Raw genomic sequence first — 71,002 nt, 5'->3', positions numbered from 1 at the left:
AGTGGACTTCTAGGCATTTGTCCGTCACCCATGCACACAGGAGGTGGGGAAGCAGCCCTGAATGGTGGAAGCAAGCCTCGCGGGGGTATTCCGGTGCTCCCTTCTCATTTTATTGTAAGCGTACTATTTTCACAGAGACTTGCTGAAGGATTAAAAGGTTTTTTTCTCTTTTGGAAAAGCTTGATTGATTTCACACGTAACCATATGTGCTTTTTGTGGTGTCCTGCTGAATTTAAATATTTATGTGTTTTCCCTCTTCTTTTTATTTAAAAGTCTATATGCAATGTTAAACATTTTTAAAATGTAATAATCATTTTGCATTGGTTAGAAATTAAAAATTCTGCTGACTTATATTACGGGCCTAAGTTTAGTGTATCTTTTCTCTCAAACTTATTTAGCTGCCATTATTTCAGAAAGTTATAAAGTGAGTTTTCAGTCAGTCAGGATGATACCACTCCCAATTTTATGCAAACATGCAGACTGTTGCATTCTTTATAGACTAGATACTCAGAACAAAGACCACTGCACTATACCTCAGAGGGGCCGAGTATTCATTCCTCTACCCTCTACAAGGGTTGCTGGTTTTGCCAGTAAGTAGGAGTTTTGCGTATTGAGAATTATTTTAAGAAATTGCTACAGAAGAGTGCTTTTCTTCTGAATTGTGAAAATTTATTGTTAAACTTTTAAGGGTGTAAAAAACAGATTTTTGAGATGGTTTTTATTTATGTTTATTATACGATAGAGTGAGTTGTGTTGTGGGAAGAAATGTTAAAATCCATTTTTGAATCCTTTTTCTATTTATAAGTGAAATTTTTGGATTTCTCTCAGCCTTTCATGTTTTACCATGGGTAAAATGGATGTACATGGAACTACTGCTGGTAAGGGAAAGCTGTATATTTGGGACATATATGCCAGAAAGCCTTTCCCTGCTTTCTCCTTTAACTTATTTTATATGTTGTATATATTAAGTAAAATAACTTTTCAAGTATAGTTTAACAACACTTTAAATTAGAAGTGTTGAAATTACCTGGGACCTAATTGCTATGCCATACATCCAGAGTGCCCTGCCCCACGCAGCCTTGAGACGATTAACAAGTGACTTGTTAGTCTTGCAGATAATTCATGCATTAACAATTTAAGACTTAGACCATGGTAATTGTAGATCTCTATTCTCTATGTTATATCATATGTAATTTTAAAATATTGCAGACAAGTTTCCTGTATACCTCAACTGTTTTGGTTTCATCATGATAGACCTGCGGTTCCTTTTCTTTTTAAATGGCATTTATTATGTGAATTAATGCAAAGTAGCCAAATCCAGCTGTATAGCAACGTTAGAGACAGACCTGACCAAAAAATTCTCAGTAACCAGGCATGATCAAATGGTAGTAGTTATGTGCTTCTCATAGTTACCAGTACTTTCTTCAGAAACTAGTTATAAAAATCCTGAAGTTGGTCTGAGACTGTTTTGTTAGTATTTGTTTTCCAATATACTTACATAAAAAATTGTTTTGCCTTCAGACAAAGCTGAGTAATAAAACTGTCTTTGTTTCATAAAGTTTGTTTCTCAAGAAAATGGCAACAAATTTTGGATTTGTTTAACTTTTACTAACGACACCTAAAAGCCACAGTTTTTATTGCTGAACCCTAATTGTTCTTTTTGGCTGTGATTGGAAGCAGAATAAATTTTCTGCATGTGGCTGAAACATTAACTCATTAGGCAGAAAATGGCTTACAGTGTTACAGTGTTCTAGACTTAGAGAGGGTAAAACGGATAAACAGGACCAGAGCTGGGTCCCTGTGTCCTTGGGGCTCTGTGTGTAGAGAGAGGACTTTCCTCCGTCCTGCTCTGTGTTCTGCTAGAGCGTCAGCGCACTGCACTCCTGCTGTGCTGTTTCCTTGGCCGTAGACTCTTTCTGACCGCTGCATATTCTTTCTGTGCACTAACTGCATTGGCAGCTTTGTGTTCTTAACCCTGTACACTAGTTGGGCATAGTGCTGTCTAGGATTTCTAGGCTGTTACTTGAGGTATGAATTTTCCATAGAATATGCACTGATACTGCATTGCCATTCTTCTATGGAAAGAAAACTTTTGATGCTGAAACAATAAAGATTTTAAGTATCAATTTTAGCTTGTGGGTGTTTTTGAAATAAAAGACACACTGCACACTTTGGTTCCTGAAGTGCATGAAACTGGTTTCATAGCAGGATACAGAGCCACATGACTTTCATTACAGTGCGAACTTGCAGAAATTTTACTTCCAGAATGAAGTCAAAACTATAATAGCAAGATTCACAGTGAAACGCGATGATTTTGAATGATAGTAATAGGATTGGTAATCTGGGAAGTATAATTTTTACCTAATCCTTTATAAAAGCAGTCATCAAAGGTTTTGTTACTATGAAAAGAGAAGTGATCATCTAAAATCTAGATTCTGTTTATTCTTTAAGTTTACGGCACATTTTGTGACTGCTTGTTTCATCATATGTTACCATTTGTTATTAAATAATTTTGTTTTTTGCAAACATTTCCAACAGTTAAAGGTGAAAAATTAATCTGTGGGGTATAATGTGAACAGAGAAAAGTACTGTTCTCCCTTATCAATATGAATCTTGTCCCAAATTGTCCTATTTGCAATCTCCTTTACGTCCTGAAATTCCCATCACGAACAGGAGCAGGCCTAAAGGTCCCATGCATGTGGCTTGCGTTGGGAGCCCTGGGTTCACCCCCCTGCACCGCACAGTCACTGGAACAACTCCTGATCATGGCACCAAAAAATAACAAGCAGCAGCAGAAACCTCCAAGTTTAGATAATAGGTTCTTAATTTCTACTCTTAATATGATATTTTTCGAGGCATTGTCAGAAAAACTCACATTTCTGAAATAAATTCCAGAATATGCATATTTATGACTAGATACCCAAGTTTTAGATAACTTTGAAATAGTGCACCAAAAAATGAATTAATTAACTAAATTAAATAGTGCACCAAGTTAACCGGCAACCCTGTAGCATTAACAGTGCTTTATATGTTTTAGATCTAAGATACTTTTCATAAAGTCTAAAATAAATAAAATAAAATAAATAATTATTCATAAAGTCTATGAGAAATTAATATTTCTTTCATTATTTTTGGTTTTGGGGCCATACCTGGAGGTGATCAGAGCTTATTCCTGGCTCTGTGTTCAGGGATCACTCCTGTAGGCTCAGGGGGACCATATGGGATCTCCAGAGAGAACCTGGGTTGGCTCCCTACCTGCTCTATTTACTGCTCCTGCCTCAAGATTTCTTTTAAGTGCTGGGATTATTCCTTCAGTGATTAGGGGGCTCTTAATTTATTCCATACCTCCTAATTTTCTGGCATTTTGTAGGAAAGGATTCCAAAAAGCTGTCATTTAACCCAAAAAGAACTAACATTTGTTTCATTTTAATCATTTTAATGGAAGTACTAAGTTCTTTTGTACTCCTTAGAATCTGTTAAAGCTTTTTAATCTCTTATTGGATTTTGGATTATAATTTAATTTTCCCCGTTTTATTGCCCAGACATATATTTTTCTGAAATTTTTATTTCTGCGTCCCTTTCTTAAAACAGAGTGTGTTGCTGGCACTTCTTAACTCTTGTTTCTTACCAGGATAGAGGTCAGTAGAATTACTGCCTTACATGTGTGAGACAATGGGTTTGACCCCAAGACCTGCAGAATCATCCACATAAACTTACTAGTTTATATTAGGAAAAAAAGGAAGGCGTCAGGAGAGTCAAGCTGACTAACATTTCTGTACATAGTACATTAACCAATACTGTGTTCTTCCACCTCTTACACTAACGAACTGCTCTGTGATGTGTATTTCTCTCTAAAAAGACTTAAATTTTTTTAAAAATGAGGTTTTTGTTTTGTTTTTTAATTAAGAAGGCATTTATTGGAGAGCAGGAATCACAAGACAAGTCCACAAATACCAGGTAGCCCCAGGGTGTGGTCCAGCAGGGATAGAACCCAGGGAATTTACACGGGACCCACAGTAGAACCATCTAAGCCTCTCTAGGCCAATTGTTGGAAACACAGGGCAGTTTGACTGGAACCTTCAGACTGAGTGTTGCCAAGTAGTGTCTTTGTAACAATAGGCAGGATCACTCCTGCCAGACTCCGGAGGACTGAACCGAGTGACAGGGCTCTAACCCTGGTGTACTGCATGTAGGGCAAGCGCCCTCACTGCCACAATACCACTCTGACTGGAGACCAGTGTGTTATGATAAAACTCTTGCTGTCCTCCAGAATCTACCGGGCAAACTCTGTTTCTTCAAGCTGATTGTGTTTTGCCCACACATCTCTCCACGTGGCAGGTCAGACAGATGTAGTCTGACTCCACACAGGCTCCACATTGAAGACCAAATCCACATCTTCCTTCAACAGGCAACATTCTCCCCCATCGTTTCATTGAGTTGGGTACATCTTGGTTCCTTGGAACCCTGCTCCGGGGCACTTCTCAGCCTGAGACTGTTAATCGTACAGTCAACCTCTCCTTTGCACTGCATCCTCAAGCAAGCAATGCACTCACACTTACCCAGGAGTACGCTGACTCAGGTGCTGGTCATAGCCATCCTCAGCAGCCTCTCATGGCTTCTTGACAACAACCAGGACCAGAGACCTGCCAACTCCTGCCCACACAGTGCTAAGAATATTGTTCCTAACTGTCTGGATGATGGGAGGTTCCAGAAGCAGCACCAGGAGGGAAAGAAAGGTGTTACCGAGGCAGCAGGTAAGTCGTGTATATCTTTTAGAGGAGGTGTCATCCCAAACCTAAATATTGAGATGTTTGATTTCTCAGATTTATATCTCATCACCATTAGTTTTAGTTAATAAAACGTCTACGGATGAGGGATGGGACCAGGTGGTAAAGTCGAGAGGAGAAAATGTGTTTATCTTTACAGGAAAATTATTACTACGTAATTTGTTTCCAGGCTTTTGAAGATGATTTGATTTCCTGGGTTTGCTCATCACAGCAGTTCAAATATTAATCATTAAACTTGGAAACGTCAGTCAGGTAAAATAGAAAAATCTCTCAAAATTTTCTGTAAATGAGGTAATAAGACCATAAACTATTCCTTTTTAATGATAAGTCTTATTTGTGAGTTTTATTAATTGGGTGTAATTAGGAATGTTAAATTTAAGGCAGTATGGCCAATATAAGGAAACATTGTTACCATTTAAAGCCAAATATTCTTCAAGATTATCTGTCTTTAGGAACAGTGCTATTTAGTACTTTGTCTTGGTTTACACTGACAATTTTAACAGAACCTTTTTTTTTTTTTTTTTTTTTTTTGCTTCTTGGGTCACACCTGGTGATACACAGGGGTTACTCCTGGCTCTTCACTCAGGAGTTACTCCTGGCAGTGCTCAGGGCGTCATATGGGATGCTGGGAATCGAACCCGGGTCGGCTGCGTACAAGGCAAACGCCCTACCTGCTGTGCTATCTCTCCAGCCCTTAACAGAGCCTTTTTTCTCTAATCAGAACTGTCACATTAAATATAGTGATGCCATGAAAGTGTGACACCCCCCAAAATAGGATAGCTATTTTCCTAAAAGCTTGATTTAATTGCATAGAATATTTGAGGATTGTTTGTAAAGGTGTTCCCGATTTTGTTGTTGTTGTTTTCTTGGGAAGGGGGATTTTGGCTCACAGCCAGGGCTCATTCCTGGCTCTGTACTTGGGAAACCATATGTAGTGCTGGGGAATCAAACCAGAGTCAGCTGCATGCAAAACAAATGCCTTAACTTCTGTATCTCCTAAGGATTAAGAAAATGAGGACCAGAAAGATACCTCAGTGGAATGAGCACCTGCTTTGCGTGCTCAGTCCCCAGCACCACCTGGTCCTTTCGGTAGTTTGAGCCAAACTCTGTACTAGAAGTGACACAGATTGTAAAGATGAAATGGTCGAATAATTTGTTCAGTGGCTTGTTTTGTACTTAAAACTATCTTCAAAGTAAAGTAAAGTAAAGGCCCCCCTGTTGATCGTCGATTTGCTCGAGTGGGCCCAGTAACGTCTCCATTAGAGACTTTGTTGTTACTGTGTCTGGCATATCGAATACATCACGGGTGGCTTGCCAGGCTCTCCGAGAGGGGCGGAGGAATCGAACTCGGGTCGGCCATGTTGGCCGCGTGCAAGGCAGACGCCCTACCCGCTGTGCTATCGCTCCAGCCCCATAAATAAATGTTCACATCTAGACAGATGAGAAGTTTCCAAAACTGTTACCAACCAATTAGGTAGAAATGATGAGATGTTCACACTTCACGTATTTCACCTTGGCTATGCCATTGAGATCAACGTACTTTAGATTCAAATTTAGAAAAGCTTGATTTAAACTTCCTCCAGGAAGGTTCTTTGTTCCCGGCAGCAGTTAGGTACTACATGAATATGTTCTAGATACCCCTGGGGAAAAAACACAGCTCCTGTCTGAACTAGCGATGGAGGAAAGTGAGACAGACAGAGGAACAGAGCAAAGGAAGCGAAAGAGGTGGGGGGTTGGGACGAGGGCAGAGGGAGTTCACATCCAGGCAAGAGGAGGCTTTTAAGGAGGATCATATGTTTTGCATCAGTTAGCCTGACTGACAGGAAGCGCCATGGGGCTGAAAGTTTCTCTAGCGTAACATCCTAGAGAGATGTTAGTGACTTAGAGTATATTCTGTTATTTTAGTTTGCTTGGGGGCCACACCCAGCGCTGGACAGGCTCTGTGCTCAGGGTTCACTCCTGGTGAGGCTCATAGTCGACCAAATGCAAGACAAAAGTCCTAACCCCTGTATTATCTCTCCAGCCCTTTTACATTTTAATGATTCATTGAAGTGAATTGGATCACAAGTCTATAAATGTATGTTTTAGGAGTGTATTATTGTCATGCTGCCAGCAAAATGCCAGTAACCCTTGTACACAGTCCATAAATCTTCCCTGCCATTAAGGGAATCTTACCTTCTCTGTCAGAGGCTATGGACAATCCAGTCTTCTTTGAGACTACTTGGCAGATGTGGATCACCTGTCAGCTTCATAGTCTCTCTCTTGGAAATGTTCCCAGTTTTTAACTTCAAGTTAATCAAGAAGTCTTGTTGGCTAATGAGCCTGGCCAGTCTGACATGCACTTCCAATGGTCTATGTGTACACCATCCTCCCAACTCTTGCACCAGACCTTGAAAATTATATACATATACATATGTATGATGGGCTGGAGCGATAGCACAGCCGTAGGGCGTTTGCCTTGCACTCAGCCAGCCAGCCAGCCGAGCCGGGTTCAATTCCTCCGCCCCTCTTGGAGAGCCCGGCAAGCTACTGAGAGTATCTCGCCTTCACAGCAGCGCCTGGCAAGCTACCCGTGACTTTTCAATATGCCAAACACAGTAACAAGTCTCACAATGGAGACAAGTCTCAAAATGGAGATGTTACAGGCCTGCTGGATCAAATCTATGAACAGCTGAGGACAGTGTTACAGTGTTTACATATATGTGATAAGAATGGGAACTATATTGCCAAACTAAAAGCCAGAAAAGGAGATCTTGAAACTTAAGATATCCTTGAGAAAATGAAACTAAATGTGAGCAAATTGGAAAAGAGAAAATGCAACCAGAAGTAGTTTTTTGCAAGCTCTTGGGGTAACAGTGTCATAAAAGATGGGGGCCATACCAAGGAGGCCGGTTGTCCCTGCCCCTGGTGGAATCTGAGGCAGGGCAGGGCAGGAGAAGCAACTTACAGAGTGACGTACAGGGGGCTGCCCAAGGGCTATCTCAGGCAGACACCAGGCCAGTGATCCTGCCCCTCCATCTCTCACTTCCCAGTTAGAGGTGGAAAGAGCATGTTTATTGTAGCGTGAATGGGAATAAGTTCTTGGTATCTGCCCTCTAACACAAAAACATTAATTCAAAAAGATTGCATTACCTGTTGTTCATCACAGTGCTTAGTACAAGAGCCAGAATATGAAAACTATCCAGATGTCTCATGACAGATAAGTGGACAAAGTTGGGGCATATATTCACGTTGCACGGGAAGTTAGGAGATTTGCTGTTTGTTCTAAGGTGGATGGAACTGCAGGATGTCAGGTTAAGTGAAATAAAAGGGAAAAGGTCAAATAAGACAAGATGTCACTCATCTGAGGGACATAGAAAAATAAGAGTATGCAGCAATGATAACTCTTTGGCCTCGGGTTATAAACCTTTACCAGACAGTGTGAGGAATGAGGAATGGACCAGAGTGACAGGGGGACAGTAGTGGATGGTCATGGCCATTTGGTGGGCTACAGTCAGTTTGTTTACCAACACCACAAACCTTAACACTGCCATAGGCCACCCACCACCTTCCTGCACAGAATCAGGCAGGGAGTGGATGACTGAGGTCCCTGCACTCGCCAGCAAGGGGCTAGCACAGTTCAGGAGGAGTGCGTTTCTGAGCCACCTCTCCTGAAGACGGGGGGTTCAGGGAGCTGCCGAGGGGTGGCCCTGAGAAAGCTCGGTTCAAATCAGGGTCTGTCCCTGAAGAGTGAGGAGCTGAAATATGGGAAGCGAAACCTCTCATTTCACGTATTCGAGATTTTCTGGTTCCCTGGCAGCTCATTTGAAGGCTGCCCCAACAGAACAGTCATTTTCAAACTCAGACATTCCTTTTCATTCAGAGTTCAGTCATATGATCCCAAAGATTAATGTTATCATTGTCAGTGAAAGAAATGGATGCTATAATTCTTTTGTTACAAATCATCTTTTTTTTTTTACTTGTTGAGTCACACCCAGCAGTGCTGAGGGATGACTCCTGACTCTGTCCCAGGGATCACTCCTGGCATGCTTAGGGAACCATATGGGATGCTGGGGATCAAGCCAGAGTTGGCCACATCAAGGCAAGTGCTCTACCCACTGTACTATTGCTCCAGCCCTAAGTCATCTAATTTTAAGTTGAAAATAAACCAAGGCCATCTGTACGCCTGTGTTCATTGCAGCACTATTCACAATAGCCAGAATCAGAAAAAACCCACGTGCGCAAGAACAGATGAGTGGATAAAGAAACTGGTACAGGTACACAATGGAACACTGCGTGGCTGCTGGGAAAAATGAAGTCATTAAATTTGCTTATACATGGATGGACATGCAGAGTGTCATGCTGACTGAAAACAGGGAGAGGGACAAACAGAGAATGATTGCACTCCTTTGTGGGGGGAAAAAAACCAACAACATCATAGTATATAAATAATACCCGAAGACAATGGGAACAAGGGCCAGGAGGTTTGGTCCCAGATAAGAAGCTTACCACATAGGGGAAGGGGAAGGAGAAGAGAAGGACAGAGAAGGGACCACTATGGCAATGATAGTTGGAAATGATCACTCTGGACACAAACTGGGTGCCTAAAAGGGAAGGAAGGAGGGAGGGAGGGAGGGATGGAGGGACGGAGGGAGGGATGAAGGGAGGGAGGGAGACAGGAAGAGGAGGCAAACTGGGGACATTAATTGGTGCTGGGTAATGTGCACTGGTGAAGGGACAAGTGTTGGAATATTGTATGACTGAGACAAGGTCATGAACAACTTTGTAACTGGATATCTCATGGTGATTCAATAAAAAATAATCAATAAACCCAGGGTCTGTATGTAATGAACATCTAACAAAAAAGACAGCGGGGCCAGAGAGATTGCGCGATCTCTGAGTGTATGCTCTGCATAGGGAAACCCAGAGTCCATATCTAACACCATAAGGTCTCCTGACACTTGCGTGCAACCTCTGAGCATCACCAAGTATGACCTAAAAGCTCCCCCCCCAACTTTTTTTATAAAAAGAAAAACACAAAGTTTTAGAGAATTATTAAAAGAACACTGACATAGAAGCAATCAAACAAAAAGAAACCTGATCTGCAAATCAGCATAAAATACACTCAACCTCCATGGCCAGAGAGATAGTACAGCAGGCAGGGCACTTGCTTTGCTTGTGGTTGACCCAAGTTCAATCCCCGGCAATGTCTATGATCTTCCCGAGCCCCGCCAGGAGTGATCCTTCAGCAGAGAGCCCAGAAGAAGCACTGAGCAGTCAGGTGTGGCTCAGGAGTTAAAACCAAAAACTCTTGGAGTTTTCTCCGTGACCCAAGGATGTTTTCTAACACTAGAATCTCCCAAGATGAAACTTTCAAACAACAGGTGTGATCTCTGGGGATAGGGGATGCGGCGGGGAGGTCTATAATGGTCCCATTTAGGTAATTTCTCTCTGATAAAAAGTGGAGGGCAAGTGTTTGTTCCCTGTGGACTATTTCCACAGGCCTCCTAGCCCTAGTATTCGGTCCACAGAATCTGATTCACTTGTCCAGGGCAAGTGGACTACCTACAGGACAAGGGCTATTGGCCTTTTCCTTGCATCTGTAAAAGATACACTTGAAAATGCTATTCTGGGGGCTGGAGCGATAGCACAGCGGGGAGGGCGTTTGCCTTGCACGCGGCCGACCCAGGTTTGATTCCCAGCAACCCATATGGTCCCCGAGCACCGCCAGGAGTAATTCTTGAGTGCATGAGCCAGGAGTACCCCCTGTGCATCACTGGGTGTGACCCAAAAAGCAAAAAAAGAAAAGAAAGAAAATGCTATTCTGCTTGGACCAGAGCAATGCTGAAAGCAGAGTGACTGGGGGGTGGGGTGGAGTGTATACTTCCAGATTAAATTTTTTTAAAAAATCAAACCCAGTTCTAGAAGCAAGGTCAGAGCCATGAGATTAATAAGGAGAGGTCACTGCGCAGGTACTGGCAGGTACTGGCAGTATGTGTCAAAGGGAATGGGGCAGTCAATGGCCAGGAGCTTGGAGTCACAGCGCTGGCAACTGCAGGAAGAAGACATAATTGCTGAGGGAGCAGCTGTAACAAGCCGAACTGAAAATGTTGAGTCTTAAAGAAAACAAGGATTACAAGACAATGTCTCTGTGCGATCTGCCCTTGTGAACTCCTTTGTGCAGATAACAGTCTCTGTCCCTCACATGCTTTCCTTAGAGCAATTCTCTTAAATCACGGTGTTCTTTATACTGTGGAGCTAATGGGAACTTCCTAGGGGAGCAGACAGAAAGGGAAGAAAGCAGATACCCTGGCTTAGCCAAAAGGAGCAGCAAATTACCCCCACAGTCAACAGAGAGAGACTGGGAGGCTAAATTACACTTGAATAGATTTTATTTAAAGTGTCCAGTGACAGAAGAGTGGATAAAGAAGGCAGAGCACACACACACACACACACACACACACACACACACACACACACACTGGAATAGGACTCAGCTGTAAGGAAAGATGAAATCTTGCCTTTTGCTCCAACAGGGATGGAACAGGAGCAAGTTGTACTAAAGTGAAATAAGTTGGGAGAAAGACGAAGACCAGATGTTTGCACTCATATGTAGGGTGTTTAAAGAAATAGCAAGGGAAGAGACCAGATCCAGTGAAAACAAACCCTTCAACTCTGAACACAGAATTGAGGGTAGCAAGAGTGGGGGTGGGCAAAAGGAGAGAGAGAACAAAAGGGAATGCCCTGCCACAGTGGCTGGGGGGATGGGGGGGGAGGGATATTATCCTGGTGGTGGAAAATGGGCACTGGTGGAGGGATGGGTATTTGATCATGGTATGACCGAAATCCAAGCACAAAAATTTGTAAATCTACAACTGTACCTCATGGTGTTTCACTAATAAAAAAAAAAATGGAAAAAAAAAGTGGGGGTGGGGTATGTGGTATGAATGTGTTGAAAAGGTGTAAAGAAAGGACGGATATTGGCACTTTGGCAATAGGTGTGGTGTAATAATATACTCCAAAAATTATAAATACACTCTTGTAAACCATATAAACTCAATAAAAGTTTTAAAATGCTCAACACTTTATTAACCAACCCCTTTTAAAAGTTAAATTTTCTCCTGTAAGCATTTTCCTAACCAATTGAAAGCATGCATGAAAGTTATTGAAATGTAACATCTAGTAAGAAAACTGACTAGCAAAAGTACGAGGTTGGAAGGATTTCCTTAAACTGAATGTCTACATTCATGTAGTCAAGTCCCTGAAGCACCTCTATAAAGAGCATCCGCTGGGGGCAGGGAGACCATGGGAAAGGGTGGAACTCACAGTTGGCATGAGGGATGCCTGGGTTCAATTCCCAGCACCCTGAACACACCAATTATACTTCGTGTGTGAAGTCTGAGGACACTTAGCACTAGGACACTCAGTATACAGTTAGTACACTTAGTACACTTAGTACACTAAGTAGTAGTATGCCAAGTACTAGCACACCAAAACAAATTTTCATCAATGACAAAGTTTAGAAAGAAGGCAAGCTTCAAAAAGTTTATTTAATGAATTGTTAATGGTATAATCATTCAGGCAGTCTGCATATGTGGAAGGACAATGACAGATGAAATGATAGCACTTCACTGCAGCTTGGTGCACCTGATAGCTTTCTCCTACTGGTTTTTGTGACTTGTTGGGTTTTTTTGGTTTGAGCGTCACACCTAGCCAAACTCAGGGACTACTACCAGCTAATACTTGGGGTTTCCTTGGGAGGATATACAGTGGCGAGGATCTAATTCAGGTCTTAGACATGCAAAGTATGCACTCCAACCTTTTTTTTTTTTTTTTTTTTGCTTTTTGGGTCACACCTGGTGATGCACAGGGGATACTCCTGGGTCTACACTCAGGAATTACCCTTGGCTCAGGGGAACATATTGGATGCTGGGAATTGAACCTGGGTCAGCCGTGTGCAAGACAAACGCCCTACACTCTGTGCTATTGCTCCAGCCCAGAACTCCAACCCTTTAGGCTATCTCCCCAGCTTACTGTATTTTAAATCCCAACAGAGGGAGATAATGGCAGGAGTTATTTAACAGTCTATAGACTAGTGGTTAAAGCAATTTTCAAACTTCCCTCCACCTGCAAATTACCAGTTGTCCTGCATATGGTCCACAGAGCAGCAGTTATAACCCAAGCCATAAACTAGTGATTTTCAACCTTTTTCCACCTGTCGACCAGCACTCGTCTATCGTCTGGTGGTTGAAGATAACTGTTTTAGGCTATGCAAAACAAAAAAAAAAAAGAGGCCTTGACACTTGTATTAAAACAGTACTTAACTCTTGCCCATTACTCTTTGTGTGACGCATTTCATGAGTATTTTGTATTTGATGTGGTTGTCAATACTTAGCTAGATAATCAGTGTATTGACATATCTCTGACAATAGTTTCTGCCTTTCTGACTTTAGACCAAAATTTTCAAAGTACTTGTGGAGAGGGATGAGTCTCTCATTCACAGAACAAACCGGGATGGCAATATGACTTAGGTTTGGATTTGGAATAGCCTGGTTGGACTCACATTCCGAGGTCAAGTGACCAGGTAAGGTCTGAAGAGAGCTCAATGGGCAGAGTCAATGCATACGATGCTCCCGGTGCATTTGACACCACACGGAACTCTGAGCACTGCTGGAAGCAACCCCCAAGCACAGAGCCAGACTATACCGAGTCTGGGTCAAAAACAAGAGCAGGACAAATTAGACACTCAATTTTAAGATGCATATATATGTATACACACACACACACATTTGCCATTTGATTAACAGATCTTTTTATTTTACTTCAAGTTTGTGTCTGCATCTAAACTGTATATACTAAGGAAGGAAATGGTATCTTTTTCTTGGAGGGGGAGACTCCAGTAACAGGATAATATTCTGTTAAAATAGAGTTTTTTTAAAAGCTCTATAGCAAGTCATCAGACATATATCCAATACCCAGGGGGAATGTCTTTTTTGGGGGGTCTCCCAATAGAGCTCCAGAGACATTGGGGTTTCTCCAGGAAATACTAGGTTCAGTACTACTCAGGCCCAATCATGCTGGGGGCCTCCAGGACCACCCTGGAATGCTCAGGGAACCATGTGGTGCTGGGAATCAAACCTGGGACCTCTGCATGCCAGGCAATGCCCAGCCTTTTGAGTTATCTTGTTTTGCTTTTTACCAATGCGTGGGAATCTCTCCTGGTAGCGCTCAAGGATGCTCGAGATGCCGACGGTTCATTTCCTGCATGCAAAGCAAGTGCTCCAGTCCTTTGAGTTACCTCCCTGCATCACGGGAACAACAACAGCAAAACACCTTCTTGCAGCTCAGTTCAAACTGGCATCATGCTACATTCCATGCACTGCTGCTCCCTGCGTGTGTAGGAGGAAGACCTGGAAAAGGTGTCAGTTCCCTTTGTGTTTTCTCTTGGATAACAGCAAGAGCAAAATGCAGTGCGTCAGGGGGAAGACGCTGCCGTAAGAATTCCACAGCAGCCAGAGGGAGGAGAAGCTCCTGCCCTCCACGGCCAGCAGGATATAGGCGACGGTGAGCTGCGTGTGCAGCCAGGCCAGAGCCCGGTAGAGCAGCCCCAAGGCCCGGGAACGCGGGCAGAGCCGCGCCCAGGCGTGGATCCGGCGGTCCGCCTGCACCGCCAGCGCCCAGCACAGGAACCCGAACACCTGGCCGGGGTGCAGACCGTGCCACCAGGCCGAGAAGGCGAACGTGCGCCACAGGGGCCAGGCCCGGCTGCGCTGGAAGACGAGGCGCCGCAGCCAGCGAGCGGTGCTGTGGTTCCAGGTCCTGGCGAACAGGGACAGCCTGTGGGTGCTTTCCAGGGTCCAGATGTCAGCGTCAGACCCCTCCTCCCCGGGGCTCTGGTCAAGGTCCGGCGCCAAGCCTGCGGCCCGGAGGAGGCCCTCGTCCAGGAGCCAGTGGGAGTAGTAGGTGAGCTTGAAGAGGCCGGCGCCGGACCACAGCGCCCAGATGCACTGGACCCGCCGGCAGTCGGCCAGCCCCGCGCGCGCGCGCACCGCCTCCGCCAGCACCACCCGCAGGCTCTGCAGGCCCAGAATCTGCACCGCGCTCCGGGCCAGGGGCCAGAAACAGCGTCGGCGCTCGCCCCCGCGGGACCCGTGAACCAGAGCCCTAAAGCCCTGGAAGGAGCGCAGCGGGCCCCCGAGGAGCGCGGGGAAGCAGAGCAAGTAGCTGAAATAGGGCAGCGCCGCGCCCAAGCGCGCAGACCAAGAGCGCCTGCCTCCCGGGCTGCCCCACGCCGTGTCCACACTCCCCTCAAGGATGTCCAGCGACAGAGACGTGGCTCTCTGGGTCAGGAGCATGAGGGCAGAGAGAGTCATGCAGAACCTGAAAGAGATGGTTACGTTTTGGCTGGGTGTAGGGGGGCGGGCGGGGCGGGGGGACACACCGTTGGTGCTGAGGGTTGACTCCTGGCTCTGTGCTCAGGCATCACTCTCAGTGGTGCTAAGGGGACCCTAAGCGGAGCGGGGAATCGAACCCAGATCGGTTGCATGCAAGGCAAACGCCTTACCCGCTGCACTGCATCTCTTGTCCAGATGCTTTTTTTCCCTCTAAATAAAAACACGATCTTAAGAAATCTCGGTTCAGTCCCACAGAAAATGGGTACTTCTGAATGATGAAGACCCGTCTCCTGACCAGCACAGCGCCATCCCCCCCCCCCCATCCCACCCCCGCAAAGCCTCTGATATTCAATCTGAACCCCAGGTTACTTACTGCAGAGCAAAAGGCAAATAAATGGGGGACATTAATCAGAGATGTAATTAGAAAAATAACAATGAATATTGTGGGGGAAACCATTGGTTCTACTGTTTCTAGCCTGGAAGAGCAGGAGCAAGAGAGAAATTTGCTCTAGAATGAGTGACTCTGTCATGAAAGACGCTCAAGGGAACTGAACATTGCTAGGCTGAGCCAGTGCTGGTCCATAAGATGCTACTGGCTGCGGTCTTGATACCAAGGACTGTGAGCCAAGCTAGAGGTTTAAAGGAAGCAGGGCCCGGCCCCCACATTGCACTAGGTGGGCGAGCCTAAGCTTGAGAATCTGATTGATATGGAAAAGGCAAAACTGACCTGTGGCCAGCAAAATCCTGCAGCACAAAGCAGCAGCTTCCTCTTCTCACATATGACAGGCCTAGCTAGACTTTGGATGAAACATTCTTTCCCATTTATCACAGACCCAAGTGTGAGGAGGTTTAATAACAGTTACAGTTACAGTTACAGTTTTTGTAACTATGTTTCCGTTTCTGTAACTGCTTATGTTTCCGTTTCTGTTAACCGACTATGTTAATTTATATATTCATAAGCTATTGAATTTCATTGGATGTGATTATAATAAGCCAGAATAAAAAGAAGCTGAGAAGGCTGCTCTTAGTCACGAAACCTGGGCGTGTCTTGTTGATCCTCCGTGAATCATTTAATTTCTTTTGAGGAAAGTTCAAGTTTGAACAACAAAAGGGTGTGCACTGACCCAAAAGCAATTTGCTACATGTTCTTTTTCTTTTCTTTCTTTTTTTTTTTTTGCCTTTTTGGGGTCACACCCAGCGATGCACAGGGGTTACTCCTGGCTCATGCACTCAGGAATCACTCCTGGCGGTGCTCAGGAGACCATACGGGATGCTGGGAATCAAATCCGGGTCAGCACGTGCAAGGCAAATGCCCTATTCGCTGTGCTATTGCTCCAGCACCTATGTGTTCTTTAAAAAAAAAAAAAATAGGGGCTGGAGAGATAGCACAGCGGGTAGGGCATTTGCCTTGCACGCAGGCGACCCAGGTTCGATTCCCAGCATCCCATATGGTCCCCCGAGCACCGCCAGGAGTGATTTCTGAGTGCAGAGCCAGGAGTAACCCCTGTGCATCGCCGGGTGTGACCCAAAAAAGCAAAAAAAAAAAATCACAATGATATACACAGTTACAAAATTGTTCTTGTTTTCTGATTGGGTTTCAGTCACACAATGTTCCAACACCCTTCCCTTCACCAGTGTACATTTTCCACCATGATGGGAAATGTTTTAGCAGACATTTAAGGGCCAGAGAAATGGTACGGAGGCTGAAGCACTTGCTTGGCATGAGGCAGACCCTGATTCAATCCCCAGCACAACATACGTTCCCCCAAGCACCCAAGGAATAAACGCTGAGCATAGCACAAAGCCAGGAGTAGGCCCTAATATGGCCCAAAAGTGAGAAGGAAAAAAGAGATAAAGAGAAATAACAGTTTACTTAACAGCAACAACAAAAGAGGCCTTTGAGACAGAAGGGCTCTAATGGACCATGGCTGGAACCCTCATAATAAAAGCCGGGGACACAGCAGAGAGACCACATAAAAACACTGGCAGAAAACAGAAAGTGGAGATGTCTGGCCAAGGAAAAAGAACACAGAACCCGAGCTTGCCAACACCTTGATCATGGACTTCCAGCCTCTGGAGGAAAAAAAAAAATTGTGTTGCTTAAAGCACCAGCAGGGTAGCTGGAGCGATAACACAGTGGGTAGGGCGTTTGCCTTGTACGCAGCCAACATGGGGCGACCCGGGTTCGATTTCCAGCATCCCGTATGGTCCCCCAAGCACCGCCAGGAGTGATTCCTGAGTGCATGAGCCAGGAGTAACCCCGAGCATTGCCGGGTGTGACCCAAAAAAAGCAAAAATAAATAAATAAATTAATTAATTAATTAAAAAGCACCAGCAGGGGCTAGAGCAATAGCACAGAGGGTAGGGCATTTGCTTTGCACAAGGCCAACCTGGATTAGATTCCCAGCATCTCATATGGTCCCCCGAGCACCGCCAGGAGTAATTCCTGTGTGCATGAGCCAGGAGCAACCCCTGTCTATCGCTGGAAATGACCCACAAAGGGAAAAAAAAAAAAGCACCAGCAGTGTGGTACTTAGCAATGACAAACAAACAAATCTATCAAGTCTGTCGGTCCACCCCGCTGGGGCTCTGCCTTCTGAGCCTGTGCCACTTACTTCTGCAGCACACTGAGTCTTCCCAGCTTCCGTGCCCTGACTCCCTGCATCCCTGCCTCTGCGGCCCTAGCCCCTCCCTGCCCTGTGCTGTCCTGCAATTTCTTCAGAGCAGCCGTTCTCAGAGCCTGTGGTGGGGCTGGATCATGAGGAGGGTTCTGGGTATGGCAGGGGCTGCAGCAATGAATGAATGAACCCGTCTCAGGTCACAAGCACACAGCTGGCCCTGCCTGCCCCGGTCACAGCTCCTGTTCTCCCCCTGAGCTTGAGCATGTGGCGCATAGAAAGCCAAGAGCAATAGACCCGGAGATCAGCGGCACCTGCTCCCCCAAAGCTTGATGAGCTCATCGGTTGCCTCCCCTGGAGCAGGGGGCTGCTTTTCCTCGGGAAGATGGGACAACTGAGGCCCAATCCATGGCAGACTCTAGTGCAGCCACAGCCCTGGGTGGACAGTCCTGGTTGCCTGGACAGTTCTGCCTTCCCTCTTCTGCTGAGGGGGTCAGGGCTGCTGGCTGTGTCACCAGCCACCCACACCGAGGCTCATCGTCTCTTTTAAGCAGGTCGCTCCAGTGTGTGCTAGGACTCCTCATCCCCCACCCCCCACCCCCCTCCTCAGGCTCCCAGTAATGCCAGCTAAGTGCCAAGCGCTGTGCTTGTTAGGCAGTCTTGCTGATTAGGCTCCATGACAGTCATTAGTAGTCCTATAATTGCAAGCGGCCAACATGGCCGACCCGAGTTCGATTCCTCCGCCCCTCTCTGAGAGCCCGGCAAGCTACCGAGAGTATTCGATATGCCAGACACAGTAACAACAAAGTCTCCAATGGAGACGTTACTGGGCCTGCTCGAGCAAATCGACGATCAACGGGAGGGCCTTTATCTCTCTATATTTCTTAACACCCATCTATCTTGCAAGACAGGTATCATTTTCACATGGACATGTGTGTTTGTTTTTCCAGAAAAAGAAATTGAAGTTGAAAGATCAAGCGACTTGTGTAGGATGTAGAATCCATCTGGATTCAGACTCAGTACCCAGGGTTCTTTTTGGGGGGTGAGGGGGTAGCAGCACATCCAATTGTGTTCAAGGCTGACTCCTGGCTTTGAGCTCAGGGATCACTCCTGACAAGGCTTGGGGGGAATCTTATATGGTGCCAGGAATTGAACCCAGGCCGGTCGTGTGCAAGGCAAGCACTTTACCCACTGTCCTGTCTCTCTGATCCAACACCTCCGTTTGTTCTCTTCACCCCCCGCAAAGACCTGGCAAACTTGGGGCAGTTCAGTCCAGCCCAGTGGATGGGCTGCTTTACCTGGGGCAGGGAGGTTCCTGCAGGTAATACTCAGTGTAGTGCAATCCCAGGTGGCACATGGTCTGCCAGCCCATCTGCAGGAAGAACATGGGCCCGTGGACCTCTCGTGGACCAAGCGAGGTGATCAGAATGACAGCGCCCAGGGCGGGAATGAAGACAAGCACGGCGAGGGAGCCCAGAGCAGCCACCGCCAGGATGACTCCGCCTGCGAGGAGGAAGAGATACCTGTGAGAAACAAGACAACCGTGAGACTTCCTCGGAACAGGGCAGCACTGGCATCCCGGGTCACCCACTCAGGAGGGTGCTCAGGGGACCATATGGGGTGCTGGGAATTGAACCCGTGTCGGTCATGTTGGCTGCGTGCAAGGCAAATGCCCTACCCGCTGTGCTATCACTCCAGCCCCGGAAACTCTTTTTTTTTTTTTAAACTACAACTGCCATGTCCGATAAAGGAAGATAAGGGTCGTTAACCAGTTATGAAAAATAACACATTATAGTATAATCAAATATAATCAAGTATAATCAAATGCAACAATAGTGATTATAAGATATAACTGATACTGGGGCTGGAGAGGTAGTGAAGCAGGTAAGGCGCTTTCCTTGCACACAGCTGACCTGGGATCAACCCCCGACAACCCATTCGGTCCCTTGAGCACCATCAGGAGTAATTCCTGAGCGCAGAGCCAGGAGTAACCCTTGTGTATCATCACGTATGACCTCCCCAAATATATATAACTAGATACTATTTTTTTAAATATTTATTTATTTATTTATTGCTTTTTGGGGTCACACTCAGCGATGCTCAGGGGCGTCACACCCACCACCTGGCCCCCTGGCGCCGTGTAATCCCATCAATGGCCAAGACTCAGAGACTATAAAATTTAGCTCCCGGAACCGCGGCCGCGCTATATCTTATCAGAACATCTTTTTATGACATCTTATTATCTCATTCCTACTCTGGATAAACTTGCAGGCTATCGAATATAGCCTGCCCACAGGGCAGAGTCTGGCAAACTCCCCGTGGAGCACCAAATATGCCAAATACCAGTAACAATGATGGGTCTCATTCTCCTAAAGAGCCTTGAATATAATCTCAGGGCTAGGATGAAGGAGACGTTACTGGGGCCTGCTCGAGGCAATCGACGAATAACAGGATGATGAATGAATGAATGAATTGCTTTTTTGGGTCACACTCAGCGATGCTCAGGGGTTACTCCTGGCTCATGCACTCAGGAATTACTCCTGGCGGTGCTCGGGGGACCATATGGGATGCTGGGAATCGAACCTGGGTTGGCTGCGTGCAAGGCAAATGCCCTACCCGCTGTGCTATCGCTCCAGCCCTAACTAGATACTGTTTTTAAAATACTAATATAAAATATTAATTTCCAACGTAAATGAATTATTAAATGATAATTAGTAGTGTTTTGGGAAGTGGGAAAATATTACTTTTTACTTTTCTTTTTTTCTGATTTTGGGAATTTTGCCCAGGCCTCACACTTGCAAGACAAGCGCCTTACCACTGATCTACAATCCCAGCCCTGACAAGGCATTTGCATTTTACAAACAAGATCCCACAACTTTGTTTGAAAAGTAGGGATTGTGCATGACCTAGGAGCTCTCTCAAAGGGCAGAGCTCATGCTTTGCCTGCAGGAGGCCGGGTTTGATCCCAGCACTGCACGGTCCTCTGAGCATCACTGGGTGAGTCCCACTAGGAACAGGCCCTGAGTACACGGAGTGTGAATCCTGCTCCCTCCGCCCCGCCATGGACTTTCTCAGATTTTTTAGTTTGTTATCTATAAAAAAAAATCAAATTATCAAACATCTAGTGACAATAATTTTTAATCCCTGGACTGAGACATGATAGACTTAACAAGACTGTTTTGACTTATTTCATTTTTCTGAGAAATTATACAGAAGCATATTTAAAATCACATTGAGAGTTGGAGCGAAAGTACAGCGGGGGGGCACTTGGCTTGCATAAGACCAACCTGGATTCAATCCCCAACACCACATATAGTCGTCCTTGGAGCTCAGCCAAGCGTGTTGCCTGAGTACAGAGTCAGCAGAAAGCCCTGAGCACTGCTGCTTATGCTCTCACCCCCAAAGCCAAACCAAATAAAACAAAAAATAAACCTAAAGAAAAAAATCTAAAATCACATCTAATTATTTTTAATAAAATTTTAAATTCCACGAAGTGAGACTGGTAAACAATATCTGGAATAATCATACCTGTATTTTCTCAACTTCCATCTCTCCCCACTTTATTTTCATCTTTTTCCATTTAATACGAACCCGTCAAACTTTGAGTCATGTAGACATGATGTCAATTTCTGGTTCTGTTTTACTCATTAGACATGTTAAGAGTCAATGGCAATAAAATGATAATAACTTAAAGACAACATGATTAGTATTGTATCTCCAGGGACCGGAATGATAGTACAGTGGGTCGGGTATTTGCCTTGCACATGGCCAACCCGGGTTCGATTCCCAGCATTCCATATGGTATCCTGTGCACTGGCAGGAGTCACTCCTGAGTGTAGAGCCAGAAATAACCCCTGAGCATTGCAGGTGTAACCCCAAAACAAAAAAACAAAATTTTATCTCCACATCTACAGTCTTGACTATGATTTGTGAATAGTATCCTTAAATATAAGAACAAATTAGCCCCCAGACGTACCTGGCACGAACAGAAAAGGATTCCAAACTGCAGAGACAATTAAACAGAAGTGCAAACGGAAAAGCCGCCCCTTGATAAAATGATACGGGGTGGGGGAAGAGCCTCTGAAGCCAACGCATTGTGGGATGAACCAAAAGATGCTGTTGCCTTCCAAGCTCTGAACTTGTGCCTTCCTGCAACAGAAACCACAGCAGAGCCCTCTCGTCTTCTTACGCATAAGACTGAGGAATACCTGGGCCGGCCACAGGCAAGGAAAAGCCTCAGAGATAAGCAGTATAAATGTTGGCTTTTGATAAAGCATCTGCGCCACAGAAACCCAAACACATTTTAGTGTTCCATGTGCTGAAAACATTGCTCTCCAAAGTCCTGGTTTTGTTTGGATTGTAGACCACATAATTTACCTTTCCAGGCGTTTGACTGCCATAGTTTCTTCACTAGTGAAACATCTCATTTTCCAGCTGTGGACAGAAAACACACTGGACAGAGGAGAAGGAACAAAATGTGAGCATGAGGAAGCTGGAGGGGGCAGAGTCTCAGAGTAAGAAGACCACCTGTCAACCTCCATAGCCTTCTGTGTTGCTCTTCCCTCCTTCCTTCCTCCCTTCCTTCCTCCCTTCCTTCCTCCCTCCCTTCCTTCCTTCCTTCTTTCCTTCCTTCCTTCCTTCCCTCCCTCCCTCGCTCCCTCCCTCCCTTCCTTCATCCCTTTCTTCTTTCCTTCTTTCCTGGTACTCATCACCATTCCTTACTTATTTCTCCTTTAGTCTTTGCCTGTCTCCACATTTGAGCTTGACAAGAAGGATGGGGGTGCACTCTGTTTTGTTTACTGCTATCGCCTCAGTTCAGTAAATGGTACCGGGCACATAGTATGCATTTCATAAACACTTGTTAAAGTTCAAATGGTTTCAAGAAAGAAACATGGTGAAAGAAAGGTTAAAACAAAGCCTTTTCATTGAGGAGACTCTACCTAGAGGAAAGAAAGAACCACAGACAGCCCCTCCCTCCCAAATGATGCAACATCAGGAAGACTGAGTTGTGGTAATTCGTCAAGAACACTTTCCTTGGAATTAAGTATGCATTCATTCCTAATTGTACTATTCTTTTTGCATTTTAGAATGTGTGTGTGAGTGTGTGTGTGTGTGTGTGTGTGTAGGGAGGTCAGTTGGTTGGGCCACACCTAGTGATGCTCAGGAATTACTCCTGGCTCTGCACTTAGGAGTAACCCTCCAGGGCAGTGCTCTCCAGGGTAGTCTCTTCAGGGAAGTGCTCAGGGAGGCATATGAGATGCCAGGGATCAAATCTGAGTTGATTTCATACGAGGCCTCACCCATTTTCTATCTCTCTAGTCCCTGGAAACAGTATTTTTATTTTTAGGTCTCAAATACTTTGTAGGTGTCAGAAAAGCTTATGGGTTCTGTCCATGACCTAGTGGTAATAAATTGATCCTTCCTATGAGCATGGCGTGTGGGTTAATTTTGTGTAGATTCCTTTGGGCTATGCTGTCCCAGTTGTTTGTCCCACACCAGAGTAGATGCTTCTCTGAAGGTGACATTAACATTTAAATCAGTAGAGTTTGAGAAAATGCTCTATATCAGTAATCATCAGAGAGATGCAGATCAAAACCACAATGAGATATCATTTCACACCACAGAGACTGGCCCACATCCACAAGAACAAAAGCAACTGGTGCTGGCGCGGATGTGGCGAGAAAGGGACCCTCCTTCTCTGCTGGTGGGAATGCAGGCTGGTCCAACCCTTTTGGAAAACAGTATGGACGATTCTCAAAAAATGAGAATTTGAGCTCCCATTTGACCCAGCAATAGCACTACTGGGAATATATCCCAGAGAGGCAAAAATGTATAGTCGAAGTGACATCTGCACTTTTTTGTTCATTGCAGCACTCTTGACAATAGCCAGAATCTGGAAAAAACCTGAGTGCCCAAGAACAGATGACTGGTTAAAGAAACTTTGGTACATTTACACAATGGAGTACTATGTAGCTGTTAGAAAAGATGAAGTTATGAAATTTACATACAAGTGGTACTACATGAAAGTATCATGTTAAGCGAAATGAGTCAGAAAGAGCGGGATAGATACAGAAAGACTGCATTCATCTGGGGAATATAAAGCAACAAAACGGAGACTAACACCCAGGAATGGCTGAGATTAGTACCAGGAATTTTGCTCCATGAATGGAAGGCCAGCCACACGTTCTAGGTGAAAAGAAGTTCAGATAGAGAAGAGAGCACAAATAAAGGGTATTGTGAGGACCCTCCCAGGGTAGGAGAAGCATGCTAAAAGTAGTCTATAGACCAAACATGATTGCCACTCAATGCCTCTCTTGCAAAACACAGTACCCAAAAGAAGAGAGAGAGAACAAGGGGGAATGCCCTGCCACAGAGGCAGGGTGGGATGGGGGGAATGGGGGGTGGGATGGATTCTGGGATCATTGGTGGTGGAGGATGGGCACTGGTGGAGGGATGGGTTCTTGATCATTGTATAACTGAAACCCAAGCACAAAAATTTGTAAATCTACAACTGTACCTCATGGTATTTCACTAATAAAAAAATAAAAATTTAAAAAATTAAAAAATATATATTTTATGCTTTATTTTGAGATAAAATACTGTAGTGTTATGTTTTAAAAAGAACAATGCATGTTTTACATAAATATTTTATTATTCTCAAAAATAAATAAATAAATCAGTAGAGTTTGAGTAAAACAGATTTCCACCCAAAATATGGTGCCCTCCATTAGCCAGTTGCAGGCTTAAAAGTAAAGACTGTGGATATCCAAATGAGAAGCAATTCTGCCTCAAGATTGTTAAGCCAGCCTGAGTTTCCAGTCAGCAGATTTTGAACTTGAGGCTTCATTGTCAGTTCATCTATGAATTTCAAATTTGCCGGTCCTCCCAATTACAAGAGCCAATTCCTTAGATTAAATCTTTTCTACTCCATTGGTTCTTTGTCCCTGGAGAATCCTAATAAACATGCCATGGAAATATTTCTTCTTAATTTAGACAAATATTACTTGAAAACAGATATTTGCATTTTGGGTCAGCAGAATTTGTTAATTCATCCATATATGTAGCTGACAAACTTATTATATAAACTGTGTGTCCATGTTGAGTACAGAATAGGGAAAAACTCATTTGACTTTACTTTCATGGAATTTAGTCTTTAGGGAATCTAGTGAAATAAACACAAAGTACGTGGGCACTCTACTTGTCCATGGAAAGACCAATAGAATAGCAAGGATAACAGACTAATCTATTCAGATTAATTAAACATGACTCCAGGTTCCAAGTTATTTAATTAAATTCCAATCAGTGAAAATATTTTGAATGGGTTTGGAGGGGGTTATTTTGGGTCTGCTCTTGACAGGCTCAGGGGTTACTCCATGTTTTGGGATCAGGGGTCATTCTGGCTGTACCAGGGTTGGGAAAAGCATAAGGCACTGGGGATCAAAACCAGGCCTCCCACATGCAAAAGAAGTGTATAATTTGTTATCTCTCTGCTCCTGTGTAGATATTTTTAGTGATTACAATCTGCAATCTGTGAAGGGAGAGAAATAATCCGCGTGGGCCTAATTCAATCTGTTAAGAGGTCTTAAGACAGAGCTGGATTTTCCCTGAAGAAATTCAACTTGTGGCAGTAGCTTTACCCCACGCCTGAGAGTTCCAGTCTCCCTACAGATTTTCAATTTGCTCAGCCAGCCCCCACAATCATCTAAGCCAGCTCTTGCAGTAAACCACCTACTGTATGTATCGCCTAGTGATTCTGCTTCTCTGGGTTGAGTCCCAAATAAGCACACTAATGAGACTCCTGAGCCCCCGCAGCTGAAGACCTCCAGAACCCAGCCACAGCCATGCTTAAGTCCATTCTCCACATGCTTGGACGAGCCTCACACATGAAGGAACCAGCAGAGGAACCCAGGGGTTGGAGCAGGGGCTGAGATCTCCAAACCTGTTTGGATCGGGACTGGACCTCCTCCACCCAGATCCCCCATCTTCCAGTAGCTAGACAGTTACACCCACCAACTTCCCCCCTGGCACAGTGTAATCCATCAATGACCAAGATCCAGAGACTATAAAGCCAAGCTCTGGGAAGTGCACGGCTGCAGTTGCACCTCTTATTGTTCTAGTTCTCGCTCTTGGAGAACCCAACAGGCTACCGAGAGTGTCCTGCCTGCACGGCAGAGCCTGGCAAGCTCCCCATGGAGTATTCGATATGCCAAAACCCAGTAACAATGGTGAGTCTCATTCCCCTGACCCTGAGAGAACCTCCAAAGTGGCACCTGCTAAAATCTCAAGGCTAGGATGAATGGAGTCATTACTGGTGCCTGCTCGAGGAAGTCAATGAAGAACGGGATGACAGTGATACAATGATGAGACTCCTGAGATGCTAAGGGTTAGGGTGTTTCTGTGTACATTGCACGTGCGCATGTGTGCTAACGGCAAACTGGTTTGGAGCCGGGTAATCACTTTCCTTGATAAGTGAAAGAATGACTAAGATACGAAAGTATGAAGCAGAAGTGGAGAATCATTGGCCATAGGTCAGAGATCTGGTATGGAAGAGACTTTATATTTTCAAATGAATAGGAGGGGCAGAGCAATAGCCCACTTTTTTTTTTTTGCTCACAGCCAATGTAGATTGGATTCCCAGCATGCCATATAGTCCTCCTAGCCCCGCCAGGAAGGATCCCTGAGCACAGAGCCCTGAGTATCCCTGGGAGTGGTCCAAAAAATTGAAAGGAATAGGAGGTAGAATAACTAGATTTTTTTTTAAGGACGATTTTATCGACAAGAGAATGGCTTGGATGGGGGACTGGGAAATGGGGTCGATTTTAGAGGTGAAGGGTAGAAGAAAAAGAGGAGAGAAGGTGGCTGAGATTAGGGAGACTGCAGACCCAGGAGCTGCAGAATTTGTTGGTGGATAAAGGTACAGTGTACAGGTAAAGCGTGCCTGATAGGCTCTCACTCGAGCTAGCGGATGGTGGCTTCTTTTGCTTAGATGGAAATCCAAGGACTTGTTAGAAGCAGAGCAAGGGAGTAAACCAAAAGCGCTTTCTGGTGTTTTAAGTTTGATAATACTTTGAGGATCCTAGGGGAGATATCAACTGGGGAGTCGAATAATTACGTATGCGGTGGAGCAGGAAAAAAAAAGACAGAACTAGCGGTATGAACTTGAGAACGTCGGTTGGGAGGCCCTGACCCTTGGGAAGAATGAGCTCACCCAGGTGGGCTTATACACAACGGGTGGCCGAGCAAGAGGACTCGGAAGGAAGCAACACCTTAAAGAAAACTGCCAGTGAGTGTCCTGTGGGGTCAAGGGCACCACCGGTGCGGCCGCTAACAGCGAACGGCAAGGTAGAGGGATGTGAAGAACCAAAGGAATAACGGCGTACGCTGGCTTTTCAAGCAGCCGGTGGTGCGGCGGAGCGATAGGACAGCGGGCAAGGCGTTGGCCTCGCTCGCGGCCAACCCAGGATGGATCCTCAGGAAATTCCTGGGTGCAGAGCATCCCCGGGTGATTCCAAAAAGCAAACAATAATCTAAAACTAAGATATAAAATAAAAGATGTAAAATAAAAAATATACTCAGGAGTAACCTCTGAGCATCTTTTTGGGTGGTGACCCAAAAAGCAAAAAAATAAATAAATAAATGAAACAAAAATGGGCACTGGTGGGCTGGAGCAGTAGCACAGCATTTGGGGCGTTTGCCTTGCACTTTGCAGACCCGGGTTCAATTCCTAGCATCCCATCTGGTCCCCCGAGCACCGCCAGGAGTAACTCCTGAGTGCAGAGCCAGGAGTGACCCCTGTGCATCGCCAGGTGTGACCCAAAAAGAAAAAAAAATGGGCACTGATGGAGGGATGGGTACTCGATCATTGTATAACTGAAGCCCAAGCACAAAAATCTGTAAGTCTACAACTGTACCTCACGGTGTCTCACTAATAAAAATTAAAAAACAAAAATGATCTCAAAAAAATAAATAAATTAGACAGTCTACACCGCCCTGCAACCCACAAGGCCCTCGGAGGCCCCGCCCCGCGCCCCCTCCCTCGCCCCGCCCCATCACCCGCCCCGCCCCACGAGCCCCGCCCCGCCCTGCGCGCACGGCCCCGCCCCACTTCGGTCCTCCCCCCCGCCCCCCCTCCCGGTCGCCAGCCCCGCCCCACTCGCCCCGCCCCGCCTCGTTCGCCCCGCCCCGCGCACCCCGCCTCGGTCCTCGCCCAGCCCCGTCACCCGCCCCGCCCCTGCGCCCCGCCCCGCCTCGCGCGCCCGGCCCCGCCCCACCTCGGTCTTCCCCCCCGCCCCGTTCGCCCCGCCCCGCCCCGCTCGCCCCGCCCCGCCCCGCCCCGCCCCGCCCCGCCCCGCTCGCCCCGCCCCGCCCCGGCGCCCCGCCCCTCCCTGCGCGCCCGCCGCGCCTCGCTCCTCCCCCCGCCCCGCTCGCCCCGCCCCGCCCCGGCGCCCCGCCCCTCCCTGCGCGCCCGCCGCGCCTCGCTCCTCGCCCCGCCCCGCCCCGCCCGCCCCGCCCCGCGCCGCCAGGCCTCCCTAGTCGATTGCCGACCCCTCGCTCCGCCCAGGCGACCGCGTCGACCCCGACCTCGCTAGACCTTCCAGCCATGGCGGAGAAGGCGCAGAAGAGGTGAGTGCGCCTGCGGGGACCCCCGCTGCCAGCTCCCCGCGGGCCTGGCCCCACATCCCCGACGGTCCCGCGCGGGGGGGCCTGCTCCCCCACCCCGCGGGCCGCGAGGGTCCCCCCGTCGCCGCCCACCCCCTCCCGCACCCCGCGGTGGGCAGCCCGGCCGGGTCGCGCGCGGCGCCTCCTCCTGCGCCCGCTCCCGCTGCTGCTTCGGTCGCGCGGAGGCGGGGCTGGTCCCTGGGGTGGACAGAAGTCGAGGCTTGGCTTTTCTTTCTTTAGCTTTTGGGGTCACGCCCGGCGATGCGCAGGGGTCACTCCTGGCTCTGCACTCAGGAACTACTCCTGGCGGTGCTCCTGGGACCCTATGGGATGCTGGGAATCGAACCCGGGTCGTACGCATGCAAGGCTCCAGGCCCCAGTATTTTTAATTTTCACATATTTATTTTATTTTTTTGCTTTTTGGGTCACACCCCGTGATGCACAGGGGTCACTCCTGGCTCTGCACTCAGGAACTACTCCTGGCGGTGCTCAGGGGACCCCATGGGATGCTGGGAATCGAACCCGGGTCGGCCGCGTGCAAGGCAAACGCCCTCCCCGCTGTGCTATCGCTCTAGGCCCCAGTATTTTTAATTCTCACATATTTATTTATTTGCATTTTGGGTCACACCCCGCGATGCACAGGGGTCACTCCTGGCTCTGCACTCAGGAACTACTCCTGGCAGTGCTCAGGGGACCAGATGGGATGCTGGGAATCGAACCCGGGTCGGCCGCGTGCAAGGCAGACGCCCTCCCCGCTGTGCTATCGCTCCAGGCCCCAGCGGCTTTTCTTTTTTTGACCCCCAAGGAACTGGCACCGTTTTGGTTTCGGGGCCACACGCCCGGCCGTGCTCGGAGGTTACTTCTGGCTCTGCGCTCAGGCACCCCCCGCAGGGCTTGGGGTGGGGGTCCCCTTTGGATGTCGGGGCTCGAACCCGGGGCAGCTGCGTGTAAGGCAAGTGCCCTCCCTCCGTGCCGGTGCGCTGGCTCCGGGGCTGTCGTTCCCCACGCTGGAGGAGCGGGGCGGGGTGTACGGGGGTTGGGGTACAGTCGGGCACGGTGGCGCTGGTGCCCGGTTGGCGCCAGCCTGTCCTAGGCGCGGGGCCTCACAGCTGCTCGCCTGCCTTCACTGCGTGCCCCGCGCGAGCCCGTCCTCCCCGAGGTGCAGGGGGCTCCGCATGGAGAGGGTTGGGCCCCCCCTAGGGTGGGTCCAGGGGTGCATTGCATGAGTCCCTGATGATGGTGGTTGTCACGTGAGAGATGATTTGGGCATGGACCTTCCCTGGGGCATCTCACTTAGGTAGTGGTGTGTGATCGCGAGGCTCAAACCCAGGCCACCTGCACGCAAAACAGGTGCCCCAGCATTTTGAACTCGCTCCCTGGTTCCTAAACCCCCATGAATAAAATTCATACACACACATACACATATAGCACTGTAGCACTGTCCTCCTGTTGTTCATAGATTTGCTCCAGGGGGCACCAGTAACGTCTCCTTTGTGGGACTTGTTACTGTTTTTGCATATCGAATACCCCATGGGGAGCTTGCCAGGCTCTGCCCTTGTGGGGGGGAATACTCTCGGTAGCTTGCTGCCGGGGCCCTCCAAGAGGGATTAAGGAATCAAACCCCAGTTCAGCCACATGCAAGGCAAATGCCCTACCTGCTGTGCTATCGTTCCTGATATATATATTATATATATGCATATATAATATATATATATATCAGCAAAGTTTTACTTGGTTTTTGGACCACACCAGGTTGCTTAAGACTTACTCCTGATTTTGTTCTCAAGGATCACTTCTAGCAGTGCTCAGAGGACCTTGGGGTGCAGGCAATCAAACCCAGGTCAACTGCATGCAAGGCAAGCGGGTGCCCTGCCCTCTGTACCATCTCTCTGGTTCCCTAAATTAAAACAGCATCAAGTTTTTGAAGATACTAATCAACTTTTCCTATAGCTTACAAATAAATAAGAATATTTTAAATTGGGGCTGGAGTGATAGTACAGAGGGTAGGGCGTTTGCTTTGCACGAGGCTGACCTGGGTTCGATTCCCAGCATCCCCTATGGTCCCCCAAGCACTGCCAGGAGTAATTCCTGAGTGCAGGACCCAGGAGTAACCCCTGCGCATCGCCGGGTGTGACCCAAAAAGCAAATTAATTAATTTTTTAAAAAAGAGTATTTTAAATTTTTGACATTGATTTCTATATTATTATTATCCTGCTGGCTAATTTAGATTTACCTGGCAGGGCTCAGGGCTTCCTCCTGGTACTGTGCACAGAGTCCCCCCTGGCAGTACTCAGGGGACTGTATGTAGTGACAAGATCAGTCAGCACCAGCTTCATGCAAGGCAAGTGCCTTCCCACTGCACTGTCTCTTCAGCCATCTGATCATTTTTAATACACTTTTTTTCATCATTTTTACAAAAATAGTGGCAAATTATATACTGTCGTCTTTTCTGGTTGTGCTTCCTTTTGACTTAATATCTCTTAACGATCATTCAATGATAGCACAGCAGTCGGGCGTTTGCCTTGCGTGCAGCCAGCCCGGCCTAGCCGGGTTCGATTCCTCTGCCCCTCTCGGAGAGCCCGGCAAGCTACCGAGAGTATCTCACCCGCACGGCAGAGCCTGGCAAGTTCCCCGTGACTTATTCAGTATGCCAAACACAGTAACAACAAGTCTCAAAATGGAGACGTTACTGGGCCCGCTCGAGCAAATCAATGAACAACGGGAGGACAGTGTTTGTTTTGACGATCATCACTAGTTTTTTTGTGAGTGTGTATAAATTCACAGTGTGCCATAAGTTATTAGTCAGTCCCCTACTGATGAATACTTAGGGTTTGTTTTTCTTTCATCATTTTGTTACAGAAAAACAGTGCTGCTGTAAAAAAGAAAACCACCCAGGGCCCCTTCCCTCACAAGCATTTCAATAGGTAGTATATGTAGTTTTAAACTGATAGAAAGTATGTCCCATACAATGCATTACGTCTTGCCCTCTTAGAGTTTACTTTGCGTTTTTCTATCTCATTGTTTTCTTAGCCTTTTCTCATTGCAGGATCAGTATAGCTTCTGGACACTACTTTCATTTTTTTTTTTTTAAGATTTAAGTAAAAGGGTGATATTAGTGTAGAATGCATTCTGAGCATTTTTGTCCAAATATTAATGTTCTTGTAAGACCACAGTGAACACTTTTTACTAATTTAGTTGTACATTTAGGCGCTGGAGCGATAGCACAGCGGTAGGGCGTTTGCCTTGCACGCAGCCAACATGGCCAACCCGAGTTCGATTCCTCCGCCCCTCTCGGAGAGCCCGGCAAGCTACCGAGAGTATCTCGCCCGCACGGCAGAGCCTGGCAAGCTCCCCGTGACGTATTCGATATGCCAGACACAGTAACAACAAAGTCTCCAGTGGAGACGTTACTGGGCCCGCTCGAGCAAATCGATGATCAACGGGAGGGCCTTTACTTTTACTTTTAGTTGTACATTTAGCTTTGTATAATAGAGAGGTTTAAGTATATTTAATAAATTCATCAATATATCACAACCAAGAAATTTAAATTTTAAAATATTTGGTGGTGTGCCAGATGAATATGAATAAGTTAATGTATTGCTAGAAGATTTGGATATTGGATAATCTGATCTCTCAGATGTCCATATATTAGTACTTTGGGATATATAGAGACATTAACACCATACTGAGTATAATTTGATTTCTTGGGTTCGGAAAATGCTTTGGTATCTTTCAGTGGCTCAGTGTTGTTATTGTTTGTCATTTTTAGTACTTTAGACATACTAGCGCTGTCCATGGCATTCTCTGTTGTTTTTCTACCAAATAAATTCCCATTTGTCAACTTAAAAAAAAAAACGTCTTTAAAGTCTTCAAAAATTATTTTTTAAATTCATTTTTCTGGGGCTGGGGTACACGTGGTGGGCCTCAGGGTGCACTCCCAGCTCAGTGCTCGGGAGTTGCTGCGGGTAGTGCCCTGGGACCCTGAGGTGCTGGGGTTGGAGCCTGGAGTCTGAATAGAAAGCATGCTCTCTTAGGGCCTCAGCAGTAGTACAGTGGGTAGGGCGTTTGCCTTGTATGTGGCCAACCCGCGTTCAATCCCCAGCATCCCATATGGTCCCCCAAGCACCTGAGCATCGGCGGGTGTCACCCCCCCCCCCCCCCCAAAAAAAAGGAAAAAAAAGAGAAAATAAAAAGCATGTCTCACCCTTGGAACTCTCACCCTAGCCCGAGTTTTAATTTCTTTTATTGGTGGGGGGCATGGGGACATACCCAGAGTAGCTCAGGGCTTACCTCCTGGCTCCGTTTGGGCTGGCGTGGGGATTTGGCCATAAGTGGCACCAGAGCCCGAGCCAGGGGTAGCTGCGTGCGAGCGCTGCTTTGACCCCCGTACTGTCCCTCCAGCCCTCTCTGGCCCTGTCTTTGAACCTTGTCTGTAGTGAATTCTTCCTTTTGTTTCCACAGTGTGAAGATTGCTCCTGGAGCAGTTGTGTGTGTGGAGAGTGAAATCCGGGGAGATGTAACAATTGGTAAGGAGACAGTTGAATAGGCCTGTTTCCCAGCGATCGGTGTGGTTTAACTATTTCAGTGCTCTGCAATTAGGTACTATGGCTGGTGTATATTTTACTGATCCAACAAATTTTTTTTTCCATAGGTATGTAGTATTTCTAGAAGGTTGCAGCAGGGGACCCATAAGATAGCTCATAGGACTATGCTTTGCATGTCTCCTGGCCGTGGGGCCCCCAACTCCAACCCCTGATCTCATGACCATGAGGGTAGCTCCTGAACTCTGTTGGAAGGGTCAGAGAGAGGAGAGAGACAGAGATAGAGAGGGAGAGGAGAGGAGGGAGGGAGGGAGGGAGGAAGCGGGGGTGATGGGGTCTGTGGTCTTTATCATTAATGTCTTACTGCCTTTGACATATTGTCTCATTAGCTTTATTCGAGAGGCATCTGTTGTTACCGAGTCACTGCTCTGGGTCAGGCTCAGTGCTAGCTCTGGCGACACTGCACTTGAGGACCGGTCTGCATGGCACTTATGTTCTGTGGCGTCGCCAGTCTGCGGCCATGCCACCCCAAACGTGCCCAGTCTCGTCCGCAGGCTCAGTTTGTTAGGGTCGCCTTCACCTGACCCGTTACCTTGGCCATGGCTTACCTACCTAACTTGCGTTTTCCCATCTCTGAAATCGTGTGTCGGGATTAGGTCCAGCTGCATGGAGTGGTGGCGGGAACATACGTATGTTCGTGTCTTCTGTAAGAAGCCGAAAAGTGGACCGTCCAAACCCTCAGCCCTGGGCTGTGATGGATGGCAGTGCCCTGGGTGTGACCTTGGCGATGAAGGGGGAGCTGCGGAGGCTGACAGTCCCTCCCCACTGAGTTAGTCACCACAGGGCCCCTCAGGGTCGCACACAGGCCTTCTTTGGGTGTCCGATACCTTGACTGCATCTTCACTGGGTACAGTGCCCTTGTAGCTTGATTTTTTTTCTTCTTTGATTTTTGGGCCACACTAATGCTACTCAGGGCCTTCTCCTGGAGTCATTCCTGGCAGTGTTTAGGGGGCCATGCAGTGCCCAGACTGAACCCAGGGCTTCACACGCGCAGGGCGAGTGCTCCACTGAGTCACGTTCCCCAGCCCTGTGGTCTCATTAGTCCGAGCCCATCCTTCGCGGCAGCTGTTTGGTGTCAGAGTCAGGTTTTCAGTGACTAAAGTCCACTTTCCAAGAGAAAATATGTCATATTCCCTGATATTATCAATATCTCCAACACACACACACACACACACAAAAGTAAATTTTAAAATAAGTTTAAACCTCCTACTAGATGGGCCCCACATTTTTACGAAATCAAGATTGGGACAGCTGAGGAGAGTACAGGGGCAAAGGTGTTTGCTCAGCACATTGCAGTCCCGGTTTGATCCCAGGTACCACATGAGCACTCCCAGGTTGCCGGGAGTAGCACCTGAGCACCACACTGTCTGGGGTGCACCCCACTCTCCCCCTGAGAATGTACCAGTTCAAGGCTTGTGCCTTAACTCCTGAACTGCCTCTCTGGCCCCTGTGTCAGTATTCTGGAAGTTCATTTTGAAAAGGCCAAGTTGGAATCTTTTTTAATTTGGTGGTTTCCTACCTAGACGTGGACCCTGTTTCTCTTCAGCGCTGCGTTAACTCCTTGTTAACACACTGACTTGTTGGCACGTCTTGAAGAGGTCAGGGATGGGTTAGAAAGGAGTTCCTGGAGTTCCATTCAGACTGCAGGCAGTCTCTGGGTGGGAGGACAGGGCTTAGCTGGGACCCTGCACGGCACAGTTGGGATCAGTGGGGAAATTTTGTGATGATAACATTTTGTCCCACTTATTCTGTCCTTCTCTCCGTTTGGGTTTCTAATAGAGGCCAAAGCTTCCTTTTCATTGTGGAGATCTTTTTTAAGAAGGCAGAACAGGGGCTGGAGCCATAGCACAGCGGGTAGGGTGTTTGCCTTGCACGTGGCCGACCCAGGTTTGATTCCCAGCATCCCATATGGTCCCCTGAGCACCGCCAGGAGTAGTTTCTGAGTTCATGAGCCAGGGGTAACCCCTGAGCATCACCGGGTGTGACCCAAAAAAGCAAAAAAAAAAAAAAAAAGGCGGAACAGTGTCATTGAGAAACCCACCAAGTGCTAAGCAGTTCTGACTGGGTACTTCTGCTTAAAGGTCCAAGGAATTATTTTAATTTTCCAAAAAGCTGGTGGCTGTTTGAACTATAGACACATTTTTGAACCTTTTTACCCATGAACATGTGACCGGGTACACAAAGACTGCTTTCCGTGGCAAAGATAAGACAGGGAAAAATGTCTTTTACCAAATGAGGGGAAGGGAAATTCGATGAAAGGAATGTCTTTCTGGCTTTGTGGCATCCAGCCCAGCCAAGCATTTAGAAAAATGATTCATCAGCCAGTAAAGCAGCCCTAACCCGACACATTTATCCAAACAAGGAGATAAGCCAAAGACAGTTTCAGCACATTTAGTAAGAAAATATACAAACTGCCCTGCCAGAAAAAGCTCCGGGAAGGGTCACAAGGGGTTTCTAAGGGGGGGGGGCGGGGGGCCTTTCCATGGTGACAGATTTTTATTTTGAAAGCATTTTAACCTTAGACCCTAAAACTTGGTTTGAATTCAGACCCGTTTAGGTGAGGTTTCTTGGTGCCAGCAGAGTAGCGGGGTGTGAGCGCTGTCAGGTCTGATTCGAATACTCAGTGGCCTGCCTGGCCAGGCCAGCCTGGGTCCAGAACCCACTGCCCGCGGCCACACGAGACACAGTGCAGCGGCCTGGCAGCTTCTGATCGCAGTCTGTGGCCTGAGTACAGGGTCTTCCAGGCCCTGCCCCCCCCCTCCCCGGCTGCTCCTCAGTGCGACTTGTGTCACTGGTGTCACTTGGCAACTGACTTTGTTGCTAGTTGGGCCTTTGTTGTTTCATCTACGAACACCAGAAACTGTAGTTTGGACGTGCTGCCACCAGGTGGCGGCAGGGCCCCGAACACCTTCTCCAGCCTCCCAGGACCATGCCTGTTTGTTGCCTGTTTCTGGGCCACCCTGCAATCCTGTCTCAGTCCTCGGGGCCACTCCTGGAGGTGTTCAGTGGACCCTTGGCTGGGGAATCTCCCCCGAGCTGCAGACGGCACCAAGTTCCCTCTGGTCTGATCCTCAAGTGAATAACCCAGAGTTTTCCCGTCACAGTTACTTTATTAATAACAGTAAAGTCAGGGCCGAAATAAGAAAGCAGAGGATTAGAAGAACTCGGGTCTGGTCGTTCAGTGGGCCCTGGGGGCCACTCCTCACTCTGTACCTGGGCTCATTCATGGTGGTGCTCAGGAGACCCTGGCATTGGGCGTCCGGACAGACTGACAGAGTGAGAAGGTATGGGGCTGGAGGTAGTGTGATATTTTTTCTAATTTTTTTTTTTTATCTTGGGTTGTCCTTGGGTTTTTAAAAATGTGTCTATTGCTTGTTTCTGGTGTGTGTGTGTGTGTGTGTGTGTGTGTGTGTGTGTGTGTGATTCATGTTCAGAAGTGCTGGGGAGCCCCCAGCAGGTCTTCTTGTTGCCCCACTCAGGGAGCACTTGCCGCTTTGGGTCTGGCCTGTGATCCAGCCTGGACTTAAGGCTCTGCACTGTACCCCGGCCCTGGGGTGTTTGGTCATAGACAGGTATTTGATCAGTTTTGAAAGTGAAAATACCAAGTTGTGCTCAGAGTCACCCCTGAGAGGCGCTTCCAAGAGGAGCCTTTCCGGAGGCTGCTTTTCTTCATCAGTGTGTCCCCAGGTAGCTTGAGTCTGCTCTGGGTCCGAGCCACAGCCTGAGGCCCAGCCGGCTGTCCGGCGGCTCTGGAACCAGGCTGTGGAGGAAATCGGTTTCTGTTTGTTTGTTTTCCTCTGTTCACGCATCACACCCAGGACTTCACACGCGCAAGCCACGGGCTGTCCGATGAGCTGCATCCTGGCTCCAAGCCTCAGATGTAAGAAGGGTGGGCGGGCCTTCGCGCTAGCCCTTGCCCGCGGGATTTCATGTACTCCATGCCTGCCTGGGAGGTTGTTACAGAACTCCTCTTTCTGTGAAGGGGGCTACTCAGTGCTCTCCTGCCCCTGATGGTGTTCAGAGGCTTGGACGGTCCTGGGGATCGGAGCCCAGGAGCCCATATGCAGAGTAACACGGAGCCCTCCCAACCATCCGCCCGGCCCTGCATCTAGACAGACTGCAGGTGTTAGCTGGGACCTCAGTTACAAAGAATCGAAAACAGAAAAATGGCTCTCTTTATCATAGAATAGCTCTGTTTTGCTTTGGGGAGGCGCACACCTCGTGATGCTCAGAGGTTACTCTTGGCTCTGCCCTCAGGAATTACTCCTGACAGTGCTCGGGGATCACATGGGATGCTGGGAATGGAACAGGAACCTGGCTTGCCGCCAGCGCCTTCCCCACCGTACTGTCGCTCTGGCCCTATCGTAGAGTATCTTTTTTTTTTCTTTTTGGGCTCATACCCAGTGATGCTCAGGGGTTTTACTGCTGGCTCTGCGCTCAGGAATTACTCCTGGCGGTGCTTGGGGGACCATGTGGGATGTCGGGGATTGAACCCGGGTCGGTCGCGTGCAAGGCAAAGGCCCTACCTGCTGTGCTATCACTCCAGCCCTCATAGAGTATCTTTTTTTTTTTAATAATGGAGGAGTACTGCTATTTGTTCAGCCATTGATTAAGCTGATTGAATTGGGCATGAACTCCACATTACTTTTTTATTTTATTGTATCACCGTGAGATAGAGTTACAAAGCTTTCCTGTTTGAGATTCAGCCATACAATGATGACACACCCATCCCTCCACCGGTGCGCACCACCAACGTCCCAAGTATCAACCCTCCTCACATACATACACTTCGCAGTCCTCACCCTGCCTCTATGGCAGACAATTCCCCCAATACTCTCTCTCTCGTTTGGGGCATTAATTTTGCTCAAATTTTTCCCAACACCATTCAAACCTACCTGCCAGGGGCAGACACTAGATAATATATTTTCCATAGCTCATTTCGAATATCACGAGAGCTCACACAGGCCGATTATAAATGTAAATTTCTAGATTGTACATGGTTGGGTTCCAGAGACATCTCTGTGTGGTACTAATCCTTTTTGGGATTCAGTTGGGAGCCTCTGGGCCAGGGCTGTTGGTGCGCTAAGACGGCATCCAGGGGAGAATTGTGGGCGTGACAGCCAGTCTTCTGGGCAGGTGGTGACCCGGGGAGGGACTGTCCAGGTCCTCTGCCACCATGCGGCCTGGAGATTTAGTCCTGAACCCTCATACCTGGGCGTTGCTTTGAAAGCTCTTGGTCACTGGGATTCCATCTGGAGTAGGTGGGGAGACTGCACCTGCTCCATCTGGGGTGCTCCGGTGATACTGGCTCGGTATGGGGCCGGGAGAGATCTCCGGTGCTGTGGTGTCATCTGGGACTTGCTGCTGTGTCTCTGGGCCAGGGCTGTTGGTGCACTAAGATGGTGCCCGGAGGCTAATTGTGGGCATAACAGCCAGTCTTCTGGGCGGGCAGGGACCCGGGGAGGGACAGCCCAGGTCCTCTGCCGCCATGCAGCCCGGAAATGTAGTCCTGGAACCCACATACCTGGGCCTTGCCTGTGGAAGCTCTTGGTCACCGGGATTCCATCTGGAGGAGGCGTCGTAGAGTCTCTTGACGTTGTGCAGCAGCAGATCTCCATTGGCTCACGCAGCCAGAAGATCTGTAAGAAGTTTCTCCGTCCCAAGGAATCCGCGGCTGGTTTCACTATTTTGCTTCACACCTTTCCCAAAGTGGGAGAGAGCAAACTCCATGGACTCGGCGGATGCTTTGCGTGTGGGATGCCCAGGTTTGATTTGATCCCTGCCACCCTAGAGTCCTCTGAGCAAGGAGCCAGGAGTATCCCCTAGACACTGCCGGGTGTCACTCACCTGCCCCCACCCCCCCCACCACCAAAGTGTTCATTTCAGGTGTCCTTTATTAAAGCAATAAGCCGTAGTATATAAATATGAGGTGAAACAATATTCAGCCATTAAAAAGGAGTGTTCAGGGCCACGATTGTGGCTCAGTGATCAAGTGTCTGCTCTGCATGTATGAGGCCTGGGTTGGATTCATAAAACCAAAGAAGTAAAACACAGGACCGAACTCATCACCCTCCCCGCGCCACAGTCCCTGGGAAGCAAAACCAAAAGAGCCTCTGCCCAGGTGCACCCGTGTAGGAAAAAGGCCTTCCACAGTGGGTGGCAGTAACTAGTGACAGAAGTGCTGGCGCCGCGTGCTTGTGATCTGTATTTCTTGCTTCAAGTTGGCTTTTAACGGGTAGGGCGTTTGCCTTACACGCGGCCAACACGGCCGACCCGAGTTCGATTCCTCCGCCCCTCTCGGAGAGCCCGGCAAGCTACCGAGAGTATTCGATATGCCAGACACAGTAACAACAAAGTCTCCAATGGAGACGTTACTGGGCCCGCTCGAGCAAATCGACGATCAACGGGAGGGCCTTTTAGGGCCTTTAACTGGGAGACAGGTGTGTGTGTGTGTGTGTGGGGGGGGTGTCATATCCTCGGTGCTTGGGCCCGGGTGGTGCTGGGGATGGAGTCAGGCCTCAGACTCCGGCCTCTGCGCCGGCCCTGGGAGCTCTTTCCCTTGCTCGCATTGATCACCCGCTGCGGTCACCTCTCCACCCCTGCTCTCACATGTGTTCTCTGAACTTGTCCAGACGCGCGATAGTAGGGCGTGAGTTTCCTCTTTCTTGCGTCACTTCGTTGAACGTCCTCAGGATCCATCCGTGTCGTCACAGGTGACTTGGTTGCTGTTGTTGTTTTGGAGGTACTGGGGACTAGTCCTGGCTTTGGCAGTGCTGGGGGACCAGATGCTCTGCCCCCCGGGGTCAGACCAAAGCAGCCGCGTGCGAGGCAGGTGCCTCTCCTGCTGCTCTAATCTCAGGCCCACGGTTCCTGGTGCTCTGTGTCCGGGCTGTGTCTCCCGAGCAGGCCTGCTGCCCTGTGTGCGTTTCCTCACCTGTTCATCCATCGCTGGACACTTTTAAGCTCCTTCTTGATCTTGGCTGTTGTCAATGATTTGACAGTGAACTTGGGGGGAGGGTGGTGGTAATATATATCTTTTTGAGCTAGTGTCTTCATTTTCCGAAGTCAGAATCTAAAAGTGGGCTGGCTGGGTGACACGGTAGTTCTGTTTTTGGTTTGTTGAGGAATGTCCATTGTGGCGATCCCAGCCCGAGTACATCAGGATTCCCTTTACTACACCAACATTCATTTCTTGTTGTTTTATTTTGGTTTTGGGGTGTGTGTGTGTGTGTGTGTGTGTGTATGTGATGGTGGTAGTGGTGGTGATGGTGGTGGTGGGGAGAGGAGTTTCTCTCACACCTTCCCTCTTTAAAAAATTTTTTTTTAATAACTGATTTATCAAGTTGTTCGTCATAAGAGTTGTTTGAGGCAATAACTGTTCCAACACCAGTCCCACCCCCCATCTGACCTGTCCTTCAACAATATTCGCAATTTCCCACCCACTGCTCAGGGGGTGACACCCTTGGCCTGCGTGGGCCCGTGCGTGTGGCGGCACTGACCCCTGCATTCTCCCCAGGGAGGGTCGCGCGTCTCCCTGCCCCAGGAAACAAGCCATCTCTTGTGAATGCAAGAGTCCTTCTGACAGGTGCGAAACATTCGCTCTCAAGTGCTGGTTCTCAAGTTAGTCAGGTGTGTTGACCAGTCCCAGTTTTCAAGCTGAGAGGGCAGAAGCAGTAGGTATTCGGTTTTTTGGTTTTCCCACGAAGTCCAATCCTTTCATCTGCCTTCCAGAAGCTGATCCTGACTGGAATCGCTCCCTGTGCATGCAGTTGCAGTGAACCTCACAGACTAGTCGTTTTCTGGAGTCCCGTGTCCTCCCGCCCTCCCGATTTACCCCTTGTTTACCAGGCAGACAGCCTGGCTGCTGGGCTGGAGGGCTTTGAAGGGGAGGCTGAGAAGGACACGTGTTCTCGTGAGCGGCTCGTCAGAGCGGGAGAGGGTCCGTGGTCCCATTCTGGAGGGACTGCTTCCGGGTGGGCAGTGCAGTGCTGAGTGGACCCTGCCTGCACCCTGCCAGTGGAGACTGGCGTCCACTGCACGTCTCCCGGTGCCCGAGTCTGGACCCCATTCGCACATGTGGCTCCTTCACGGCCACCCTGGAATTTTCCCCCAACCTTTTTAAAGTGTGACCAAAATGCTGCCTCTATACTAAGGGGTCCCCCTGGTGGTGCTGGGGCTCGAACCCGGGGCTCCCACAGCAAACCACGTGATGCAGTGGTTGCATCCTGAGGCCCCAGGGATAGTGACAGTTAGAGAGTTAAGGCTGGTTTCCATCTTTTCCAGCTCTCATTCCAACTTCTCTCTTCTTTTTTAAAAAGTTTTTTTTTTTTTAAACTTAATCACCCCAGAATTCCAAAGTCATTCATGATTGGGTTCTTGGTGTACAGGGCTGCAACACCAGCCCCTTCACCAGTATCCACTCCCCTCAGCCCCATCTCTCTTCTTCATCACAGTACAAGAGGCTGACTACGCTGCCGTGAAGGGCCTTGTGAAGGCTCTCGTGGTGAGCAAGAGGGAGTGGGCCCCTGTGCCGGCTAGGGGCCAGAAGCTTTGTCTGCAAACCTATCTCACCTGATCCCTGTAACGGCCCTGCAGAACCGGTGACGTCTCCCCCATTTCCCCACGGAGATAACCGTGGGTTCAGAGTAGGGGAGCCGGGCGGCCTCAGACCAGCACCTCTGCTGTCTTCGCCCTCCTTGGCCGGAGATTCGGCTCTGACCCAGTGATCACAGCCAAGGAGAGAGCATTTGTAAAGGGCCCACAGTGGTGCCAGGCACAGACTTAAAAAAATGTTCCTTCCGGCGGCCTTGGCCCCAGACTCCCTTCCCTCCTCCCCCATCATTTCTTCTCATCATCCTTTTCCCAGGACCCCGGACTGTGATCCATCCCAAAGCACGGATCATTGCAGAAGCGGGGCCCATCGTGATCGGAGAAGGTAACCTGATCGAAGAGCAGGCACTTATCATAAACGGGTGAGTACCGTTCCGAGAGGGACTGTGTCCGCATGCCGGAGAACGCCGCCGGTCATTCCAGCAACCGACGTCTGGAAAGTGCACTCAGAGCCAGGCCACCGTGAAGGATCTGGTGCAGCACAAGTGATTAGTGAAAGGCGAGGACCAATGAGTAAGCCAGCGGTGGTGCCACTCGGAGTCTTTGGTGTGGTTTGGTAATCATCCCTGTGGTCTTGTCCTCACGCTGGTATTTCCACCAGTGCCCCAGTGCTTTTGCACAGCCCCGTCCCCAAGAGGCCGTGTAGTTGGATATCTTGGTTCTGATGAAAATGTTATTACTTTATGTCCAGACACATGAATGCAGCACAGGTATTGTCGTATGATTAAATTTGGGAGTCATAGAGTCAACTGCTAATCTTTAAAGATTAAAAGGGAGTAATACACTATTGGAGCATGTGCGTGGTGAACTAGACTGTGATACCTCTGAAACGTGTAGAAGCATTCGTACAGCTTTCTAGATAAAATTTTGGCAGGATATTTCAGCTAGTGTTTAATTTATAGCAGCAGTACATGGAACAAGAAAGTTCCTGGGGACATATTTAACTGATAAAGAGATTGATATATCTTAAGCTGACTTCGGGTTTGGGAGTTTATTCCTATATTTAGCAGCTTGTTCCCATTTCCCTTTAACATCATGTGTTGGCCCCTTTCTTGTGAGTCTGTTACCAGCAGTTTCAGGCTCAGGGCCTCAATTCCCAGCATCTTCTCTCAAACCAGAAACATTTTATGTTCCAGATATTTTATCGAACGACCTAACACCATAAAATCACTTATTTTATGCGAAAACTATTTTATGTTTCACAATTTTTTAAGCTTAATTTTATTTTAGGATCTGCGGTTTGTAGTATTGTTAGTCGTAAGGTTTCATGCATAAAATAATTAAAATAATTCTATACCTACCCACCTGTTTCCCAGCCTTTAATGATTGGTAGGAGTGGGGAGATTTTTCAGAGTGGACTTAAGTGTGGTTCCACTTTTTTTTTTCTTTTTGGGTCACACCTGGCGATGCACAGGGGTTACTCCTGGCTTATGCACTCAGGAATCACTCCTGGCGGTGTTCAGCGGACCCTATGGGATGCTGGGAATCGAACCCGGGTTGGCTGCGTGCAAGGCAAATGCCCTACCCACTGTGCTATTGCTCCAGCCCCAGTGTGGTTCCGCTTGAACAGGCCAGAAGTCCTCACTTGCTGCCTTTCAACCTTTTCCTTTAGAAGTCTCCTGGACTTGAAGGATAAGTTTAAAAAAGAAAAGTCCTTCTCAACTACTTTACATTTACATTTCAATAGCTCATTTTTTCCCTTTCCCTCCCCATAATAGTAGCTATTTTTCTTTCTTCTTTTTTTTTTTTTAACTTAGAATCAAGTCTTAGCATCAAAGTAATTCACTCGAAATAAGAAAAAATTTGGGACTGGAGCGATAGTACAGTAGGTAGGGCATTTGCCTTGCACGCGGCCAACCCGGGTTCAATCCCCAGCATCCCATATGGTCTCCCGAGCACCACCAGGAGTAATTTCTGAGTGCAGAGCCAGGAGTAACCCCTGAGCATTGCTAGTGTAACCAGAAAAAGCCAAAAGAAGAAAAGAAATAATTATCTGGGGGTCGGAGAGTACAGTGGGTGGGAGCTTGCCTTGTATGCAGCTGACACAGGTTGGGCCCCGAGCACTGCATCTGGTCCCCTGAGCCCTGCCAGGAGTGATTCTGCAGTGTAGACCCAGGAGTGAGCCATGAGCACGCCAGGAATGAGCCAAAGACCAAAAAGAAAGAAATAGTTATACATTTTAAGCCTGATATAGGTAAAATTGAACGAGTAAACTCATTCTAAGATAGGAGTATTGATTATTACATGGTTGATCTTTTGGTAATTTATGTTCTTTTTTTTTTAACAGTTACCCTGATAATATCACCCCTGACACTGAAGATCCAGATCCCAAACCTATGATCATTGGCACCAATAATGTGTTTGAAGTTGGCTGTTGTATCCTTTCCAGTGATTTTGTTGTTGTTGTTGTTGCTGTTTTTGGTTTTTCGTTTTTGGGCAACGCCCAGTGATGCTCGGCAGTTACTCCTGGCAGGGTCTGGGGGACTGTCGGGGATGCAGGGATGGAACCTGACCAGCCGCATACAAGGCAAACATTCTGCGCGCTGTACCATAACTCCAGCCCTTTACAGTGATTTGATTTGGTTTTTACTTTTTTATTGAATCACTGTGATGTAGACCTTACAAAGCTGATCATGACTAGATTTCAGTCATACGGTGTTCCAACACCCATCCCTCCACCAGTGCACATTTCCCAGCACCGCTGTCCCCAGGTTCCCTCCCATCACCCCCTACCCCTGCCCCCCATTACAGTGATTTTATGATAATTTCCAGTTGTCTTAGAACCCAAGTCTTCTCCATAAAAATTGTCATAATTTATCAGATGTACTTGTTGTGCATAATAATTTTTGTGTGTATATAATTACTTTTGAGGGCCTAGGATATTTAGTTCTTTGAAAAGACTTATTTGCAATATAGATAGATAGATAGATATTTATTTATAAAATCCCCTGTCAGTATATGGGTTTTGGTTATTTTTTGGAAAGGGGTGATGTTGTTTTATTCTTACGGTTTTGGGGACTATACCTGGTGATGGTTGGGGTCACTCCTACCTTACTCAGGACCCTGCAGTATGGGGAGCCAGGTCCAGAGCCTCACTCCCTTGACGTCCCCAAGGAACAGGGCGTGTGCCGTTGTTAGACACACACACACACACACACACACACACACACACACGATAACACCCATGCTCCTCTTGCTGCTAGTCCCGCTATAACAAGTGGCAGTGACCGAGTGACCGTCGGTAGAAGCAGAGAAGAAGAGAGTCAGAGGGCCAGAGAGCTCAGCAGGCTGGGCTCGTTGCCTCCCTTGTGGCAGCCCGAGGTTCAATCCCCCAGTTTCTGTGGCTCCCCAAGAAGCAAGCGGGGGAGAGTCCCTGAGCATCACGGGTGTGGCCAAAACCAAACCAAACTCCAAAGCGAAGCTATAATTTGAACACACGGTGTCTAATACCAAGAAATGGTGAGTAAGGATGAAAAATTTCATGCTCCCTTCCCCAGCTCTGTTGCTTCCTTTAAAAAAAAAAAAAAGGTAGGAATATTGCCTTGCATCTGGCCGACCTGAGTTCGATTCCTCCGCCCCTCTCAGAGAGCCCGGCAAGCTACCGAGAGTATCTCGCCCGCACGGCAGAGCCTGGCAAGCTATCCGTGACGTATTCGATATGCCAGACACAGTAACAACAAAGTCTCACGATGGAGACGTTACTGGACCCGCCCGAACAAATCGATGAACGATGGAAGGACAGTGCTATGTGCTACTGCTATTCATTCAGCCACTGATTAAAACTGACTGAAGTGGGCATGAACTCCACATTACTGTTTATTTTTAAAATTTTTTAATTGAATATCCGTGAGATAGACCATTACAAAACTGTTCATAGTCGGGTTTCAGTCATACAATGATCCAGCACCCATCCGTCCACCAGCGCACATTTCCCACCACCAATGACCCCATTTCCCCACCACCATTCCCCACCCCCTCCTTACCCCCCGTTCCCCTTCTATGGGAGGCACTTTCCTTCTTGCTCTCTCTCTCCTTTTCCTTTTGTGCATTAGGGTTTGTGATACAGGTACCAAGAGGTCGTGGTGTTCGTTCAGGGCACTCAGTATTTTTATTGGGACGGTAAGGCTGGACCAGTCGCTTTTTCATTGGGTGGCTGCTTTGAGGTGTGGACGTGACTGCCAAGGCTTCTGAAAATACAGGAAAGTGGGGCGAGGTAGCCCGTCCTGACCCCGAGAGAGCCTGGGGATTTCAGTCACAAAACCTGCACACCAGAATTTTCAGCAGTGTATGTCTTGGTGAGATCCTCCCTGAGACAGTGGAGTCAGGCCAGGAGTGTGGCAGCAGTTTTGGATTGTGGAAGAAAGCAGCTGCCGGGGGCTCTGCTTGGGTGGGCACTAGACTGATCCGAGCCCCTCCTGTTTACCCCAGTCTGTTCAGCCTTGTGTGGGTCTGAGATTAACTGTGGCTTTTGATCTCTTTCCAGATTTTTTTTTTTTTGCTTTTTGGGTCACACCCGGCGATGCTCAGGGGTTACTCCTGGCTCATGCACTCAGGAATTGCTCCTGGTGGTGCTCAGGGGACCATATGGGGTGCTGGGAATCGAACCTGTATTGGCCATGTTGGCTGCGTGCAAGACAAACGCCCTACCCGCTGTGCTATTGCTCCAGCCCCTCAAGATTTATTTATGAGTCTCTGAAGCAAGGCTGAGAAATGAGCTTGTATAGCTGAGCTATATATGTATACACACACACACACACACACACACATATACATACGTATATGTATGTTTATATAGCTGGTTTGTGGGCTTGGCTTCCACATACCTAACCTTTGGCAATTTAATTTTGTGGTAAACTTGGTTCTAAGTAGTTGGAGACTGGCCAAAGGCATAGTGGCAATTTTGGGGTATCAGGAAGCCTGAAGGCACCATCAGACTGCCGATGCACTCGCCCCACAGGTATAGGTTGACCTGCTGGTGGCACCATACCTCCCTCTTGTACTCTTGAAAAAATAGTGGGGCCGGAGCAGTACTACAGTGGATAGAGCATTTGCCTTGCATGCAGCTGACCTGGGTTCCATCCCTGGCATCCCATATGGTCTCCCAAGCACCACCAGGACTGATCTCTGAGTGCAGAGCCAGGAGTGACTCCTGAGCGTCACGGCCTGGTGTGACTTCTTCCCCCACCCCCCAAATAGTGAGATCTTTTTCTGGTGACAGTAAATATTGTTCCCTTTTTCCCTTTTTTGATCTTGGGGCCACACCCAGTGATGTTTTGGGGCTCCTTGGGGACCATGTGGACCAGGGCCCTCCCACGGGCAAAGCATGTACGCAGCAGAAGCGGGCCTAAGTGCATCAGCAGAGGCGGGGCCGGGGGGACACGGGGGAGGCAAGCATACTTTCCATGTCTGCTTAACGCTGGCTCACAGATTCCCAAGCCATGAAAATGGGAGATAATAATGTTATTGAATCCAAAGGTAAGCCTTGGTCTGTTTGAGGGCCATGCCTGGTGGGCCCCAGGTCTCACTCCTGCTTCTGTGCTCAGGGGTCACTTCTGGCAATCTCAGGGGACCCTCTCGGGTGCTGGGGATCCAACCTGGGTTGGTCGTGTGCAAGGCACTTAAATACCCTACCTGTGGTACTGGCTCCGGCCCCGTATTTGGATTTTCATTGTAAAAATGATCACTTCTTTTTTCTTGGTTTTGTATTCTGGGAAACAACTTGAGTATAACTCGGACACAGTACTGTACTTGGAAGAAGGTGGTGTTGGAAGTGGGCTAGAATCACTGTCAGACTCACTGTATACCGTATCAAACCTAATCTACTGGTGTGATTGATCAATAAAAATTTAGCTGTATCCATTTAAATCAGGATTGAATGAAACCATCACGTTCAGAAGAAAGATTGCTGCCCAAAAACTATTGCTGGTAGTGGGGGCCAGAGTGGTAATAGATTGGGTGTGACATTTGCCTCGCATGTGACCAACTTGGATTCGATCCCTGGCATCCCAGATGGCTCCCTGAGCACCGCCAGGGGTAATTCCTGAGTGCAGAACCCACAGTAACCCCTGAGCATCACATTTGTTTGACCCCCAAACAAACCAGCTACATTTTTTAAAAATTTTTCATTTTTAAAAAAATTTTTTTACCTTTATTTATTTATTTAATTTTATTATTTTTTTAATTAGTGAGACATCATGAGGTACAGTTGCAGACTTACAAATTTTTGTGCTTGGGTTTCAGTTATACAGTGATTAAGTTCCCATCCCTCCACCAGTGCCCATTTCCCATCACCACGGATCCCAGTATCCCTCCCACCCCCCATCCCCCCCATCCCACCCTGCCTCTGTGGCATTCTCTTTGGTTCTCTCCCTCCTGTTGGGTGTTGTGCACACCAACTACATTTTAATTACTTTTCCGTAAGTTGAAATCCTCGAGGGGTACCACATCGCACAGATTCTGTGTCTTCTGGCCTTAGGAGGAAGGTTGCCTTGGAGTGTGGCGCAAACCAGACCACCGTTCCCTGGCTCCAGGTTGCTCAGGTTCTGTTAGTTCTGCCCGCTCGGAGCCACGGCAGTGGTTTTGCTTCGTACACATGAGTACATCTCTTGCCCAAGGAGAATTCCGTTTCATCTCAAGGATAAGCACCTGCACTCTGAGGAAGAACTGTGTGCTTGCCCCCTCTTGCTTAGAGACTCTGCCGTAGCCAGCAAAAATGGCCTGTGGCCATAGCCGTCCATCCTGGGTCTCTCATGGTCAGGACCCAGGATGGTGGAAAGAGACCCCTCTGAAGCCCTAAACTGCTCTTCTTTCTGTTATATTTGTGCCACAGCGTACGTAGGCAGAAATGTGATATTGACAAGCGGCTGCATCATTGGGGCCTGCTGTAACCTGAATACCTTTGAGGTCATCCCTGAGAACACAGTAATCTACGGCTCGGACTGCCTCCGCCGGGTGCAGACTGAGCGGCCGCAGGTACTGGACCTCCCCCTGAGAAAGAACTGGGGGCGGAGCGTGGGATGGGACGGTGGGTGACGTGGGGAGGGCTCAGCGGGAGTGCATATGCTGTTGGGTCCCTGGTGCCGCGTGGTCCTCTGAGCAGCTCTGGGTATGGCTGCCATGAATACATAGTGAAAATCTTGGGGCCAGGAATCTGACTTACTAGTCAAAGGTGTATGGCTTGCAGGATGAGGTCCTTGGTTTGACACCGGCACCGCAGATGGATGGGAAAGTTCTTCCTAGGGCTGCTAAGCCTCCCCAAAGGCCACGTGATAGTTTTCATGGTAGTAAATCCACTATTTAAAAGGCAGAAGAGACAAAGTCAAACAGAGAGAAACGTTTCTACGACCGGAATTCATTTGCAGTGGATTTAGTCTTTCATATAAAAAAAAAGTGTAGAGATGAGAGTGACAGATTAGTTATGATAAAAGAAAAATCTAGAGGTAATATTTCTCTAGGTCTTTATGAGTTTTTACTGAGACTGTCGCCAAGCCTTACAAATCCCAATTCACTCCTGAAATATCAGTGTTTGTAACTAGATTACCAGCTTGGTTCCTTGTCTTACTTGACTCACATAGCTTTAAAATAAACACAGCTTGTCTATGTGCATGTTCATTTGGCTCTTTTCCTGGCTTACATGTAATTGTCCCTCCTAAAAACCAAGGTCAAGGACAGAGTGAGGTTAATGTCCAAGGTATATAAGGTTAATACCCAAGATATACAAAGCACAGGTAGAACTTTATAAGAAAAAAAAATACTGAGCCCCATCAAAAAATGGAGAGAACAGAAACTTCTTCAAGACATACAAATGGCCAAAAGGCATATGGAAAAATCGTCTTTGAAGATCAGAGATATAGCACAGCAGGTAGGGCACTTGCCTTGCATGTGGCTGACCTTGGTTCAATCCCTGGGGTCCTGTGTGGTCCTCCAAACCCCAGGAGTGGTATCTGAGTGCACAGCTGGGAGAAATTCCTGAGCACTGCTTGATGTGAGCTAAAAATGAAAGAGAAAGAGGGGCTGGAGCAATAGCACAGAGGGTAGGGCGTTTGCCTTGCACGCGGCCGACCCGGGTTCAATTCCCAGCATCCCATATGGTCCCCTGAGCACCGCCAGGGGTAATTCCTGAGTACAGAGCTAGGAGTAACCCCTGGTGCATTGCCGGGTATGACCCAAAAAGAAAAAAAAAATGAAAGAGAAAGAAAGTTCTGTGATCTGTGGAGATCACTCCAGGGAAATGCAACTCAAAACAACAGTGAGATATCACTTCATACCAGAGAGATTGGTACGCATCAAAAGGGAAGGAAAAAAAAATCCCCCCCCCCAAAAAAAATATCTAACCCAGTGCTGGAATAGATGTGGGGAAGAGGACCCTCATTCACTGCTGGTGGGATGTCAGCTGGGCCAACCTCTTTGGAAATGTTACCGACCCTCCTCAGGAAGCTAGGTATTGACCTTCCATATGATCCAGAAATTCCACTTCTTGGAATTTACCTCGAAGGCTGGAAAAACACAGTGCAGAAAAGACCTTTGCACTCCCATGTTCATTGCAGCATTATTCACAATAGCCAGAATCTGGGAACAACCTAGGTGCCCCCCAAGAGATGACCGCGGATAAAGAAACTGTGTTACATCTACACAGTGGACTGTAAATTCAGCCAGAGAAGGAAGGAAACCGTGCAGTTTGCTGCTGTAGTGCTGGATGACCTCTCTCATGTGCAGGACGTTGTGCAAGAGAGGTAGTAAAGAAGCATGGAAGGGGAATGGCAAGTGCCCCAAACAATAGAAACAAAGGACATGAGAGGGGCTGGAGCAATAGCACAGCGGGTAGGCGTTTGCCTTGCACGCAGCCAACATGGGCGACCCGGGTTCGATTCCCAGCATCCCATATGGTCCCCCAAGCACCGCCAGGAGCAATTCCTGAGTGCATGAGCCAGGAGTAGCCCCTGAGCATCGCCGGGTGTGACCCCAATAAAAAAAAGCAAAGAACATGAGAACTGGTCTTGAGTAGCCCCGCTGCGGGAAAGGTGGGCCCGCAAGATGGACACACAGGTGAACACTATGACAATGGTAAACAGTGATGACCTGGTCACTCTGGAGGAGGGTGGATATGAGAAGGGGGTAAAATGTTATGCATGAAACCGTATCGGTAACAGAATCATAAGCTGCAGTGCCTAAAAGAAAGGTGTGTGTGTGGGGTGGTGGTGGGGGAGCTGCCTGCCATAGAGACAGACTGGAGGCCAGCAGGAAACTGGGCAGAGGGAAGTGGACAGTGGTGAAGGAATTGGCATTGGAACATCGGAAGCCTGAAACTGAGTCACAGAAAACTTTGTAAATCTCAGTGCCTGGACTTAAGGTGGGAGGGGGGGAGAGAGAGAGAGAGAGAGAGAGTCAGGAAGGTAGCTCGAAGCACTTGTGCTTGGAATGGGGAGGGTCCAGATTCAATTCCTAGTACCTGTAGCCCTCTGAGCACTGAGCCAGGAGTAACCCGAGAGCACCAGGTGTGGCCCAGAAACCAAAAAGAAGAAAAATAAGTACACATTTGGAATTCCACTTGAGATTTGGAGAAAAGTAACATCGGGCATTTGCGTGGGAGACATTCTGATCAAAGTTTTGAGCCTAATTGCTTTGCACCTTCAGTATAGACAAGTTACTTGGTTTGGGAGTCACTTCAGCAGTGCTGGAGGCTTACTCCTGACAGTGCTCAGGGATCACTCCTGTAGGCGCTTGTGGGGGCTGGGGGAGGCATATGCAGTGCTGGGCATTGAACTGGGGTCACCTGCGTGTAAGGCAAACGCTTTGGCCCTCCTCTGCCTCTCCAGCCCTTTGATATGCATTCTCTTAGGCCACTTAGCCTCCTCTCCGAAAAGAAAGTACTTTTCAAGAGATTTATAGCTTTTTCTCTGATGCTTAGCTATATTTTATCAGAATTTTTAAAAATTAGTTCCTTCTACAGTATTTTATTTTTATAATATTACAGGGTGATTACAAGACGACTTCTGTAGATTAAAATATCTAGTTCTCCAAAAGGGAATGTCCTGCCACAGAGGCAGGGGGGGATGGGGGGGATGGGGGTGGGAGGGACACTGGGATCCGTGGTGGTGGAGAATGGGCACTGGTGGAGGGATGGGTACTCGATCATTGTATAACCGAAACCCAAGCACAAAAATTTGTAAGTCTACAACTGTACCTCATGGTGTTTCACTAATAAAAATAAAAAAATCTAGTCCCCCCCACCCACACACACACACACCCCGACTCCACTGTTCTGCTTAACACATGATTGAAGAGAAAGAAATGAAGGGAAGAGAGATTAGATTAAGTTGTAGAAGCGTATTTGAAATGTTTAATGCATGACAGTATAGCATGCAGCCTTCCAAGTTTCGTTGCTCAGAAGGGTCATGCAGCGGTTCTTACTTGAAAAACCTTGGTTGGTGGCGAGAGAGAATTCAGCGGGTAGAGCGCTTGCCTCGCACGCAGCCAACCCCGGTCCAAATCTTGGCACTCTGCATGGTCTCCTGAGCCCCACCAGGATTGATCCCTGAGCACAGAGTAAGCCTGGGCATGGTTGGGTGTGGCTTAAAAATTAAAACAAAAAAAAAATGAAAAGCTTGGGCGGGGTGTGGGGGGCTGATGTGGGCCGCATCTGGTCTGGGGTTTGGGAGGCGGTGTGGGTCCCACACAGTGCCAGGGACCAAACGCAGACCTCCAGCAAGCAAAGCACGCACACCAGCCCTTAAACGGACTCTGGCCCAGAGATCTGTATTTTACAGAGGATTCCTCCGACTTAATTGAGTCACAGTGCCCAGGGCAAGGGCATAAAAGTCTCTCTTGTTCACAAGTGCCTCAGCTGTTGTTTCACACTGAGAGAAACACGGGCAACGCTAGGGTGTGAGGAATGAAAATCTCTGCGCGTCGCCGCTGGAGGTCATGTGGCAAGCGATGCATGGGCAGTGATTTCGTTTATGTTTTCTTCTCTCCGTTTTTAAAAAACCAAGGGCCTGCTCCTGACAGGGCCCGAGGTCTCGGGGGTGGGCTGGGGTGAGGTGGCGAGGCCTCAGGTTCGGGGACAGGGTCCAGGCCTGCAGGTGAGGAACATGCGCTCACTCTACGGCCTGAGTCTCCCCCGCCCCCCAGATAGATGTTTTCATATGTAAAATACTTTGGCATTTTATTATTTACCTTAGTATATATTTTCATTGTAAATTAAAAAAAAATATTTACTTCCCTGAGCATCGGGTAAGGAAACACGGAGTGCAAAGCACCTGTGACTCCACGACCTCGTGATAACGTCCTCCTGATTGCTTCATTTGTCAGCTGTTGACTTAGTTTCCTACAAGTCTCAGTTCTTTCCTTCCTTTCTTCATTGCAGTCCTGTGAGCTCCAGTACTGGTAATGATGCTTTCCTGCAGACATCATTCCAGCACTCCCTGCACAGCCAGGCACCCGTTTCCTTCCACCAGGGTCCGAGGGCCCTCCTTTTATTTATTTATTTATTTATTTATTTATTTATTTTTAATGAATCGCCATGAGATGCAGTTACAGACTTACAAACTTTCTCAAATACATTTCAGTCACACAATGATCGAGTACCCATCCCTCCAACAGTGCCCATTCTCCACCACCAATGTTCCCAGTAACCCTCCCGCCACCCCCCCATTCCATCCCCCCATCCCTGCCTCTGTGGCAGTCCATTCCCTTTTACTTTCTCTCTCTCTCTCTCTATGCCACAAATGGTAAAAAGGTAAAGGCCCTCCCGTTGATCGTCGATTTGCTCGAGCGGGCCCAGTAACGTCTCCATTGGAGACTTTGTTGTTACTGTGTCTGACATATCGAATACTCTCGGTAGCTTGCCGGGCTCTCCGAGAGGGGCGGAGGAATCGAACTCGGGTCGGCCATGTTGGCCGCTTGTAAGGCGAACGCCCTACCCGCTGTGCTATCGCTCCAGCCATGCCACAAATGAGTGCAGTCATTCTATTTCTGTCCCTCTCTCTCTGACTCATTTCACTTAGCATGATACTCTCCATGTCGGTCCACATATATGCAAATTTCATGATTTTATCTTTCCTAACAGCTGCATAGTATTCCATTGTGTGGATGTACCAAAGTTTCTTTAACCAATCATCTGTTCTCGGTGAGGGCCCCTCCTTTTTACAGTCACCCCCCACCTCCATACATACATACATAAGATTTTTTTTATAATGTAGGATTACTGGTATTTATTCAGCCATTGATTAAGCTGATTGAATTGGGCATGAATTCCACATTATATTTTTATTCAGAATGTTAATTTTATTATTTTTATTTCCCCCCCTCCCTTTTTATTGATTCACTGTGAGATACAGTTACAAAGCTTTCATGTTTGAGCTTCGGTCATACAATCATCAAACACCCATCTCTTCACCAGTGCACATTTTCCACCACCAAAATTCCCAGTATTTCTCCCCCAACCCCCCCTCCCCATGGAGCGATAGCACAGCGGGTAGGGCGTTCGCCTTACAAGCGGCCAACATGGCCGACCCGAGTTCGATTCCTCCGCCCCTCTCGGAGAGCCCGGCAAGCTACCGAGAGTATTCGATATGCCAGACACAGTAACAACAAAGTCTCCAATGGAGACGTTACTGGGCCCGCTCGAGCAAATCGACAATCAACGGGAGGGCCTTTACCTTTACCTTTAACCCCCCCTCCCCATTCCAACCCTTCCCCTGCCTGTGTGGCAATTTTCCCCATACTCTGTCTCTACTTTGGGTACATTCGATATTTTGACGCCAGTTCCACTACCACTCAAACCTGCCAAGAAGGCAATGGTAGACGATTTGTTTTGTATTGCCTGTTATGGATAGAATATAATGTCCAGGAAATTCTGTGTTGTTCTCTTCCAGTAACTTTAATTTATAGTCTCTGGGTCTTGGCCATTGATGAGATTACATGGCGCCAGAAGTGTGTGTGTGGGGGGGGGGTGGTTGTGGGTGTGACTGCCAAGCTTCTGGAAGACTGGAGACCTGGGGAGAGGAGGTCCAATCCCGATTCAAGTGGGCCTGGAGTTCTCAGTCACAAGTTCCCGCTTACCTCCGTGCCACCGGCCCTAACTACATCTTTTGATCTCTTTCGAGATTTATGGGTCTCTGAAATAAAGCCAGTAAGTGAGCTTATATAGCTGAGCCGGAGGTGGTATGTGGGTGTGGCTCCCACATACCTAACTTTTGGCCATTTAATTTCTTGGTGATCTTGGCCCCAAGTTGTTGAGGTCTGGCCAGAGGCACAGCAGCAATTTGGGGGTATCTGGAAGTCTGAAGACACCATCAGGCTGCTGATGCACGCGCCCTGCAGGTACAGATTGACCTGCTGGCGGCACCATATCCCCACAAGTTAATTCTTAAATCATCATCTTTTTAGCCCCAGACACTGCAGTTGGATTTCCTAATGAAAATCTTACCAAACTACCACCACCTAAAGAAGACTATGAAAGGAAGCTCCACTCCCGTTAAGAACTAAAACAGTTGAGAAGACAGCGCTCATCAGTGGCCCCGTCTCCTGGAGGGCTGCGGTGTTGATGCACTCCTAGCAGTCCAGGGTCAGACCTGTCAGCTTTATTTCATAAAATTAGGAAAGTAACAGGATTTTCATTGTAACTGTCCTCTGTGATTTGTATAAAATGTATTATTTTCCTGTATCTTTATTCTCTCTTAATAATATACCGTCTTAGTTATTCTTTTGTTGTCTAAAATGTTGGCTGCAAATTTTAATTACACAAAGGACCATCCATGATCAGAAAAGGCAGATAGTTGGTTGTGTATTTTTATTCTGTCATATACTAAACTCAATAAAAATGTTGATAACAGAACTTGAGTGAGCATACTCCAATTCATTTTTCTACTCGCATTAACTCTCCCAAAACCAATTTCCATTTTTATTGTGTACTTGCTATAGCAAATCTAATGTGCTTACATTTTTCTTTGGTGGGCTTGGAAAATCGTGTCGCCTATTGGAATTCATCTTCATTCTGTTTCCAAGTGGGGGGTATGGGGGATCGTTTTTTTGGTAAAACAAAAGTAATTGGGAAGGACACGTTCAGTGGAACAAAGAATCAGCAAGAGAATGTCTGATGGGTGGGAAATGGCAGGTGAGGGCCCCTGGTTGCCCAGAGCCCAGCACAGTCTGTCCACCTCGTCCCCAGGAACTGTGGCTCAACTCGTGGTTCAGGCTCAGTGAGGCTTCCCTTCAGAGGTCATTTCCCCGCACGTTTGGCTTGTGCCCGTGGCTGCAGGCAGGAGGCTTCCAGTCTTGACCGTGGGATACTCCCCCCACCACCACCACCACCAATACGGTTGTCTCCTCCTGCCAGGGTGACTGGCTGCTGCCCTCCACTCCCTTCAGATCCAGCAGGAAATACCTAGTCTTCAAACTTGCACCCATCACTGCCACTTGGTCCCCCAGAAGCCAGTCACTCCGTTCATCTCACACCTAAGAGTGGCTGTGAGTTTGCACTATTGGAAGGGAGGAAGACCCGGGACTTCGTGTTCTTATTTTAAAAGCTATTGATGGTCAGAGAGAGAGACCGGATTCAGGCTCCTGCTATCCGTGTGGCAGAACTTGTTTGGTGCCCCGGCACTACATGGCCCCTGGCGCTGCCAGAAACAACCCCCGAGCACAGAGCCAGAAGTCCCTGAGCGCCATCAGGTGAGCTGCATTCCCCCTCTATAAAGTCAACAAGGAAGGCGCCGTAGCATACATGTTTATACCCAGGAGCCTTCCTCAGGCCTGTCAGTGTTGCTTGGGCCTCTGTGCGGGGGACGACTTGATGCTACTAGTGGCCTAGCACCAGACAAACACTGGCAATGGTCTTCATCACAAACCCTCTGGGAAAAAACCCTCACTTGTGAGAAAAAAAAAAAAAACAGTATACTTGCTCTAAATATAATGAAAAATCAGCTGATTGCTCTGATTATAATGAGTTTAATTCAACTTCAATTTAACGAAAAACAACTGAAATCGCTTGGGTATCAGAGGGCACGATTCTCGGTGTTGACAACAGCTTCCTCCTCTCTTCAGCAGTCTTGCCACACTTCATGGCACAACGTTTGTCTTCTTCTTCATAAAGATGGGATCAAGACCCATTCTTGGGCCTTTTCCAAGCAACTCATTTCATTATACAGATTCTCTTTATACTCATATTGGTTTGGTTTTCAACAGTATTGAATTAAATTATGTAATCACTAAATAATACTCCTTGCACAAACAAGTTTGGAAAGAAGTGGCTGAACCTTGGGAAGTATCCGAGTCACTCAGGAGAAGTGACCATCCCTGAAGCACAAATCAGCTTGCGAGCTGTGATAACGGGCACGAATTCTCAGACTGCATTCTTTTTTTTTTTTTTCCTTTTTGGGTCACACCTGGCGATGCACAGGGGTTCCTCCTGGCTCTGCACTCAGGAATTACTCCTGGCAGTGCTCAGGGGGCCATATGGGATGCTGGGAATCGAACCCGGATCAGCTGCGTGCAAGGCAAACGCCCTACCTGCTGTGCTATCACTCCAGCCCCTGCATTCTTTTTTAACTGAGAACAGAGATTGGTTCAAACATCCGAAGCACAGGAAAGCTAACTTTGTTTAAGAACACAGGGCTGCTGAGGGAGGCGTGGGGGGTGTTGGCAAGAGTATGGGGTAGTATGGGGATAAAGGCATTTGCCTTGCATCAAATTCCTGGCACTGCATATATCTACCTCCCACCCCACCCTACCACCAGGAGTGACTCCTGAGTACAGTCAGCTGAGGCCTGAGCTCTGCCGGGGACAACACGAGTTCTGGACGCATGCTCTGTATTCTAGAGCCCAGGTTCAGCCCTAGACACTGCATGGTTCCTTGAGCACCACCACCAAAAAGAAAAAGACCAAAAGGAAACGGTAACGCTGAGTTCGAGACTTAGCAGTCTGGCGTGGTGTTAGCGCTGAGAGGCTCTGGGGAGCAATGTAGACAGAGTTGACCGTGGAGCATCTCTGTGGGCCCATGTGCTGCAGGGATTCCCCTTTTGGGCGTGGTCATTGTCAACGGGCCTTCTTCCAGCGAAGGTCCAAAGATACTCAAACATTTCATCCGAAGGAGGCAGGAAAACAACTACTCTCAGTTTATATTTTTTAAAAAATATTAAAGTCTATGGGCTGGCGCCCTACCGAGGTCACCAGTTGCCCCCCACGAGCGGCTCTCCAGCACGGCCACAGCCCCAGAAGCACAAGGGCTTAATGCAGAACCCAGCAGCTTGGAGCAGAAAAGTGAACGGACTATGCATTGATCCAGGCCATCAAGTCTGCCGGAGGGGAAAGGGTGTTGCCCCATTCGCCCTCTCCTCTCTGGAAAGAAAGATGGCGGCCACATGGGAGCCTTGTGGACAGCAGGTATGAGCCGGGAGTGTGGGGGCGACTAAAACCTCATGGGAAGGGGGGCGTTTCGGTCCGCCCTTCACACCCTACCGAGGCCACCAGTTGCCCCCACGAGCAGCTCTCCAGCACGGCCACAGCCCCAGAAGCACAATGACCTAATGCAGAACCCAGCAGCTTGGAGCAGAAAAGTGAAAGGACTATGCGTTAATCCAGGCAATCATTTCTGCCCAGAGGGGAAAGGGTGTTGCTCCCTTCCGCCCTCCTTCCTCTGGAAAGAAAGATGGCGGCCACATGGGAGCCTTGTGGACAGCAGGTATGAGCCGGGGGTGTGGGGGCGACTAAAACCTCATGGGAAGGGGGGCGTTCTGGTCCGTCCTTCACGCCCTACCGAGGTCACCAGTTGCCCCCCGCGAGCGGCTCTCCAGCACGGCCACGGCCCCAGAAGCACAAGGACTTAATGCAGAACCCAGCAGCTTGGAGCAGAAAAGTGAACAGACTCTGCATTGATCCAGGCCATCAAGTCTGCCGGAGGGGAAAGGGTGTTGCCCCATTCGCCCTCTCCTCTCTGGAACGAAAGATGGCGGCCACATGGGAGCCTTGTGGACAGCAGGTATGAGCCGGGAGTGTGGGGGCGACTAAAACCTCATGGGAAGGGGGGCGTTTCGGTCCGCCCTTCACGCCCTACCGAGGCCACCGGTTGCCCCCCGCGAGCGGCTCTCCAGCACGGCCAGGACTCCAGAACACAGAAACCAATTTCTTAACTATCTGACTTTCAGTAGAAATACTTCCAGGGTCAATAGGTAAAATAGCAGAAATCCAAAACCAACATTTAATTCTTGAACCCAGCTGTAGAAAGCAAATCACGTCACAATGCTTTTTCAGCATGTCTGATTTGGGGGGGGGGGGTAAACTCTAAATAATAGTGGTGAATCTTTTATTGAAACAATGAATCTAATCAAAGCAGATAGAGTGTTAACTAGAATTCATCTGCTTCACAGGGACGGGGAGGGGTGGGGGGTGGGGTTTTATTGGGGTTCTTCATGGTAAAAAATAAGTATTGGTAAAGGGAAATGTGTTTGATATTTGCATGACTGAGACATAAACCTGAAAGCTTTGTAACCTTTCCCACAGTGATTCAATAAATAAATTAAATAAAAAAAAAAAAAAAAGTCTATGGGCTGGAGCAATAGCACAGTGGGTAGGGTGTTTGCCTTGCATGTGGCCGACCCGGGTTCAATTCCCAGTATCCCATAGGGTCCCCCGAGCACTGTCGGGAGTAATTCCTGAGTGCAGAATCAGGAGTAACCCCTATTTATCACCGGGTGTGATCCCTCCCCCCCAAAAAAGTCAGTCAGTAAAAAAAAATCAATAAAATATTGAAGCCCAAAGTAGCCCCTGAGCTACTTTTATGGCTTTGGGCTATGAGGCCCAAACCAAACAAAAACAAATATACGTGGTCCCCGTCAATAGACCCCACTCAAAGGAAAGACCTTAGTCTGACGCCAGAGGAACAATGGATACATGGGCTTGAAAACTTTTTGGACTGATGATGAAGTGTTAAGGGTGTGTTTATGGGTTGGCGTCACTGTCAGTGGTCTGAGCAGAGTAGAGAGGAGTGTGCAGGCGAGGGCCTACAGCCAGATCTGGGAGGGGAACCGCCTGAGACTCGGTGCTTGCTGGGGTTGTGAACATGAGACACAACCTTCTTTTCATAAGTACTGTGGAGTCCCATATCTGGAGACCCCGGGTGCTTGATTTTTATTCTAGCCATTTTAGAACGTAATCACCTATAATATAGCAAAACCTATTAACTGGAAGAATGCTTTCAGATTTTTTTTTCTTTTTGAGTCACACCCAGCAATGCTCAGGGCTTCCTCCTGGCTCTGCAATCAGGAATTACTCCTGGTGGTGCTTGGGGGACCACATGGGATGCTGGGGATTGAACCCCAGGCGGCTGCTTACAGGCAAACGTCCTACCGGCTGGGCTATCGCTCTGGCCCTGGTTTTAGATTTTTTTTTTCAAGTATTCGATATGCCAGACACAGTAACAACAAAGTCTCCAATGGAGACGTTACTGGGCCCGCTCGAGCAAATCGACGATCAACGGGAGGGCCTTTACCTTACCTTTTACCTTATGCAGAAACTAAAAAAAAAAAAAAAGATAATAATTGCACCCTCTTTAGATTCTTAGGTGTGTTAAATTACTGTTTGTGAAATAAAGAAAGGAGTAAACACATTTTCCTAGCAGGCTGTAATTAATACTTGAAATTATAGATTATTTGAGAAGAGAGACTCTGGAGGGAAAGAGTCCTTGGCTAAGATGCTGCTGCCTGCATATCACCACACTTTTCTGTAATTTTATTTTTCTCTCTTTTTCGGTGGGCTGGAGCAATAGCACGGCGGGTAGGGCATTTGCCTTGCATGCAGTCGACCCAGGTTAGATTCCTCTGCCCCTCTAGAGAGCCCAACAAGCTACGAGAGTATCTTGCCCGCACAGCAAACCTGGCAAGCTACCCGTGACATATTTGATATGCCAAAAACAGTAACAACAAGTCTCACAATTTGTTGTGAGATGTTACTGGCGCCTGCTCGAGCAAATCGATGAACAATGGGAGGACAGTGCTACAGTGCTATGCTGAAACTAAAATTAGTTTCCTTTGGGGACACAGTTGTAGGAAAGTGCTACTGTTAATGAAATGCTTAGAGCCTCAGGGAAAATGATTTTTGTGCTTTCCCCTATAATTAGCGAACCTCTGGTCAATATACTTTTCATGTTTTCGTTTGTTGGTTGGTTTGGGGGCTCTGTCTGGTGCTACTTTTGGTGATACTGGGGAACCAGTGCCAGGGCTCTAACCTGGGCCTCCTCCATGCAGAGGATTTGCTCCAGCCTTTTCCAGCCACTCGGTTTGGTTTTTGAAAAAGCTTTGTTTGGGGGAGTTTGTGGCTCCACCTGGTGATGGAGAGCCCGGCAAGCTACGAGAGTTTGTGGCTCAGAGGCTCCTCCTGGCTTCGTACACTGAGGACCAGGCAAAGCCAGGAATTAAACCTGGGTCTCCCAGGTCTCCCAGTGCGAAACACACACTCAGCCTGTTCAGCTTTCTCTGTGGCCTCCCTTCGATTTTTGCAGGGGTCAGGGGGGTTGGGTCACACCAATTCTGCTCAGGGCTTATTGATGACTGCTTAGAGGTCACTCTAGCCCCTGATCCTGGTGGGGCTCTGGGGATGGTCCCTGTGGTGCTGAGGTTTGAACCTCGTCAGCCACATGCAAGGCTTACTCCATGCTGTCTCTTAAGCCCTACTGCTCACTCTATTGTTTTAAAATTTTTTTTTAAAAATTATTTTAATGTAGGAGTATTGCTATTTATTCAGACATTGATTAGGCTGATTGAATTGGGCATGAACTCCACCTTACTTTTTTTCTTCCTTTTTATAAATTTATTTATTAAATCACTGTGAGAGCGGTTACGAAGCTTTCGGGTTTAAGTCTCAGTCATACAATGATGAAATACTCGTCCCTTCACCAGTGCCCATTTTCCACCACCAAAAACCCCAGTATACCCCCCATCCCACACCCTCCCCCTCCCTGTGGGGCAGATGACTTCCACATTACTCTCTTCTGCCCCACAGGTAGGGGGAGGGTGTGGGATGGGGGTATACTGGTGGTGGAAAATGGGCACTGGTGAAGGTATGGGTATTTCATTGTATGACGGAGACTTAAACCCTAAAGCTTTGTAACTGCTCTCACGGTGATTCACTGTCACTGTCACTGTCCTCCTGTTGTTCATCGATTTGCTCGAGCAGGCCCAGTAACACTGTGAGACTTGTTACTGTGTTTGGCATATCGAATACATCACAGGGAGCTTGCCAGGCTTTGTCGTGCAGGCGAGATACTCTCGGCAGCTTGCCAGGCTCTCGGAGAGGGGCGGAGGAATCGAACTTGGGTCGGCCATGTTGGCTGCGTGCAAGGCAAACGCCCTACCGCTGTGCTATCGCTCCAGCCCCACGGTGATTCAATAAATAAAATTATAAAAAATGAAGAAAAAAAGGTAAGGTGGAGTTCATGCCTAATTCAATCAGCTAATCAGTCGCCGAATAAATAGCAGTACTCCTACATAAAAATAAATTAAAAAAAGAAAAAGAAACATGCTAAGTAAAAGAAATCAGATGCAGAGGTCAGAGAGATCATACAGGTATGAGGTCCTTGCCTTGCACACGGCTGAACTTGGTCTGACCTCCAGCAACACATGTGGTCGCCCAAGCCCACCAGGTGTGAGCCTGAGCACAGAACCAGGAGGAAGCACTGAGCATTGCCAGGTGTGACCCAAAACCCAAAAAGACACAATTTTTATGATTCCTCTTATGTGACTCTCCAGAACAAGCAACACAGTGGATATCGAGTAGATCAGATTTAATAGCTAAAGGAAAGTGGCAATTGGGATAATAGAGTCCTTTTTTGGGAATAAAAGAAATAGTTTGGAATTAAATAATGATACTGGGATCCAGAGAGATGGTACAGGAGTTAAGGCACTTGCCTTGCATGCAGCCAACCCTGTTCAGCAGGGGTGGCCCCAAATGTGCCTTCCTCCCACGACAAAATTAAAAATAAAGTAGTCATGCCAGTCTCACGACATTGTAGATACACTGAACATTACTACATTGCGTAATTTAAAATGCTGAAAGCGGCAGATTTTGTTGCATGAAATGTATCTCACTGCAGACATATCAGAGGCAGGAGTAAGCTCTCATGCCAGGTGTGCCCAAACACAGCAGCCAAAACATGTAGTTAAATGAATATAGATGAAGGAGGGTGGAGGGACGGAGGCGGGGGAGGGACACTGGGGACATTGATGGTGGAAAATGTACATTAGTGGAGGGACGGGTGTTCAATCGTTGTTTGAAAATCAAACATGAAAGCTTTGTAACTAACTCATGGTGATAATAATAATAAATGAATATTGCTTTCAGAGTTAATTTTGACTATTTTCCAGGACCCAGTGAAAATGTAGTAACGAAGAGAACATGGAAGCCACATTGGAGAATCTTATTCAAACAGAGGAGCCAATGAATCCCACACCCCATCAATATTCACATTGTGGATTATAGTAGACACTATGGACCTCCAGCAGGGTAACAACCAGGTTAATGAGTCCTGGGAAACATCAGTGAAGGTTTTCGTAACCTTGGCAGTGAATTAGCCAAGGTCCACAATCAGTGTGCAGGGTGGATTCTACAAAGCCTCCCCTTCAACATCCCCAGCAGATAATACTCAGTAAAAGAAAGCTGGCCAGGGGCTGGAGGGATAGCATTTGCCTTGCACACAGCCGACCTGTGTTCGATTCCCAGCATCCCATATGGTCCCCCAGCACCGCCAGGAGTAATTCCTGAGTGCAAAGCTATGAGCAACCCCTGTGCATTGCCAGGTGTGACCCAAAAAGAGAAAAAAAGAAGAAAACTAGCCAGGGAAATGGCTTGAAGGGCTGGGTTCATGCTTTCCATATGGCAGGTCTAGGTGTATTCCCAGCACCACCTGGTCTCCCATGCAACACAAAGGGCAACCTGCAAGCACCATCGGGTTTGGCACCATAAAAGAAAGGAAAAAGATGGAGGAGAAAAAAAAGAAGAAAGAGAGAGGAGGATTTTCAATTTTGTTTTATTAAGTAAAAGAGATCCAAGGCATCAAAAAACAGATGGACTGGATTCCACGGGACATCAAAAGATCGCATGGACGCCCACCTACAAGATGGTCAGACTTCTTCGTCAAGACCCTAAATGATCGGTTTGAGGCTCTGCATGTTCCTAGAATGAACAGATGCCATTGGGCTATGCTAGCACGCAGCTGGGATAAATGGAGACATTACTGGCACCCGCTCGAGTAAATCGATGAATAACGGGGGATCAAGTGATCAAGTGATCAAGTAAAAGAGAAAATAGACTCAAAATGGAGTTCCTTGCATTAAGACTCAGGTCACAAAGCCAAGACTTTATCTCTAATCTAGTTGTCATTTTAATGACTTCCAGAAATGAATATGAAACCTGGCTATCTGGAATTTCCTGATCAGCTCTAGGGAGTTAATCCACCTGACTGGCTGGTCCCCTGTTGCTCCCCTAAGGAAGGTGATGCTGCCTCACACTATCCTCTATTCACTGAAACATCCTTCTCTGGCCTCCTGTGTAGAAAAGCTTGCTTTTGTGTGTGATATTTCAGAACTCCTATTTGTTAGTTGGGATGCTGGCCAATTCATAAATCATTTGATAAAGCCAATGGTATCGTTATTCTTTAGCGGCTTGTGTATGATACCTTTTTTTGCAAAATGTTAACAGGAGAAGAACTGTTCCTTGGAACATATGACAAAAGAGGCATTGGTGGTGTCAGTGTCCTTGTCAACATGAACTTGGCCATGAGCATTGATTCATTCGAATTGCCTCACAACCTGAATCAGACAATTACACTTGAATAGATGTGGCTCACTGCCAGCAGTTTCTATCTTCGTTGTCTATGCACCAACATCCAATTACGATGAAGAAGAAATTGGGAAGTTCTACAAGGAGCTGGAGAAGTTCTATAAAGAAGACCACATGTTCTACAAGATCATTGTTGGTGCTAGATTTCATGGGACGTCAAAAAACTGCGTGGCCACCCACCTACGAGATAGTCAGACTTCTTCGTCAAGACCCTGAATGATCAGTTTGAGGTTCTGCATGTTCCTAGAATGAGCAGACGCCATTGGGCTACACTAGCATGTGACAGGGACGAACAGAGACATTACTGGCGTCCGCTCGAGCGAATCGATGAGTAACGGGATGTCAAGTGATCAAGTGATCATTGTCGTTGATTTTAATGCCAAGATAGGACTGAGAAGATCAGCCAAAGAACTCCACATCAGGACCTATGGCCTAGAATGGAACGAACAAGGTGAGAGTCTGAGTTCATCATGTCGACCAAGATCACCAATGGTAACTCACAGTTCCAGAAGGCCGAATCTAAATGTTGGACATGGGAGTCTCCCAGTGCACGATTCCAGAACAAAATTGACCACATCATATTCAATTGACAGTTTTGCCTGACCATTGTCGCTGTTGTCCCAAAATTTCAAACAAGATCAGACCACTGTCTCCTTCAAGCAAAATTCTACTTCATGGAGTGGGGGGAAAGGGCTGAAAAGTTTAAGAAGAGAATTCCCAGAACGACCACCAACTGGGAGCTCTTTGGCACTATTGTGGCAACATGGGAAGATGCCGTCGTTGACATTAATGAAGAATACAAACGACTGGTTCAACACCTCTATGATTGTGTGAGGATGCTGAGAGAGAAATGGCCATAAAAAGACGTCTGTCTTTGAAAACTCTCAGCTCATTTTCCATCATGGCTTGGTGCGAGCCTCAGGCAACTACAAGCAAACATCCAAGCTCATAAAACAGTGCAGAGAAGAGAGAAAAGAAGGCCTCAAAGAAAGAAGAGCAGCAGTGCTGGCCTATGCGGCAGAAGCCAGGAAAAGCATTCACAATGCCCGCCTGTTCTTCGCCAACTACAAAAACAAGATGACTGCCCTCCAACATCCTGATGGATCTATCACATCTTCCAGAAGGGCAATGGAGAAGATTATCCATGACTTCTACTTGGATCTCTTCGATAGCCACGTCCACCTGCCCACATACCAAATTCCGCAGAATGGATATGTCATTCCCAATGTTCTCCATTCCAAAATCCAACATGCCATTTTGTCTGTAAAGAAGTGAACAGCACCTGGCCCAGACAAGGTCAGACCCAAACACCTGAAGAACATGCCATCAGTACTCATCAATACACTGTCTCGGCTCTTCACGTGCTACCTGTCTGAATGTAAGGTTCCATCCCAATGGAAAACCGGCAGGACTGTTCTGCTGTACAAGGGAGACATTCACAACATTGGCAACTATCATCCAATCTGCCTATTGTCTGTCATCTACAAGCTGTTCGCTTGGTCATCCTGAATAGGATTGGCAGAACACTAGATGAAGGACAACCACGTGAGCAAGCTGGGTTCCGAAAAGGATTCAGCACGATTGACCATATCCACACAGTAACCAAGCTCATTGAGGTTTTGTGAGAGTTCAAGATACTGCTCTGTCTAATGTTCATCAGTTTAAAGAAGGCCTTTGATTCTGTTGAGACTGAAGCGGTCATCGAAGCCCTAGCCAAACAAGGCGTTCAAAGTCAATACATCAGCATCCTCCATGAGCTGTATTATGGATTCACTACCAGAATCTCACCATTCTACAAGGAAGTGTTCATTGATGCAAAGAGAGGCGTTCAACAGGATTATACCATTTCACTGAAACTATTCAGTGCCACCCTCGAGAACATCATGCAACGGCTGGAATGGGAAGGAATGGGAGTGAAGATAGATGTTTAGCAACTATACCACCTCTGCTTCGCTGATGACATCATTCTAATAACACCAGACATTAGCCAGGCGGCACAAATGCTGACCGACTTCAACCGTGAGTGTGGAAAGTTCGAACTACAGCTAAATCTCAGGAAGACAATGTTTATGAGAAACGAACTTGTTCTTGATGTTCCATTTGCTCTCAACAGAATGAACATCTCTGAATGAAACAGTTATGTGTACCTAGGTTGAGAACTCAACATGATGAACGACCTGGCACCTGACATGCACAGGAGGAAGAGAGCGGCTTGGAATGCCTTCAAGAGCATCAAAGAAATAGCTAAGAGGATGAAGAATCTCCGGCTCTGGGCACATCTTTTCAACTCCACTGTTCTTCCTGCATTAACATATGCCTCAGAGACCTGGGCCCTAGGAAAGCAGGATGAGAATGCTATTTGGGTATCTTAAAGAGGAATTGAAAGAGTATGTTTGGAGTATCACGTTTCACTCAAATCACAAATCACAAATCACACAAATCATCCTGTTATTCGTCGATTGCCTCGAGCAGGCCCCAGTAACATCTCCTTCATCCTGGCCCTGAGGTTATATTCAAGGCTCTTTAGGAGAATGAGACCCATCATTGTTACTGGTATTTGGCAAATTGGGTATGCCACAGGGAGTTTGCCAGACTCTGCCGTGTGGGCAGGCTACATTCGGTAGCCTGCCAGTTTGTCAAAGTAGGAATGAGATGTCATAATAAGAGGTCACGTGGCCGCGAATGCGGCTGCGCGGTTCCAGGAGCTGGTTTTTATAGTCTCAGAGTCTTGGCCGCTGATGGGATTACACGGCGCCAGGGGGCCAGTTGGTGGGTGTGACCCCCGCCTACTGGAATTTGGAGGATCTGGATGGAGGATGCTCGACTCCAATCCGAGTAGGCTTGGAGATCTCGGCCCCGGAACCCACGTGGCTTTGTCCCTCTGCTGGTACCTTCAGTCAAATGAGAGAAAGAATATGGAGTTCTGACCTCCGTTGATGATTGAGAATCAGGGATGCTGTCTCGTTTGCCAAGGTGTCAAAAATCAGCTGGGTTGGATACATAATGCGGTTTGGAGATGACCATTCACTGGATCCATTACTGACTGGATTCCACGGGACGTCAAAAGATCGCATGGCCGCCCACCTACGAGATGGTCAGACTTCTTCATCAAGACCCTGAACGATCGGTTTGAGGCTCTTCGTGTTCCTGGAGCAAGAAGATGTCACTGGACTACACTAGAACGCGACAGAGACGAATGGAGGTGTTACTGGCACCCGTCGAGCAAATCGATGAGTAACGAGGTGTCAAGTGATCAAATGATCAAATGTTAACAGAATCATTGAACAAAAATGGCTGTTGTTTTCCCTGTGGGTAAACAGCTGATTCTCTGGAACTGAAGAGTGAACTGAAACCTTCACAGTGAATCATGCTGGAACAAACCCTTCCAAAACGGTTCTGCCTCCATCTGCATGCTTCCTTTTGCTCAGTTTGAAATGTGTTTAGATAAAACATGTGCATGCCGAAGGATTAATAAGTGGAAATGAAATAGCATGATGAATAGCAGACGTGTCTATCCTGAGACCTAGCCACCTGCCATGCCAAAAGCCAGATTTGACTTTTAGGCAGGCAACAAAGCACCTAAAGAATATTGGAATATGGTGAAAGCTGGTAAATGATAGTGAACAATATCATTATAGTTCACAACCCATATCACCTCTCTCAAATACACACATTACTTACCACAGGAAGTTTCTGATGCATCCTTTCTTCATGGGGTGTTGGGGGTGGGTGTAGGAGCACCACTCAGTGTTGGGTGCAGTTCCTAGCACTGTGCAGGGCCAGGAATTGAGCCCAGGGTTTCCATTGCAAAGCATGTGATCTAGCCCTTTGAATCATTTCACTGGCTCTGCCTCCATTTTTTTAAACATTTTTTATATTATAAAGTAGTTCACAATATTTGATTACATTTAATATTCAAACACCAATCCCACCACCATTACACCTTCTCACCACCATATTTTGGATATTTCTATCCCAAACTCCAACCCCTGCCCCAAAGCAGAACTGAAATAATATATTTTGTATTGTTTGTTACGAAAAACTGCTGAAAATACTACAAAAAAGTTTCCTTAGAGGAAAGTATATATATATATATATATATATATATATATATAATATATATATAAATAATTTGTATCAATTGTCATCCCATTGCTCATTGATTTGCTTAAGCGGGCCCCAGTAACGTCTCCATTCATCCCTGTCACGTGCTAGTGTAGCCCAATGGTGTCTGCTTGCTCCAGGAACATGAAGAGCCTCAAACTGTTCGTTCAGGGTTTTGACGAAGACCTACCATCTCATAGGTTGGTGGCCAGTTCTTTTGATGTCCCGTGGAATCCAGTTGGTAACAGCTGTAGTCAGTGGTTGTCTCTAAATTGCACTGCATGTCTGGCCCATCTGAGTTTTGACGCCTTGACAAACGAGACAGCATCCCTGATTCTTGATCATCAACGGAGGTCAGAACTCTGGATTCCTACTCTCACTTGAGTGAAACGTGACATTTCAAGCATAGCTCTTTCGATTCCTCTTTAAGATACCCAAATAGCATTCTCATCCTGTTTTCATAGGGCCCAGGTCTCTGAGGCATATGTTAGTGCAGGAAGAACAGTGGAGTCAAAAAGATGTGCCTAGAGCCAGAGATTCTTCATCCTCTTAACTTCTTCGACGCTCTTGAAGGTGTTCCATGCTGCTCTCTTCCTCCTGTGCATCTCAGGTGCCAGGTTGTTCATCATGTTGAGTTCTCAACCTAGGTACACATAACTGCTGCATTCAGAGATGTTCATTCTGTTGAGAGCAAATGGAATGTCAGGAACTAGTCTGTTTCTCATGAATATTGTCTTCGTAAGATTCAGCTGCAGTCCCTCCTTTCCATACTCACTGTGGAAGTCTGCCAGCATTCATGCTGCTTGGCTGATGTTTGGTGTTATTAATCACTTAATCACTTAACTTCCCGTTAGCCGTTGATTTGCTCGAGCGGGCGCCAGTAACGTCTCCACTTGTCCCTGTCGCGTGCTAGGGTAACCCAATGGCATCTGTTCACTCCAGGAACATGAAGGGCCTCAAACCGATCGTTCATGATCTTGACGAAGAAGTCTGACCATCTGGTAGGTGGGCAGCCATGCGGTCTTTTGACATCCCATGGAATCCAGTTGGTAACAGCTCTAGTCCAGCGGTTGTCTTTAAATCTCATTACGTGACCAGCCCATCTGATTTTCGACACCTTGGCAAATGAGACAGCATCCCTGATCCTTGATCGTCCACGGATGTCAGAACTCCGGATTCGTTCTCTCATTTGAGTGAAACGTGATATTCCAAGCATAGCTCTTTCTATTCTTCTTTGGGAGACCTGAATAGCGTTCTCATCTTGTTTGCGTAGGGCCCAGGTCTCTGAGGCATATGTTAATGCAGGAAGAACAGTGGAATCAAAGAGATGTGCCCGGAGCCGGAGGTTCTTCGTCCTCTTAGCTATTTCTTCGACGTTCTTGAAGGCGTTCCAAGCCGCTCTCTTCCTCCTGCGCAGCTCGGGCGCCAGGTCATTTGTCATGTTGACCTCTTGACCTAGGTACACATAGCTGTTGCATTCGGAGATGGTCGTTCCATTGAGAGCGAATGGGGCGTCAGGAACGAGGCTGTTTCTCATAAACATTGTCTTCGTAAGATTCAGCTGTAGTCCTACCTTTCCACACTCACGGTCAAAGTCGGCCAGCATTTGTGCCACTTGGCTGATGTTTGGTGTTATTAAAACAATGTCATCAGCAAAGCAGAGGTGGTGTAGTTGCCGACTATCTATCTTCACTCCCATTCCTTCCCATTCCAGTCGTCGGATGATGTTCTCGAGGGTGGCACTGAAGAGTTTCGGTGAAATGGTATCACCCTGCCGCACCCCTCTCTTGACATCAACGATCACTTCTTTGTAGAATGGTGAGATCCTGGTAGTGAATCTGCAATACAGCTCACGGAGGATCCTGATGTATTGGGCCTGAATGCCCTGATTGGCTAGGGCTTCAATGACCGCTTCCGTCTCAACAGAATCAAAGGCCTTCTTTAAATCAATGAACGTTAAACAGAGCGGCATCTTGAACTCCCGAGAAACCTCAATGAGCTTGGTTATCGTGTGGATATGGTCGATGGTGCTGAATCCTTTGCGGAACCCGGCTTGCTCGCATGGTTGTCCTTCATCTAGTGTTCTGCCAATCCTATTTAGGATGACTCGAGTGAACAACTTGTAGATGACAGACAATAGGCAGATCGGGCGATAGTTGCCAATGTCATGGATGTCTCCCTTCTTGAACAGTAGTACGGTCCTGCTGGTTTTCCATTGGGACGGAACCTTGCATTCAGACAGGTAGCGAGTGAAGAGCCGAGCCAGTGTGTTGATGAGTACTGACGGCAGGTTCTTCAGGTGTTCAGGTCTGACCTTGTCTGGGCCGGGTGCTGTTTGTTTCTTTACTGACCAAATGGCGTGTCAGATTTCGGAAGGGAGAACGTTGGGAACGACATATCCATACTGTGGAATTTGGTAT

General features: G+C 47.6%; 3 protein-coding genes across 3 annotated transcripts in view; 2 read left to right on the top strand and 1 right to left on the bottom strand.

Moving 5' to 3' along the window:
* LEPROTL1 (leptin receptor overlapping transcript like 1) overlaps positions 1–2,126 on the top strand; it is a 15,217-nt gene extending 13,091 nt beyond the window's left edge. Inside the window, exon 4 of the mRNA XM_056116690.1 lies at positions 1–2,126. This exon is cut by the window's left edge and continues 140 nt beyond it. The gene's annotated coding sequence lies outside the window, so the exon portion shown is untranslated.
* A 12,062-nt stretch (positions 2,127–14,188) lies between these two features.
* On the bottom strand, positions 14,189–21,873 carry MBOAT4 (membrane bound O-acyltransferase domain containing 4). The gene is made up of 3 exons (XM_056116958.1): positions 21,755–21,873; positions 19,077–19,301; positions 14,189–15,146 (listed from the first exon to the last, which is right to left on the bottom strand). Exons 1-3 carry the CDS (start codon positions 21,871–21,873, stop codon positions 14,189–14,191), a joined length of 1,302 nt encoding a protein of 433 aa, XP_055972933.1.
* A 6,467-nt stretch (positions 21,874–28,340) lies between these two features.
* Positions 28,341–55,479, top strand: DCTN6 (dynactin subunit 6). The gene is made up of 7 exons (XM_056116859.1): positions 28,341–28,401; positions 32,899–32,963; positions 41,905–42,010; positions 43,936–44,024; positions 47,076–47,123; positions 48,478–48,620; positions 55,038–55,479. Exons 1-7 carry the CDS (start codon positions 28,379–28,381, stop codon positions 55,134–55,136), a joined length of 573 nt encoding a protein of 190 aa, XP_055972834.1. The 5' UTR covers positions 28,341–28,378; the 3' UTR covers positions 55,137–55,479.
* Positions 55,480–71,002: the final 15,523 nt, after the last annotated feature.

This window comes from Sorex fumeus, unplaced genomic scaffold (genome assembly GCF_029834395.1).
Source record: "Sorex fumeus unplaced genomic scaffold, SorFum_2.1 ptg000033l, whole genome shotgun sequence".
NCBI lineage: Eukaryota > Metazoa > Chordata > Mammalia > Eulipotyphla > Soricidae > Sorex > Sorex fumeus.
Note: the sequence above shows the minus strand (reverse complement) of the source record. Positions and strands in the feature narration are given on the sequence as shown.

What these genes read in the sequence shown, in the direction of transcription:
- DCTN6 (XM_056116859.1), top strand. Translation starts at nt 28,379, where the DNA reads ATGGCGGAGAAGGCGCAGAAGAG. An exon ending in TAATGTTATTGAATCCAAAG is followed by an intron (nt 47,124 to 48,477) that starts GTAAGCCTTGGT and finishes TTTGTGCCACAG; the next exon opens with CGTACGTAGGCAGAAATGTG. An exon ending in TGCAGACTGAGCGGCCGCAG is followed by an intron (nt 48,621 to 55,037) that starts GTACTGGACCTC and finishes TCATCTTTTTAG; the next exon opens with CCCCAGACACTGCAGTTGGA.
- MBOAT4 (XM_056116958.1), bottom strand. Translation starts at nt 21,873, where the DNA reads ATGCGTTGGCTTCAGAGGCTCTTCCCCCACCCCGTATCATTTTATCAA. An exon ending in TCCTTTTCTGTTCGTGCCAG is followed by an intron (nt 19,302 to 21,754) that starts GTACGTCTGGGG and finishes TGTTTCTCACAG; the next exon opens with GTATCTCTTCCTCCTCGCAG. An exon ending in CAGGAACCTCCCTGCCCCAG is followed by an intron (nt 15,147 to 19,076) that starts GTAAAGCAGCCC and finishes CATCTCTTTCAG; the next exon opens with GTTCTGCATGACTCTCTCTG.